Here is a 72089-nt window from a genome sequence, read left to right on the forward strand (position 1 = left end):
AAGATATGCGGAGACGATTTTTTTTGTTTGTTTTTTTTTTTTTTTTTTTGACAACGAAAATTATTCGCAACTCCAGCTCTCGAATACGCTACCTTGCGGTGATTTACAAAACTGCCGGAAAAACTAAAACATTGCCACATTACGTTCCACGTAAGTCTGTTGACTTAAACATAGGCAGTTTGTTCTGAGTATTTATTAACGCAATCGATGTGTCTTGGATTGCTTTCAGCAACAGAAAGTGTTCGAGCTCCTCAAAATAATGTTAGTTTTCATTATTTCCCTCTAAACAGTGATTTGATTGAGAAATGGTGAAAACGCGTTAACACCAGAAAACTCTGGATTAACAAACTTGGATAACGTTATACCAGGTAAAAATCTTATTGTTTTGTGTGTATTTGTAAGAATATGGGGTTTTTTAAATCTTAAATTAATTTAACAAACCATATTTTACAGCAGCATTTAGTTGGAATAGACAGTATGCAAAATTTTTTCGTGAATATATTATCGTAGAACGAAATGAAAAATGTTTAACCGAGAAAGAATTTATTTTGTTGCTTTTATTCTCAGCTGAAAGGTTTCGCCTAATTTGTTTAGGGTTATAGTTTTAGTATTGTGCGAGCTAAGTATCCTTGGCGAGATTTCGCGTCTTTAGTTAAACCATTTTTAATTTTTATCATGAGTGGAATAAAATGGTAGAAAGATTACAGAATTCGATAAGTAAAAAGAAATAATGGTCAATCAACTGAAAAGAAAACTACCACCATATATCCGTGAGAATTTTGATGATCATTCGCATAACATGACACAATTAAATCGTAGCTCAGAAATTAGAAAAATCGAAACAGTAAAATTTTAAATTAACTGATTCGGGAATTTGAGAGAAGTAACTCAGCTACAAATGCAAAAAAATAAGCGCTAGCCAAGCAAGGCAAAAAAGTGTCATCTTCTTTCGATAATAATTTTTATTATTCTTGTCAGGCCACAAATATTATTTAGTTTTATCAAGAATTGATAAATATCGAATTCAACATCGTGGAAATAGCTGCTTAAAACTACGTACTACGTAGTTTGCATTAATCTTTGACGTTTAGTAATACTTCTTGAATTCTCATTTCTTTCTACGTGGGCCAGAATATCCACAAGACTTTGAAAATTAATTTAAAAAGAATAAAGCGAAATAATCATGCATACGAACAAAATTTACTAGACTTATTACCATTTTCTTCGTTACCACATGCGTTTGTTTTAGTTTTTTCGTTCGCCATTAGTCAGTGACTGCAGTGCCCCCTATAGTTCGTTGGAGTTGCGAATTTCTTTAAGTTGACATTTTATTGTTTTTATTTATTTTGCAAAGTGCATTAATTCATTTAAAAAATATTTTTGGCAACGGGAAAAATAAACGATTTTTTTTTTTTTTTGATATGATGTATTTATTTTAAATGAGCTTATTAATTTCAATTATTATTTTTTCGTTTTGTAAGCTGTTAAAGATTTTTTTTAAATGGAAAAAAATAGCTGCTTTGTTTAGAAGGTGCTGCTATTTTATTTGCTCGCTTTTTTTATGCATCTAATTTTTTTGATGAGTGAGAAATATTTTATTCCTAGAAATCAGCTTATAATATTTAAAGCAATATGTTTGAAAAAATTTGCGATTTTAGCTATTTTTGAGAATATTGATCAGGTACTAGAAAGTAGTATGGATATATGGGAAAGTAGACTCGAATAATTCCAGACAGAACTTCTTGTTAAACAAAGCATCTAATGCATTATTTCCATTTCTCAAAAACATTTAATCGTTTTAAAAAAGTAAAACAATAATAAGATCATTTAAGTTAAATATATCATATCAAAAAAAAAAAAAAAAAAAAAAAAAAACTTCATTTGTTTTTCCCCTGTTGCCAGAAAATAATTTAAAAAAAAGAGAATAAATGTACTTTCAAAAATAAATAAGCAATAAAATGTCGAATTAAAGAAATAATTTTCATTAAAAAAAAATAGTTTGCGCTTATCTTTATGTTAAGACATAAAGGACTCCGAATTTCTTCTTCAAAAACTGAATACATAAACTAAAATTAAAGAGTGAAATTAAAAACGAATCATATTAACAATAATTATTTCACAGTAATATTCACCATGGCTGCGGAGTCGGAGTCAATCTCATTTTGGGGTTAATTAATCAGAGTCGGGAGTCGAAGATTTTTGATTCAAGGTCTCTGAGTCGGAATCGGTCACCTTCTTTGAAAGTCCGCAACTCTGTCATTGTTTGCGGAGTCAAAGTCGGACATATTTTGAGATGAAAAAGTCGGAGTCGAAGACTTTAAATTTCAAAGAGTGGGAGTTAGTCATTTCAACTCCATGTATAAATTTTTGACGAAGCTACGAAGTCGTGCAGTCGGAGCCCAACTAACTTTCAGGTATAGGAGTTGGAGTCGGAGTCAACTGCCCTAAAATTCTAGCAGTCGGTTTAGGGAGTTTGTCAACAAGAACTATTTCCAACAAGGCTTGTTTAAAGTAAATCCGCTTTTAAGTACGGGATCTACACTGACTTTTAGTTTTGCCGCAGGCACTAATGTTAAAGGATATAAACTGTTCAAAATTGAGCTTAAAATCGTTTAAATCAAAAAAAAATATTTTCTTTTCCTGCTCTTCTTCAAAAACTTTTTCCTAGAAAGCTTGTTTGAAGCAAATTCGCCTCTAAGTTCGGGATTGCCTTGAATTTCCCCGTAGTCGCTAATGTTAAGTTTTTTTGAACTGTTAAAATTTGAACGAAAAATGGTCGAATCAAAAAGTGAAATATGGGAATGCGGTGTCCTCGCCAACATCTTTTAAACAAAAAGAAAATTATTCGAATCGGACTATTCACTCAAATGTTATTACACAGTTACAGACCGACAGACACTTTTCCCCGTTTCAATACCCTACTTTCCAATTTTTAATTTTTCGATATTTATTTGATTATTTTATTTATTTTTAACTTCTTTTTTGTTTGTTTGTTTTTAGCGATATTTTTAAGATGCAAAAAGCCTTCTTTCGTGCTTTTTTTTTCTCTTTTCTCAGACTTTAACTATGAAAGTAGGCTAAAAAAGAGAAAAAGTTTGAGTAAATTATGTCCAAAAAGTTAATTAACTGGCAGATCCAACTTTTTCCCCAATCTTTCTTCTGTAAGAATATTTAACAATTAATCCGAGTTTTCGTAATTTTATTCAAACAATATTCCTAGCCGCATTGCGATATAAATTCATTATTTACAGAAGGAAAATAACTCTTTAAAAAAAAGAAAAAAAAACTTTTTTAATATTAATAAATACTTAATGAACAGCCTTTCTCTGCATATCAACAAAAATAACGCCAATCTTCTAAAAGATTTTTTCTCCTCAGAACAGCATTTTATTCGCGACAATTTCTTGAAATAAACCTCCACTGAATCATAAAATGAAGTCGAAGTGAGCAAACAGCGTCATTAACAAGATGGCAACAGCAAGAATTCAACTGATCCTTTGACAGCATGTATGAGTTGTGTTTCTTATCTATTCGATTGCAAGATTCTTTTGTTAGAGATTGTCTGAAAATCAACGCCTTCGCATCCACACGTCGCAAACTTTTGTCACTTTTATATGCTATTTTGTTTCCAATATACTTGACAAACCTTCCGTCATCTCTTCTTCCTGCAAATTCGAGGAAAAACTTCAACACCGCTGTCGTGCATGCAAGAATTTATAACGGAATATATTTTCGTGAATTGTCCTAGTTTGCTGTGAAAACATTTTTACAGAGTTTTTGAAGGGCGATGTGCTGAGGGAAAATTGCCAGTAGGCTTTTATTTATTTATTTGTCTTTTCATTTTTTTTTCTTTTTCAAATGAAAAAAAAGTACGGAATAGCTTTGGAAACACATCAATTTAAGATGCAAAATAAAAGCAAAAATAATGTTGCGTTTACATTAAACAGTCCAATAATTTGAAACATTAATTAAATGCCATTAATAGTAGTTGTTAAATTACAGTTTCACTATAATTTGCCAAACTGTATTACGATGCCAATAGACTCCGCCACTGAATTCATTATTCGAATTAAATTTATGTGATTTTCTCAATTTTATGCTGTGTATTTACCTGTTTTGTTCTTGTTGTTACTAATAACTAAACTGAGCCTGAGTAGCAATTGCTAATCGATTTAAGCCAGTGAGGGACAGCTTCTGTTTTAAAGAACACCAGGTGGAAGTTCGAATTTGCTCAGACAGCTCACGATAAATGGAAGCGCAATCGGTCAACCTTTCGAAAGTTAGTACCAAACCAGAAATCGAACAACTCCAACCCAGTGGTATTGAATCACGTGGAATACTTCATAACCACGACATGTTTGACGTGCCCCAGTCATTATAAGAGAACAAGAATAATCTTCAACCTGCTCTCATCAAAATCGGAACGCTTCACTTTCGAGCCCGGAGTCACATACCAATCAGGCCACCACGACCACTTCTACAATAAAAAATGTGAGTTGATTAGGCAAAGTTTGATAATGATATTGTTGATGTCACCCCATAAATTTTTACAGCGGTTACGGTTAGAAAAATGGATTGAGCTGGTTTTGAAATAAAACGACTTCACTGATTGGGATTCATTCTCTCGGGCTCACATTTGGTAGCGTTATAGTATCGACAAAAGAAGTAGCACCTAATGATATAAAATAAATAAATAAATAAATAAATCAATAAACATGCTGGTTTTGATAATGTCACACAAATTTAAGGCTGTAATCTCAAGCATGATGCTTTATAATTATCTGGCTTGTACGTGTATGCTTTACTATTACTCATCGTTTTTATTTTGTAACTTTTCTTTTTACTTTTTAAGACTATTTTTTAGCAATCAAGAATGCTAATTGGTTTAACCGCTGTAACTTGACGTGTCAGTCTATTATCTTTGTAATTGGTGGTCAGAGAGTCACGTGATCCATTATTTGCTTTGCGATTGCTAGAAAACAAGTCATCAGATTAATTGCTTTTTATTCCGAATGAACATTAGTTAGGACGATGTTGTGTCGTTTAACTACGGTCTTTAGCTACAACAACAATTACAAACTGATAGCTAAAGTAAAAATTCCCTGTAACATAGATACTGTTTCGGCGATATTCTAAGTGGACTGTAAGTTTTTTTTCAGTGATGACTAATTGCTTTTAGAAAAAAGACTTTATAAACTATTTACAGATATTTACAACATGATTCTAGTAATCATTTATAGCTAACCAATATAGCTGTTCAAAATTCAGGGACGAATACCCTGTTGCAAAAGAAAGCTATGCTCCGTTGCGGGAGCTCTACCAAAACACAACCATATTCGAGCAAGTCGGCGAACAAGCTAAAACCAAAAACAGAGCTAGGCGCGCATGCTGCGTTGAGTTGTTCTTCGGAGGCTCGCAGACGATTTCTAGAGTCCGTTAAACAATCAAGGCTTGTCTGTAGCATAATGACGCAACAGATACTAAATCTGTACCTCAGACCCAAACAGAGGTAAGTCACACAATCGCTACAATACAGGAGAGGGGGAAATACAGGAGAGGAGTGACTATGTTCACGTGGATCGATGTGGAATAGGATTCTACATACAATGCACTAAATATGTGTGTGTGTGTGTGTGTGTGTTTTTTTTTTTTTAAATGTCATTGCGTTTGCTTCATTTTATTTTATTTTATTTATTTATTTATTATTTTTGCTATTTATCGTGATATTTTTTAAAAGTATCTTTTCTTTTTGATATTATAAGTACGCGAAATTCTCACTGCGAGGAGACTTTTCGTCTATTTATTTATCTATTTATTTGATTCATGTCTGATGGTACGACTTTTTAAGTATTGCTATACATTAAGGTTTATTGCAAGATTTTATTAAAAAAAAGAATAAAAATCTGAAAAAACTAGAGGGAAATATTTGCAAAATTATGACATTGAGAAGCACAGGTTAACAAACTATAGAACACTGAAACTCGAAAAAAGGGGAGGGGGAGACGTTTTAAATAATAAAAAATACAATGATTCAAAGCGTAGTAGCAATCCTTAATCGTACGAACTTTTAGTTCATCAGAGATTACCCTTATTTGAAAAATCTGTAACCAAACCTCCCTTGCGAAGGTGGATAAAAAATTATCAAACCCTTATCGTATAGCCGGGACTTTTGGCTAGAGTATGGAACTAGTAGTACTGTGTGCAATCATAATTGTGCAAGAGTAATTGGGAAACTGAACAACCTCTTAAGATTTTTTCCCTCCAGCTTGTTGTTTAGTCCAGTAGTTAAAAAAAAAAAAAAAAATCTGTCAGAAGAAAGATTCTTATATATTTATCTTCTTCTAAATCTCTTGAGATGCTCTAATAACTCTAGTCTATCTAGATGATGGAGAGAAATCATGCATTAGCTCCCAGGAAAGAGGAAATACAAAACACATTTTTAGCAGATATTTCTTCGAATTTTTGTTATTTTCTCCACGGAGAGGTCATCTGGCAAAGAACCTGACATGTAATACGTATTTTTTTTTTTTTTTTTTTTTTAACATAAGCAGCGATTTTTTTTTACTACCTTCAAAAGATTGTATTACTATTATGCTATTAGTATAAGCATGGCTTTTATAAAATAATTTAACTTTCAACAATTGGAACAATTGCTTTCGTTTCTATCAAGGCTAATACAGGGTGACCAGTAATTAACGCGCTGATGTTAAAAATTAATTTCTCGAAAACTATTGAATCAAAAGATTCTATTAAAATTTCTAAAACAAAATACAATACACGGGAATTAGTTTAATACATGTTTGATGTATCTTCCATCTCTGGCTATAATATGACGCAGACGAATAGTGAATTCCTGCATCATTCGCTGAAGATTTGAAGTTTTAATGATTTTAATAACTGTCTGAATTGCAATTTTCAGGTCTTCGATTATCTTGATGTTTTCAGCGTAAACATTGTATTTTGTACAACCTCACAAAAATGAATCGCAGGGGTACAGGTCAGGAGAATAGGGTGCCCATATTTTTCGATTTTAAGAGCCCTAATGCCAAAATCCACTCATTAAAGTGCTCCTCAAGCAGAACAAGATACGAACATTGATACGATGAGTGATGCGCCGTCTCGCATTAAGCGCTCGCATTCGAAATCCGGCTCACTTTAAATTACTGAAAAGAATCGATTTGTCAATATTTTCACGTATCGTTCAGGAGTGACACTCGAACCTAATTTCTTAAGATTAAACTCAGTCGCAAACTTTATTTGAGTCACAACTTTGCTGTTTTTGTTCGAATAATACGTTTGAATAGTGAAATTGCGTTCAGAAACGCTATATCTCGACTTTTTCACTGATAAATAAACAACAAAAACCAACTCAATGAGACAGCGAAAAAAAAAAAAAAAATCCGCCAAGGCACTGAATCTAACCGTCAAGTTTGTACTTGATGCGTCAAATAATTTTTGAGCAATTGACATTTCTTTTCAACGCGTTAACTACTGGTCACCCTATAAATAAAATATAAACGCTTTACAAATCAAGCATCATGTTAGGTACTGTCTGCTTAGGGTTGCTGTGACATATTGTTAACGCCCAAGATGGGTCGATCTGAGTGAGGAGGAAAAGTAAAAATTTGATGCTGGTGTACCATTCATTTGAATGTGACTCTGCTTAATTTAGAAGCTTACACACAGTTATAAAAGCTGGCTTCCTTGAAAACTAATGGTAGATGAGTCCATTTCCTTCTGTTAACCGGGTATTAGCTTCTTCATTTCATCGGTGGTCAGACTGTAGTTGCGTGTGTATGCATCTCACGTAGCGCTAATGTTCTGTATGACTAATATTGTTCGTGGAAATAAAAGGTTCTTTTTTTTCTTCTAAAAACAGGGTGCAGGCTCTGTTTCATAATTCAGGAGCAATGTATTTCCACAGAGAGGAAAGATTCGGAAAGGCAATAATTGCTCAAAAACACTTTTGACTTTTTTTTATTTTAATTTAAACTAACGCAAACTAGCTATTCAGCAAGCAATATGGTTTTTGAAGCGAAAAGGCTAAACAAGAGGAATCAAATTGAATCTCGGATGGAGCAGTTAAGGCATATAGGAAATATTTCCTTAAAATACCCTTCAAAAAGTTAAAAATTATGTATTTATTATTCCCTGCTAGCACAATTAACTAAATTTCCACATACGACTGAAAATAACGTTCCCTAGCTCATTTTAGTTGTCTTAATAAATTGTCTTGTCAATCTTGTTTCTTTTCTTTTCTTTTTTTTTTCCCCAAAAAGCAGCACTATTTGTACTTTTCAATAGTTTGGAGTTCGTTTTGCTCTCTTTTGGGGTTGGTGGATATTGAGTCACGTGATTCGTTGCTTTGTGTGGCTAGTGGTCCTTAGGAAAGATCATGTCGTGTGTCTCAGTGATCACTTTTATATCTCTACCGAACAATCCTTAAAATGCTTCTATACTGTAATTATGAATTAGAGTTCTTTGAATACATGAAACTTATAAGAAGATTTTATTCCAAAGAAAATTAAATGAATGCACTCGGACCATGTTTTTCATTTTCATTCAGTCTGCTTTATACTATAAATAATTATTTTTTCTTCGAGTTGTGTTTGACTTTTTTGAGTATCTTTTTTTTTTTTTTAATTTTACAACTGTTCACATTTCTTAATGAATGCTTAAGGTATCCGACTGCGTTAAAATCGACAATTTCTATGAAATATTCGTTTTTTTTAAATTTTTTTTTAACGATTTTTCATTAGTTTTCCAAAATTTTCTTAGGTTTTACTCTATGAGAACTACATCTGGATTTACAGCTGTATTAATTCAGAGTCGTACACTAAACTCCAGACCGGAAGTTGCATTTAAACGTGTTTTCTGAAGAACGATATTTTTGAAGAAAGTTGTCTACAGAAACAATGATATCTCAAAAAGTTATGCATGTATTTATGTGAAATTTTCTGAGATAGTTATCTGTAATATATGCTTGATGTTTTCCTCGAAAAGCAAAGCTAAATTTCATTATTAAGTAATATTTTCATAAGAATAAGTTTAAACATAAGTGTTCGTTGAGGAAAAAATACCAGTATAGGAACTTAGTTATGAAATATTTCAGAACTTTTTGAAAAATAAGAAATCTTTTAGAGCAAAACACACATTAATTTCATACAAATGTATTACTTCAAGGATTTATGTGTGATTAGAACCAAATTTTGTTCATAGATGTTAGCGTAAGACCCGTTTTTTTTCGCTATTTTTCTTCAAATTTGTCCAATTTAAAGAAAAAATAAATAAATAAAAGCTTTTTTTTTACATTTTTTTCATAATTTTGAAACATATGTAGTTAAAAAATAGCATTAAAAAATTATTCAAGTTATTTTTCAAAAAAATGTCTTTGAACGCAGTCGGATACCTTAAAAAAAAGATTGCTTCTTGATTATTGTAATGGTATCAGTTAAAATATAAAGATTTATTATTGTTTTGTTGGGCTGATATTTGAAATGAATAAAACATTTGAAAATATAGATTAAGAGTCATTTAAAGTTACATATTTTAGAAATATGGAGTAATCAATTTATATAGAACCTCGAAATTCGAAATGGGCGGGGGGGGGGGGGGGACGGTTCAAAAAATGTATCCAGAGGTTCACCAATGTTTTAATACCTGGCTGCAGTTCTTCATTACGTAACGTTTGACAGAAGCAAATTTGCTATTCGTGTTCTTTAATTTGCATTGGTTTAAAATTACATTATTTTCCATTAGTACCATTTTTGTTTCACATCATATTTCTTTATTGTTATATCATTTTATAATTCTTTTAGTTTTTATCATTTACAAAGAAAACAGTAGCGAATCCAGGATTTGGTTCTGAAAAACCGGAAACTAAAAAAAACAGCAAAAACAAAAACAAAGTTTTAAGAATTCATACTAAATGAGAGAAAGAAAGAAAAACAAGTAGAGCTATGAAAATAGCACTTTTTTTTCCTTTTCTTCTTTGAAACAGTAAAAAAATACACTTTTCTAACAGGTAGGGCAAATTTTCCAAAATTTGAATCAAACTTACGAAAACTAAACATTCCTGTTGCGATCGCAAATCTTGTGGATCAACCTTATGAAGAGAGAAAAGCAAATTAAATGATTAAGAGAGTCTGGATGTAAAAAATCATATCATTTTATTTATTTTACGTTAAGGTACAAAGACATTTAAAAATAATAATAATATAATATAATGCTATAATGGGAGCGGTCGCCCCTTATTGCTACTGTGTGAGAAAAACAAAACGAGAAACGATCAGTAAAAATTTGTAATTCTGAAATTTGAAGAGAATTCTACAGAAAGAAGATATTAAAAAAATGCAACTACTTCATTAGTTTTCCTTTTTTTTAAAACTACTTCAACTTGATTAGTGCTTAGAAAAGCACTATAACTTGATTCAAAAAGCCCAATACCAATTGTTTTTTTCATGAAACGTGCTGCCATCTATGAGTGAAAAATTGTACAAACGAATAAAATAAAGCTATTTTCTTTCAATCAGCTATAGTGCAATCAGCGGTTCCCGAACTTCATACCTCCATGTAGCATCTCCGTAAAAATTATGAGCTTCTCGGACTCCCTCCCCCCCTCCCCGGCGAGTGCAAAAAAAAAAAAAAAAAACTTTTGGCGCAGTTTAATTTATTTTTTCTAATATGTTTTTACTCTTTGTTTCCTATCACTGTTCTATATATTTTCAGAGCTCTTGCCTGGTTTTCTTTTCTTACATTATTGTTTTGAGTTATAGAAGTAAAATTCCATTTTAAATTCAATTAGGAATACAAATATTATCTCCAAATTTCTGCAGCAACTTTACTAGTTAGTGAACAAAACAGTTAACCTAGTTTAAGTGTGTTAATTTCTCATATGAGTTGTATTTATTTGGCGTATTAGCATTTTAATTATTAACTAAGGTTCAGAAAAACCTACCCTGATAGTGTGTTATGCTGTGATTAGGATCTGCGTAGCCTTTAGATGCTGCTTGCTTTATAGTTTGCCTCAATTGTAGGGAGCCACCGCCCTCCTACTCGCTATGCGTCACCAGTCCCCGTTAACTGCAAGCAGTTTCATTTATCGCAACCAAAGCATTATTAATGCTTTAAATGTAATTATAATGCTAAAAAAGTATTCTTACCTATAAGTATGCTTACCTATAATACTTGTACAAAAAAAAAAAAAAAAAAAAAAAAAAACACAACTAATTCCACTTGCACCAGTGCTACAACCTCTTGCTAACCGCTCTTATTCATTAGTTCACCACATACTTACTACATCAACAGAGTCCAGCAGGTGCAGGTTCAATATAGTATGAAGTATGCCAATAATATCAATGTACTCTGAGCACTTAATATTTTAGGCCATGACGATTTGGCCAGAATGAAAGGATGATTGCCCAAAATTTGGGGACTGTACGAAAATCTCAAGCGTCAAACGTTTATATTCACTTCAAATGATTTTGCTGAATAAACGCAATCATATTATGCACCAAATTTATGATACAGTGGTACTCCCTAATTATTAACATCGACTGCAAACTATAGTATTTAATATATTTCAGTCTTTGCTTGAAATTTTTAATATTAACTATTAAATTTAGTCTTGAAAATTAAAGAGCATAAGTGTTATTTGAAGTATATCGCGGCTGTAAAAATGGTGCCTCAATGTTTGCATTTTACTTAATATAATTTTGTAACAATATGAACTTCGTCATATACACAAAATTAATTAATGTGTAGTGTGTTTACTTCCAAGAGTTCCAGGGGGGGCGGCTGCTGCGTCTTGCATGTACTTAAGCAAGAACTTTTTTATTCCTCATAAATATATGCTTTCTTTTTTCAATTACAATATCGTTACTCGTCCTTCAATCTCAATTATATTTAACATTTTAGCTGGAAAGCACCGCGGAACCCCTGGCATGGACTCACGGACATATCCTACACGACATATTTCTACGTGAATTTTGAGATACATTTTCTTAATTTTCTATTATTTTTCAGAAGTTTTTTACCTATGCATATTTTTTACAATTACTTAACATTTAAATATTTGTGCAATAGTTCCCTAATACCAAGTAAAGTTTATTTATTTATTTATTTTTATTATTAATATTATTATTACTTCGTAAAAAATAAGGGGGGGAGGTAGCCTCAGCAGCTCGTAAAACATTTCTCAAGTTTTTAACGGTTTATAAGTCAAAAGTTTTTTTTTTTTTTTTTTTTGCAAGGAAAGAAGGATGGGAGCAAAAAAGAGGGGAGGGGGGGGGAGCCTTACCGGTCCGTAAAAAAATCACAGGTCTTTCACGGTTCATGAACTTATTTTTATTTTTATTTATTTAACACATTCTATTTTTACAAAAGAAAAAGAAACCGGGCCGCGAAATTAAAAAAAAAAAAAGAAAAAAAAAAAAGAAAAAAAAAAAGTTTTTGCAGGTCCGCGGGTCAAAAAAAGGTTGAGAAACGCTGTTTTAGAACACTTCAAAAGAGCAGGAAATCAGCATGGAGCCCGAAAAACGTTAAGAAGCCTTTTGATAGTTTGATAGCTTTCTATCTCTTAATTAGAGGACTATATGGAAATAAACACTTCAAAATAATATTTTGTTCACAAGATTTGCATTGCATAAAAGGGAGGTATTACAGCTTACATCAGAATTGCTGAGCATTTATTTATGCATACTTGTTAGACATTATTTGAAGCAAAAATCACGAAAGTATTGAAATAACGTAGGACTTAATGAGAAAAGGATTGTCACAAAAATGCTCTTTGGCAGAAATAAATTTTGCTACTTGTTACCAATGGAAAAAGCAACTACACTTAAAAATAATTAAGATCAACAATTTACACTTTATTTTTACTTTTTAAAAAAGTAGATGCAAATTCTGTCATTCGCCTAATTTACTTTAAAAGAATAAAGCGGGACACAACAGTTATTTAAAACCGTTTAAGTAGCAAAGCCTAACTTAAATCTGCAATAAATCGAACCTTAAAACAAAGGATAACGCTTAACGAAAGAAAAAGTAAAAACGCTTTCAAAACAAGAACTCTTCCAAGTCTTAAGCATCTCCTACTAAATCATAAAACTTGAATGATGCAGTTTATGCTCTATTGCAGCAAAAATTCAAATTTTCCGGTGCTGTAACTCATAAACAATGAACGCTCCTACCAATTTAAACGACATAACTTCCAGGGAATTTATGGGTTTTCCGTTTGAAGTAGGTAGGTGTAACTACTGGTTGTTTAATGCTTTTCCAGCGGTTGAAGAAATTTCTGTTCTGTTGCTTTTGATTGTTTTAGAGTGTTGTGGAAAAGATTTATGGGTGCTATTTCCTCTTTTGCCAATTTTTGTTTCGGATTTTAGCCAAAACTTTTAACTTGTACCGTGAGTTTAAATGCATAATTTATTAATAGGCTAAAATATATTTTGTGTTGGGTAAAAGGTTGCTGTTTTTCTGCAGCACATTTTTAAATAAATAATCATTGAAACTGAGCTTAAATTTTAATGCTTGCACTCTTGTATTTATTTTAATTTCTAGATTTATCTGCTGTAAACAATGTTTAGATACAAATCACCATCAATTTTAATTTTTAATAATTTAATCCTTTCAGGTGTTAAGGCTTTGTTTATGCCCTCCCCCCCTCCCGTAGTGTTTTATTTCTTTATATATTCAGCTTCTTTTCCAGCAAGCTGACTTAGAGACTTCAATTAAAGAACTACTTTGAGTGTTCAGAAAAAAAAAAGGCCGCTTATTTTTGTGTTCTGTGCTTTAGTATTATGATAGCGCAAAATAGATATTTCAGAGTAGAGAGTTTTAGAGTTTATAATATCTATTGAATCTAAAAATTGTGATTCCCTTGCTGCTTTATTTGAGCAATTTTACAAATTTTGAAACGATTGCAAAAAACAAAAAACAAAACATGTGAAACGTCTCAAATCGTATAAACATTCGACAGTTTCTATATAGAAATATTAGAGTTCTAAATTGTCAAAATAAATAAATAAATAAATAAAAAACATTTCTCGTAACTTCATGATTTAACAATTGTTGTCATTCCAGAACTATTCTAGCGAAAATGGAATTTTGAGATGATTAACAATCGCATTATCGTGTTTCGAAGAGCACAACTGATAAGATATTTGAAAGAGTGACATATCTTAAAAGAATAAATAAGAAATAAAGAAAAAAAAATATTGAAAGTTTAAAAAAGGAGATAAATATCCCAGAAGTTTTATATGAAGTTTTTCCATGGTTGACAATGAACGTTGAATTTTTCAAATGTTCGGTTGTTTAGATACTTTGTCTCCTTTTAAAATATAATGTATTTAAAAACTATAGAACCTGAATACTAGTATAAGATAAACTAGCTCATACATGAATGTAGATAGCATTATCAAGCCGCATATACATGTATACCTAATATTCTGGCATGTATTACACGCATTTTGGATAGGAATATTGTATTTCAAGCTGAATCAAAAAAATAAAAAATGTAAAACGTAAGGCAAGGTGAACATTAAAAAAACAAACAGATTTTTAAAATGACATAAGTGATGGTTATTTAAAAGAAATGGCACACTTGGTGAACTGAATCATTTTCACTGTCTGAAGAGTCCATGATATTGTTCTGGCTTGAGTCACGGATTATGCCAGCTTCACCACCACTGTTAAACTGATCCATAAACATGGACGTCTTAAGAGAGGACGCCGCCTGGAGCAAATATTTTCCGACTCCCGTTCCCACACACACAATGGTAGGCATTTTTTTTGGAAAAGTACTGAACATTTTTAACTAAATTATTATATAATTAAACATGTAATCTGAAATAATGTGTGTTAGATTTTAAAAACTATTTAAAAAAAGAATAATGCTAAAAGTATTTGAAATGTAGTAAAAGCTTAGTTTATGGCGCTCCTTCATTTATTGGCGCCGGGGGCGATTGCCCCGTCACCCCCCTCTTTGGACGGTCCTGCTGTTACAACCATAAATATACAATAGTCTTTGATTTCAAAAAGAGCTATTCTACCGCAAAAAAAAAAAAAACAGTAAAATAGGATTTTACGGTAAAAGTTACTAGCAACATGAATGCCAGTAACTTTACCCTACAATTTTAGGATTTATTTTAACAGTGTTGGACATAACAAAATTTTAACTATTTTTGAATTGTTAATTCAGTTTAGTTGCACTCCATATGTTTATTATTCCCATACACAGCATTTCTAGCCTCTCCCACTTTATGTTTTTTCACCTTTTTACGACCACACACACCACTGTCGTTTGCATTAGCCTTAAATGTTTTATTGGTGCACGATCTAAAGACTGAACTAATAGTGTCATTTCTCCTGGACTACCTGCCATGTCGCGCATGTACATTTCAGGTTTCTACGTGATGAAAAAAATTATCGTTAGGCACCGAACTACCGAACTTACTTGAAGATTAAAAAGTTGAAATTCTAGAGATGCGTTACATACCAGTTGGCTCTATACGATAACAGAGTTGCTTTGAAGTGGTTTACGTTTGAAACGCGTTAGTTTTTTGAACAATATTTATGCAATTATTTGTGACTCGTAGAACACAAGACTAAAAAGTAAACTATCATTTTATACATCAATGTTTTAAAAAAAATGAAGCATTTCTAAATACAATAAATTAAAATACAAAGGATAGTTATCTATTTATTTAGTCTTGTAGTTGGCAGATTATTTGAAATGGAGTTTTTTACGTTATTGTATGGCTTTTTCGTTACTTGACGGATTATTTAACACTTTAATGTGTTAATTTAGTTATTTAGAGGACTTTTTTCTCATTTTAATGAAACTTTTAACCCTGTTGAGCAGTTATGAATTGCTTCTTATCCTCACTTGAGCAAAATTGATGTTACTTTGATTTTTCAGATTCCCTTGATTGATCAGAATAAGGTAACTCGTTCCTTAATATTTATTGAAAAGGCAAGTTTTTGTTGCCATAGTTACACATTGTTTACGTCAAGGCTCAACTTAACTACGTCGCAATAATAGTGTAAATTTTTTAAAAATATCGTGTTTGTGATTTGTTTACGGCCTAGGGGAAAATTGACAAACGCACTTTTCAAAATTTTTGATCTCTCTCCCCTTTGTCGCAAAGTTTCACACTTCACCATAACCCCTCTTCCATTTGCCATATATCACACTGCTTTTCATGACCGTTCTTATCAACAAAACCTATTTTAGAAAATCACTAGTCATAGTGTTACGGGTGCAAATTTCTTGCCCCTGCCCCTTCCATTCCATTAGTAGGAACAAGAAACTCAACGAGTATGATCTTATCGCGATTCGTAATTGCGAAAAAAACTAATTTGAATTCAAGACGTCAACATTCAAATGAATGCTGGATGCTGTGTTATGTTGTTTTTAAGGCTACTTTCGTTTGAACGTCCATCAAAAAGGTGAAATAGGGAATGATATTGCCAAACAAGAAGTTCATATGCAACGTGAAAGTAAACAATAAAATGAAAGATGTTTACCTAGGTTTAAAATGAGGCTACCCACGGAAAAGTACCCAGTTCTCTATGTTAATGCTTGTCCCTTCCCAGTGTCGCTGATATTCAAAACGGTACACACACACCCTTGGCTATTTTTCAGAGTTTTTTTAGAGGGCTGTTCATTTTCAATGATATTATGATTAAATAGCTACTTACATTGAACCAAAACCAGGCAGATAAAGTCCAATATTTTGTTTCTTACACGTAAATACTTATATGTTACTTCAGTTAGAAAAAACATTTTGAATAAGGAGTAAAAATTTGAATAATTTTTTGCGTTGGCTAGAACTTTTTTGGTTTTGATCTTTTTGTTGAGATCTCATCAAAAACAAGTCCCATACTAGTTTTACGTGTTAAGGGGGTCCGGGACACAAAAATCGTCAAATTTTGCAATTTTATTTTATCATGTAAAAAATTACTCCGTTTTATTCTGCTTAAAAGGACGTTTGAATTTTGTTTCTATCTTAAATAGAACGAAAGATATAATTATTTTTGTTGCATGCACCTAACTAATGTGTACCTAACTTTAAAACTTAACACGCGTTTTTTCTCCATGATGCAATTTTTCCCGATTTCTTGCATTCAAATTCTTATAAGTCAGGAACCGATAAAGATAAAGTAATGAAACTTGGAGCATATCTTTTTCAAACAGTTTACTTTAATTTTTAATCGGCGAATTTGAAAAAAACTTTACTGCAAAAATTATGATTTTTTTTAAAAAAAGTATCTTCGAATTTTTCGAAATTTTTCTTCAAATATTTTTTATTTTTTATTGAATCAATATTTTTAAAATCGCCGAATAAAAATTAAAACTTAGATATTTGTGCGTAATTTATGTAAAAAAAATTGAAAATTCATCGAGAATATTTTGAGTTATAGCAAATTTAAAGCAACCCCATTTTTTTTTAAAGAACCAATTAAATTTAAGTAAAATTTTTTTTTTCATAGTTATGTTATGATTTTGCTTATTAAATAAATGGTGAATCAGTGCAAAAAATTTCAAAATTCTAAAGTACATAATAAAAAAAATTTCAAAATGTGTCCCGGACCCCCTTAAAGAGACAAAGGATCAAGAAATTACCTTAAATAATCCTTCACCGTTAATCGTGTTAAATATTTTTAGTCATCTTTTCTCCGACTTATCTTTTTTCGGGACGCGAAGTAAACCGGCCGGAACAGCGGGGTTTTGTCTAAAAACCGGTACTGTCCCGGTCAAACCGGTACGTCTTGCAAGTCTATCACACTTTTCTGTGTGTAGAAAAAATGTCTAAAAAAACTATTCATTCAAGAAATTTGTATTCTAACGCGCGTATATGAATCACGTATTCTTTTGGGTTATTAAAAACATCTATTTAACAGACGTAAAAAAAAGTAGTGTGATATGTCCACATCAGGTTTTTTTAACTTTAATATTCAGGATTCTAAATGACAGCCTACCAGTTACGTAAAGAATATATCGTGGAGTGACTATTACAAGTTGATAACTACAATTCAGTTTTGTTCATACTGTTTTGATTGAAACTTAAAAAATATTGATTTTTCATGACTTTTGAGGACGTTAAGACTTGGTTCAAGATGCATTTAGATTAGACGCATTTATTTTCTTTGGAACGAAAAATTTGAAGAAAAATGAAACAGTCCATTTTTTTATGAATTTGCAAATATATAGTTAAAATACTCTAGCCGATGAAATTTTCTGAAAAGATTTTCTAATTACAGGACTCCGATGCGTTTCTTTTTTTTTTCTTTTCTTTTTGGTGAAATTAAGCTTCGGTGTGGAGAAACTAAGACAAAAAGTTAAGGATATTACTCTGAGGTTTTTCTTTCTCAAAGTCAGGCCAGTCATTTCATATGTTTTCAAAAAGGGAGGGGATTAAAGGGTATGGATATTATGTCTATTATGTAACTTACGTAACGAATGTGTATTATGTCAAAATATCAAAAATCCCCCCCCACTTATACGTAAATACATTGATTTTTGAAACCTCTTGACGAAAATGGCGTGTCTGCTCTAAGTGAAAAAAAGTAAACATAAGTCTTAAAAGAACTCTGGTTTCTTACATCGAGAAATCAATGCTCTCATTCTTAACGACAGCTATGCTTTAATCTAGAATAAACGCGAACAGGTGTGAAAATAAAATATTTCTTTTCGTGCCCAATCTTAGCTTACTTTAATTTAATGTATCATTCCTTTTTTTCCCAAAGCAACGCACCTGCATCGGCTGCGCTACGTCACGCACCCAAACACGTGTTCAACCAATCAGTGGCCTATCACCATTACGAAAACCAGGAGTTTCCAGAAAAGCTGTCAAATACTTAGCAAAAAAGAAGTTGAAATGCCATTCTTTTCTACAATAAACTTATTTATGGGATACTAAGGAGAGTAATGCTTTTTTAAAAGTGTCTTTGTTTGCAAAATATTTTTTTTTCGAGCAAAAATGCTCAATAGTTTTGAAAGAAGAGAGTATTTTGTTGTGGCGATGCCTTTAGAGCCTCGATGAAGAGTTCACTTTGGTATATTTTCAGAAGGCTTACTTTATTCATGGACGCAAACAACGAGGATGTGATCTAATGCACCGAATGAGGTAATATTTGTTTTATTATTAGCTTTTATTACTTATAATGTCGTTGGTGGGTGGGGCAAGCTTTTTAACCGCTGCCAAAAACAAAATATAAAAAATAATAAATATAAATTTAATTTTCTTAATAAAGTTAACAAATCGATTTCAAAGCCCAACTTTAGCTTTGACTTATAGAATAAAGGATTTTGAAAAAAATTCAACTGTTACAGGTTTTCGAAGTTTTTTTTTATTTAAGTAAGGTAGACTAGGGCACGTTTACGCAGATTTTCTCCAATGAATTTTCTAAATTTTATGTTGTAACTTAGGAAATTTTAGACTTTGCGATTTTATGAAACAGTTAATGGAGTCAAAATTGGTATATTCGGTTGTTGCTCAGTTTGTGTTTTTAAGCGTTAAAAAAATATTTTTGTGTCCAAGTCGGTTGCGTTAATCTGACTCGGACACGGGGCACGATTACGCATATTTATTTTTACACCTAACGTGGTTCTGTTAGTGTTTTGAACATAATGTCTTATTATCGTTTAAATAAAGGAAATTTATTACAGAGTGAACACCGTGTAAAAAAAAGCAGAACGGACATGAAGACAGTAGTACATGATTGTAAGCTATAAGATACGAATTTGTAACTCAATTAAAAATTAAATGGTGATTTTCAAAATTAAATAGTCTGAAAATACTAAAAAGTTTTGAGACAATTCGGAGCAAAAAAAAAAGCGTCAGGGCACGTTTAGAAGTAAGACACAGTAAGAATATGCGTAAAGATGCAAAAATGTCAACGCGTTAACTTGCCCCGTCTCCAAGTTTGGAATTATTTTTAACATGCAAAAATATTTAATAACATTTTAGTTCATACAAATACAATTCCCTAAAAAAGATAAAATTTTGTTATTTTTTATATGTATATTTTTTCTTTTTTAACTAAGTATTATGTGAAATACACTGCCAGCTCAGTCATTTCCAACCGAGGACTGCAGTTTCGTGCTTATTAGTACTCATCAGCCCAGCATAGGAAAGTGACTGAGCTGGAGATGGAAAACCACTTATGGAAGCCTAGAGGGCTAATAAGCAGTTGAGTGCTAATAAGCACGAAACTGCAGTCCTCGGTTTGGAAATGACTGAGCTGGCGGTGTATTTCACGTATTTCTGCTTTAGCCCTGGCTAATTGGCGGTAATTTACTGAATAAGTATTATGTATTTACAATATGCTTTAAAACGTTCTACTCAAAATTTACTCAACTTGTTAGAAAACAGATTATTCTTTCTGCATGCTAGACCGAAGCTCGACTGATGTTCAAAACCTTGTGAGGATATTTGCTAGGCAGCAGCATCAATCTGTTGACTGTTGGTTTTTCAGTTATAATTCGTTTTGAAAAAAGGGCAGTGCGTAAACGTGCCCCTGTCTACCCTTATCAGTTAAAAAGCATTTTTAATAGATTTTTCATCATACATTTGCTATTGGTGAATGTTAAAGTAACTTTAATTTAAAAGTAACTTGAAAATTATGCACTTGGTAGGAAATTAAAGCTATTTCTTCGGTAATTTGTCTTGCAAATGTGAATGGTGAATGTCCACTATGCCGAAAACTGATATTTTTTGTGTTTTTATTTCCGTTCTTAAAATTTAATTAACATTTCTGAAAAAAAAAAAAAGCTTGAAAATGTGTTTTAGCTGAAGAAGAAATGTAATTTAATATGGCTTGTGAACAGAAATCAAAGAAATTTATGTTTAAATGCTGACAATAAACCTTAATAGCCATTTCACCTCTTAAAAAAAAAAGAAATAGATATGTTTTCGTTTGTATTTAATAAAACTTACAATACTAAAAAATAGTGTTAAACCACATACAGCACAAAAACAATTTCGTATGAAGTTTTAATAGATTGTTTTTTTTTTATATATAAAACCGTTACTACATGTAAGAATTACTTTTTCTGGTTCTTATTATGCAAATTAAAATTATATTATTAATTTCTTATAAATTAATGATGTAATTTTAATTTTTTAATTTGTATAATAAGAACAAGATTATTAAATATTTGAAGTTAAGAATTAGGATTCTTGTAGTCGTTGATACGCTTAATTTTATATCTTCTCATGGTAACATTTAAATAATTGTTCACAAGTTCCCTAGAACATAATTGATATTCTGCAGGAAAATATGTGAACTTTTCTTGTAGTTCAGTTAAAAGTTGAAAAATAATTGCTGTAAATATGATGATGATAATAATGTGATACGATAAGTATATTGCTGGATACATAATCTAGTTAAAACATTCTTGGTGACAAAAATTTTCGCGCTAAAATCCGCCTAAATATAGAAGAGTTATAAAGAATTGGATATATTTTTATTAGAGTCTTATACTGTTTGAACGTCTGTTCTATAGAAAAAATTCTGTGATCAAATGTGAAATGAATGTCTTGTCTCTCTATGAAAGTAAAAGTAATAAACGAATAAAATTATGTTCTGCCAAATCGCTATTTTTTTTGTAATTTATTAGCAGATGGAAACACTGACAGATAAATCTGCTCATATCTTTTTTTTTAAGCTTTCTCTTTATTACTAAAGCCTATTTCCAGTTACTGTATTCTAAAACTTAAACCTAAATAATTTTTTTCTCCTGCTTTGTGATTACAATTCAGTGTTTCGCTTCTAACTTACTTTAAAAAATAATAATATTATCTTGAAAAATAAAAAAAAAATCAGGAAATTCATTTGTTTAGCTAAAAAATCATAACTATGATACACGTGATAAATCTTGCATATAAAAATGCGGAGTTATTTATAACCACAGCACTCGAAAAGTAGCAGATGGATTAGTAGAGTGGATTTGAAAAGGAGTAGGTTAGATAAGTAGTAATGGTGTGGATTGGAAAAGTAGTAGATGGCGTGACCATGCGGTCAAGCCCGCAAAGCATACATGTCATTTTTCAAAATCAAACTTATTTTCAAAAGTTGATACTCCATATTATGATACGCAATATCTTCTAAAAGTTGAATATGTCACTATTAAAATCCAAAGTTCAAAACTTCGGAAATGAATTGCAGATATATGCGTACAAATTTGGCACTCGTCCAAATAGATTGAGCAAAAATTTAGCAGGTAAGAAAAAAAAAATAATAATCGACTCTCGAGCAAGTAGCAGAGAATCTATTATGTTGTTGTCCGCATGTTTTGCTTAAAGTATAGTAAACCTCATCATTGTTTGCATTCGGCGGATTAAAAGCATCAAAAGCAGGAAATTGGACGGAGAGCGGAAGCAATGGGAAAAGCAGGAAATCCACCATGTGCTCCTTACCTGGGAGTATGGCGCAAGTTTCTAAATAAAATGGTTTTTTATCATTTTTACAAAAAGTTACGCTTTGTAAAAAAAACCTCTTCTACCAACCCTCAAGTAGGAAAACCTTCGCTTAAAAAAAAAAAAAAAAAACGATTTTGAAGTGGACTTGTCAAGGACAAATTCCAACTATCATGAGATGCACTATTCGGTGGTAATTTTTATTTTCAAGCCATTACGGCACGGAAAAATTGGCACTGGTGAAGACTTGACTTTTTTTTTAATTTTTACAATATTGTCCTAATGTTTTTTTTAAAATAGAACGGTGAATATATAACGGTGATATCCTCTTTTTTTATTTTTTTGAATTTTTTAAGCTCGTTGTGCGATCGAAATATATTTTTCAATAATTATTTTTTGCTTTTAAAGTCTTTAACAATTGTCATTTTCCGTCTTGTAGCATTAAAAAACATTCAAGCATTTTTTTAGGTGACAAAGAAACTGTGAAGTTCTTCTTTTTTTCGGATTTTAAGACTCGTTCGCGATCGAAAGATATTATTCGATTTCAATACTTTGTTTTCCGTGTTTTAAATCTTCACAAATTGTATCTTTTCTGTGCTATAGTGACTAGAAAAAAGAAATTTGTTCTTCTTGCTCTTCGCTTATGTGCATTACTCCACGCAATAAGGTGGTGATTCTCGTAAAATGAGGAAAAACTCAGTGGTTTACTGTATCAGTGGGCAATTTTATTACTTGCCTAATTGTGCAAAGTACGGATTTGATAATTCAGATGAAGTTATTGTAGTTTCAAATCAGTTGAAGTTTCCACATAAACATTTCCCTCATCATTAACAAAGGTACGGGCAGTTGTAAGTAATGAGTTGTGTTTCAATGATTCAAATTTCATTAACGAACTTTTCTTCAGTGGAAACACAACAATTTTGAAAAAACTTGATGGGAACGCACATAAAGTATGATTTTAAAAATAGGAGGGAAGGGTGGGGCACATTGAGACGAAAAATGTAAAAGTCAAGATATTTGGAAACTTAGTTTCAATCGGAAAATTTTGAAGGTGGATTTGTAATGCTGCTTAAGTGCACTAATTTTTGAGACATGAAAATCTTCACTAGCATTTTAAGTTTTTGAGATAATATAAAAAAAAGAAAGGTAAAATTTTATCTCACTATGCCCCATGCACACAAAATATTTTTTTTTAACCAAAATAAATTTTGCCAGTTGTGAAATTGTGTACTCAAAATGTAGTTTCAATCGGAAAATTTTGAAGGTGGATTTGTAATGCCGCTTAAGTGCACTAACTTTTCAAACACAAAAATCTTCACTAATATTTGAAGTTTTTGAGATAATATAAAAAAAGGAAAGGTAAAATTTTATCTCACTATGCCCCGCGCACACAAAATATTTTTTTTTTTTACCAAATTAAAATTTGCCAGTTGTAAAATGTTGCATTCAAAATGTAGTTTCTAACTGCCCTACTCTATAATAAAATTTTTCACATTCTTTCGAACATTTATTTCAAAGCTATAGCCATTTATTTGATGCATGACCACTATACCTCATTGACCACATTCGCCCACCAGACCCTAATATGTTCAACGTTCAAGATCAAAATTTAGTGATAATGAAAAAAAAATTCATCGTATATCCGAATAAAAATTTAATTTTCAAACCACAAAAGATTCGCTTTGCATAATTTATTTTAGTAGGAGCTGTTATCAACAATTTAATACTTTAACTCGGAGCGAATGCAACATCTGGTACAGGTAGTCAAATAAAAATAATCAAAATGGTTTTACTTTTGCGCAAAAAACAAATTCACAAGTCTGCATCGTTATCATCTGCCATTAGAACATTTCCAACATAAAGGTATTTCTGCTTGATGGCAAATTCTACCATAACGAAGTCTCTTTCAAGTGTCTCACTATCCAACTCTTTAAATCTAGAAGATAGATTTTCGCACATTTTAACATAGTCTGACAAAATATTAGATCTCCCTTTCAATTTTTTCTACCTTCTCAGTTGGGTCAAATAAGTATACATTTTTTCTAGATTTTCGTAAAATATAAAAAAAAAAATCTATAGTTTTTGTGTTTTCTTTAGCTAAAATTTGTTTTCCAGGAGTATCCATTACCACAATACTCTCTCTCTCTCTCTTTTACCCTTTTTATGCTGCCATCCTTCAATCTTCAACATTTTCTTCTTTCGGTTTCTTGATATCCTCTCAAACTCTAAGAAAGTAAGAAAACTTTTATAGCTACACTATCAGTTTTATCTATGATTTTTAGATTACTATGATCTACGTTATTTAAAATGTCCCTTGGGATCAAAAGGTTAGTTACAAATGAATGTCTCATGGAATCGTCAGAAAATGTCCCCTTTTTCGCCTTACGTGGTTTAATTTGCATTTTTGATAAAGTAAAAATACATGTAAAGTACTTAAACAGCAAGTTGTAACCTCTTAAACCATAAAATAAATGTAAAAAAATCCTTTCCTTTCAAATCAGAGTTCAGGAAGGGGCACAGTGGGACTTTCTCACCCTGTCCCAACTACGACTGTCTCAAGTACCCCGCTCCGTCTTTTTTCTTTCATTTCAACATTTTAAGTAGTTAGTTCAAAGTCTATCCTAAATGTTTTGAATGATAATTAGCTACAAAAGTATAACAAAGTGTTCAAATGGCTAATTTATATTCATTAAAAAAATGTTATGAAAAATACATGCGAGAGTCAAGGAAAAAACTTTACTTGCCTGAAATTCAAAAAAATACGATCATTTGGTTGCAGACACAAGAAACAACTTCATGTCCCAGAATTCAAAAGGTCAATTGCTGCCCTTTCTCAGGTACCTAGCATCATTTACAGATTTTAATTTAAAAAAAAAAGCTTTGTCTTACTCTACCCCTCGCCTCACCGTGCCCCACTCTCCCCTACTGGCATTTCAACAACTTGATAGTGTTAGGGCTGTGGAGTCGGAAGGAAAATGACCGACTCCGAATCCTGGATTTTGAAACGCCCGACCCCGACTCCGGATTTTTTTTAACTGTATATTTTCAATTCCCTGTCAACATCAAAACAGAGATAGAAATATTGATTGCTTGAAAATGTTAGGCAAAAAAACCGTTTGCTGACAGTTGCTATATATTAGTTAAGTTAAAAAGCAAGCAAACTAGGGCGCGGCTACAGAGAGTTCGGTAAGCATTCAAGATAGCTAATTGCCATAATGGGAGTAATTTTCTCATTAATAACTTTTTATACATGTAATCGAACCAATTGGTAGTCAGTTTTTAAAAAATGCAAGGCAAGTCAGTGAAAATGAAAGAAAAAAGAAGCCGCGAATCGGAGTCGGCATGATTTCTAACGACTCCGACTCCGACTTCCTTATCCCGAAATCAGTCCGACTCCGACTCTTCGACTCCGACTGCAACTCCACAGCCCTGGGTAGTGTAACACTGATTTTTAGGATAATCTTTTTCTTAATCCAATATTATTGAAAAATTTTGTTTAGTGCTTCAGTTTTTGACAATGCAAAAAAAAAAAAAAAAATCAGTACCCACATTTTTCGGTTTTCTTTTCTATTTTGATTCTCTCTGCAATTAAAAAAAAAAAAGGATTACTCGCGTTACTCGCGTCATTCGAAAAACTTCCAAGTGACACAATGGGTATGTACCCGTTGCCGATGAAACATTCATAACTGTAACGACCAAGCAACAGAAAATACGTGCGTGAACATTTGCAAGCATACTTATTTCACCGAGTTGGAGGAAGTGCCCCCCCCCCTCCTCTACCCGCTTATTTGCTAGCCTGTAACATTTTCTAGGGATGCGCCGATAAGCAAATAGGCTGATTTGCGAATACTAATTAATTGGCTGTTGATAATTGGCCTTGGTTAATACACTTAAATCGAAAAAGCCGATTAGTTATTCTAATTATTATTTTTTAATGTTACCAATTTTGCATCATATTTTTTTTTCGAATATTTTCGACTTTGGAAATAGTTAATAGTTTATTTCTGAGAAACGATTTATTTAGTCTTTACTAACTTAATGTTTCCAAAATTTCAGCCAATTTCTATGAGCCAATTTTCATAATATTAAAAATACATTATGTTGTCTAAGAATAAAAATATAAAAATTTTAAGAGACAGCCTGTTGTTAGCCGACCAATTTAGGAACACTTTTAACGTAAAATTGTTTACAATATTAGTAGCCATTTTATCGAAGACTTTTATTCTCTATAAATGTCTATATTAGGGGGCCTATTTTATAAGGGTATGCTAAAAGAGAAAAGTATCGAACATGAAAATGATGTAACGGTGAATACATCCCTAGTAGCACAAAAATATAGAACGACGTAGGACCGACATAGATCGACGTTTTGAATCCCGATTGATAACGGATACAGTTTTTAAAATATAGAACTATGTCGAAGTATATTTTTTTCACTGGCTTTATATAAAAAGTGGTTTTTACTTCTTGTTTCGATTTTTTTTAAATAGTTAGCCATAATTAAAAGCGTTTATTTCGTAATTTTCTTATAAATACGCAATTTAGGAGAAAAATAGAAAAATTTTGCGAACGTCGAAAAAAGTCGTTTAATGTCGAAAGAAAATATTGTGACACCGACATATTTCGACATCAATCTATAAAATAATCCCCATATGGTTTTCTAAACATAGTTCTGTGCCAAAATATGTTTTTATTTCGACATTTTATAAAAATTTCATATTTAAGCTGTTTTAAATCAAATGAGGAAAATAAATATACTTTTGCTTTGGTATATTTTCATTGGCAGATTATTAAAAGAAAAAAAAAAAAACTTTGAAGCTGCAGATATCGAAACAATCTTTAAAATAAATGCCACGAAGTTTTTACTGCTTATTTTTACGTTTGAAATCAATATGTCATTTTATTATACGAAAATATAGCGATATTCTTATTTGTATAGAAATCAGTAGTAAAATAGAAAAAATTGCAAACATCGAAAAACGTTTTTTGACCAATTTCGACGTGAATCTGTATAACTTTAACCAAGACCACTTCCGGAACCGGATGTCACATGATCATGATGACGCTACTTTCAGTCTGTAAGTATTTGTATGGCGGCAAACGGCATGGCAACTTTGTGAAAGAAACATCGCCATTGATAAGTTGGATTCAGCATATTGAAACATCATTTTGCACTACAATTTAAGTAAGTAACATTACAAGCAAAGTTACAAAATATAAAATGTTATGATTCTGTAGTTTTTGGCTGATTTTTGTATTATTTACAACGCTATTTCTTCTTATTGTGAGTTGAGTATTTGGAATGTGTGTTGAACTTAAGTTGATCTTATTCCATGTTATTTTTATTTTCCAGCTTTTAAAAATTGAGGTAGCATTCCCCCCCCCCCCCAATAATTTCAGTTCTTTTCTTACCCCTTCAAATTTTAATTTATACACTTGCTTTAATATTTGTTTTATTGTTTATGGCAGAGAATTATATTTATTTAGTAATGTTTGCATAAGATTTGTTAGCAAATAATGTACAAATAACATTATTTCCTATGCATTTAAGATGGTTTTATATTCCAAACTATTTTGGTCCTGTAAGTTTTTTTGAAGTACTTTGTTCAAATGCATTTTCTTGATTAGCATTTTAAGATGCAAATAATTTTTGCAGACTTCCCCTTTCTACTTAGGATTAGGAATTAGTTTCTCAGTTTCATTTTAATCCAATGCATTTTATATTGATCTGGGATGGATGAAATAACTTTATTGGTACACTTCGACAAGGGTCCCTTTTTACTAAATGAGGAAAAGGATTTCACTATTATTGGGGAAAAAAAAGGAGTTGTTTTTCTGGTCTAAAATGCATTGTGTCAGTGTTTCAATTCAAATATTAGATATCTGTTCAAAGTGTGTTTACCTTTGCTACTCAAAATTTTGTTTTTGTATTTCAGTGCAAGGGATTTTAGGTTTTGGACACTAAAAAATGTTTCTAGTTTCACTTATTTTGTGTATGAAATTAGTTCATTTTGTTGTTAATAGTGCAAAATGTTCAGCGTTCAAAATTATGGCTAGTCCACTGGTCCCAGACCAGTGAAACCTGCATCAGACCACAAAAAAAAAAAAAAAAAAATCGGTGGTCCTCGGTACCACCAGCGCCTGGCAATTTATGATCACACTTTGCTAGAAAAAATTCAAAAGCATAAGCCTGGTTGATGCCTGAACTAATTATTAGCCAAACCATTCATTAACTTTTTTTTTTCAAATCGCTGTACAAGTACATAATTTATATGAATCATCCACATTTTATTCAGCATTTGAAACTAAGTAAAAATGGCAAAATTAAATTATCAAATTTTTGGTAGCCCATTTTAAGGGTTGATTAATGAAATTAGTTTTCAGACATAACACCTGGCTGTTTAAAATTTAAATGTTTATGGCCCTACAAAATTTTTTGAATGTAGTGCTTTATTTAATGTTAAATCAATTAGCTAAAAATAAGAAAGTTATATTTAAAACTAGTGGTACCCGGACGGCTTTGCACGTCGTAGAAAATTAAAAGGTCATTTGGTTCGCCTGTATATTTACAAATGATGGATGATGAATTCCTCGTCAATTTGCTATGTTAATTTGCTTGACCCTTGGCACATATCGTTGGCATTTGTTTGTCCATGTTATGATAATTTGCTTGGTAAAATGTTCCTAAAATTGGAATAGAAAAAGAACAAAATCGAATTTTGAAAAAATCGCTTTGAGGTGTTCGCCGAATTACATGGAAATCAGCCAAATGGTCTAGGCGCTATACGCGTAATAGACAGAGATCCAAATACAGACTTTCAGTTTCATTATTAGTAAAGATTACTTAATGAATGCAATCCTAAAGCGTAAATAATTTTACGTACAGACATATTTATTGGTTAAATTTAAAGCGGACCAATGATGTCTGTAGACTTGTACATTTTCATGTTGACTTGTACGAAGGACCAGTAGGATTTTTACTGATTCCTAACTTTGATGTTTGTCTAATTTATGTAAAGTACCTACCCCCTTTTGTGTGTGTGTGTTTAGTTTATGGATAGTTCTGTTGTTTGCATTCATTTTTCTTTTTCTATTACAGATTTGTTACCTAGTTAGTGTTTGAAAAATCTGCAGGAAAGTTAGTTTTGGGATATACTCAACAAGCAATAATGTTGCTGCAGACCCGGACAAAAATGGTAAGAAATCATATTATAGAAAATGTACAGTAGACTCTGCCTTATATGATTGGGGTCAATGTTATCAATCCTTTATTGCTATTATCAAAATCCCTCAGTTCCAATTTTCTCTATTCATTTGCATGTTCAAATAATCACTTTTTGTTATCATTTTTTAATGTTATCAGTTTTCAAACTCGATTCTTAACTATCAATGAACTATTTAAAAGAATCATCTTGTATTTAAGTGTGCCAGTGTTTGTATGTTTTAGAATTCTCCCTATTAGAGACGAGCACTTTGGCTGAGTGCTGCATACTCGACCTGTCACTACTTGGCCGAATACTGAATATCAAATATACTTTAAGAACCAGACAAACACATGATGAATTTTGAACTCATTGGAACTGTAGTATAGACCTCCATGTCCACATAAGTTTTTAAAACAAAACTTCATCTGAAATTTAATTATTCATCATTTAAAAACTTTTGCTTGTGTCAAAAATTTTACAAAAATGTTATTTTTTAAAATTAGAAGAAAGCAAATAAATAAAAGGTATGATTAACCAAGTTGGAATTAAAACAAATTATATCAACCTATTATTATAGTTCTAGTTGCCAAACGTAAATAATTTTTTAAAGCAAATAAAGTGTTAAAACACAAATGTGCAGAAATCCTGCAGACCTGTGCTTCTGCGTTGCAAGGAAGGTCTCTTTCTGTAGTGCATAAAGTGAGCTAATGAATGTAAATACATACAAAAATAATGTACTACAAAAATATCCGACTTTTGTCGGATATTTTTAACACATAAGCTCACATTTTGTGGATTGAAAAAGATATTCCTTGTAATGCCAAAACATGTGTCTGCAGTGTTCCTGCGCATTTCTGCTTTTAACGTTTTATTTGCTTAAAAAAATGATTTATTTGCTTTTATTTTTAAATCGAAGGTATTTTTATATAAATTTTGTTTGTACCAAAAATCTATTTAATAATATAAAAATTTCATATTTTCTATAATTGCCTTTTTTGTCTCATTTTTAATAAATAAGTTTTATTAACTTTTTGTTGACATTAAAATAAAGATTTACTTCATTGAAGTATAACAAACTTCATTATTCTCAAAATTTAAATTTTAATTTTAAATAATTGCACTATATTATCTGCTTGGACTTTTTTTATTAACTGTAAACTCTATCTTGAACCAATATTCGATTTTTTTTTTACAACTACTCGGTATTAGCCGAGTATCTGAGCAAAATTTGGCCGAGTACCAAGCAGTTACAGAGTACTCGGTACCCCTCAACTCCCTATTTATTCTAAGGAAAGGAGGATTGTACCAAGGAGTAGATTGTTCACACAAATCCAGCAATTTGTACAGATATGCACACTTGAGGTGGTCTTTCTTATAGTAATTTGTAGGACTCGACTGATGAATCAGCGCCGATGGTTCAACAATTTAGCCATACGGCATCGGCTGCCGATGCTAACTTGCAGGAAACATCGGCCCATCGGCCTTAAAAACATCAAAAAGCCTATGGAATTGGCCGATGTTTTTGAAAAAAAGGACCTTTGTTTTATTTTTTAATACAAATTAAAGGGAGTTATTGTTTTCAAACAAAATTGTTTACTTAAATTTCAGTATGAATTTCTATTTTAGTCACCCCTGAAAAAGTTTTTAATACTGCATTCAAGTACTAAACAAGTTAATTATTGCGTTGTTTCTTGCGGCTGGATGTACGTATATATCTTTTATAAGTCATAACTCAACAATGGTAAGTTGTAGAAGTTTAAATTTTCGCATGTGGGATATGCGCACGTTACAGTTGTGCACTTCCCTTTTTATTTTCGATCGGGTGTTATCAAAAGCCTATTAACTGATTTTTTGTGGTTATTAATTACTTATTTCAATGCAAAACTAATATAGCGTCTCAGACTGACGATCATTTGGTGATATATTGCAGAATTGGAGATCATGGAAACAAATATGACATGGCGAAACCGGTTTTGTTTCCTTTTGTTAAATTACCGTCGGTTCAATGGGAATCTTTCATTTTTCGATGTTTGTAATATGAACCACAGTAATGCAGTAATTTCTGTATTGCTTCGGCGGAGCTACAAGTTTGGGGCCCGTCGAAATACATTTTAGGGCCCTATTTCTCTATCACAGAAGTCATAAAGCATTTATCATAAGCATTTTTGTAACTCTTACGGTGCCCCTATGGTTATGGGGCCTCTCGCGCAATTGCAACATTTGCTATATTTTAAATCTGCCACTGCACGTCAAAACAAACTCGGGTGCAAGCTTTCAAACGGTTTTTTTGCTCAATGTTTATGATTATTTTGAACTCTATTTTTTACCACTATTTTTTGTATTTCCGAGAACACTTGCGTGCCCCTCCTCCCACTCCCTCAATTTCTGAAATTAAACTCTAGTTGTAGTTCTGAGTAATTTAAAACTAACACTATTCATAAAATTAGAGATTTTTTTTCAAGCTTTATCTATTGTTTAGGATGAATTTAGAGCACTAATGTAAGAAATTGATTAAAGACGTTTTGAATGGTGACATAATTCGGAAAACAAAGGGACTTATGAATTTTTTCTTCGGAAATGCTGGAGTAGATTCAGAAACTCTTCCGAGGCGTTGGTGGTAGCGGTTCTGTTCTAAAAAAAAATTAAGCCGAAGTTAGGGGCCGAAGTTTAACGTGAGTTACTCCAAAATCAGAGTGACCCCCTCTAACCCACCCTCGTCGTTTCAAGCATTTTTTAAATATTTAGCGATTATTTATTTTGGTCAAGAAAAGTCATTTTGTTTATTTCTTATACTTGTTTCACCTATATTTTGTAATGCGCCATCTTTTTTACATCATTAGTAGCGATCGATTTTTTTTTCTGTTGTAAGTAACTATTTTTATGTATTTTTATAAAATCAATGAATAAGTTATTTTCATTTTCAGCATATGTTTAACAATATGTTATAGAAAAGTTTCAAGGATTTTCTATTATGCAATTTTTTAAATTTCAGAAAATTATTGTTAAATTGAAGACAAGAAATTAATGATTAAACATTTACATTTCAAAACTTGCGAATATTCTTTTTTTAGTTCATACTTTTGATGTATAATACATCCTATAACTGTAAAATTTTTTGCATTTAAGTCGATTATTTCACTAATATTTTGAACATTTTCTTTTGTACACATGCATAAATGTCAAAAAATTTGGTTTATGGCTGGGAAAAATAACATGCATACAAATTGAAATTTTTAATGAAGAATTTAATTTCTACATTATTAGATTAAAATCAGTTGTATAAATACATATATATTTATACTTGAATGTTCACGTTGAATAAATATATTAAATAGTCAAAAAAAAAAGAAAACATAATTTTGACACATTTTATTCTGTCATATTTTCTCGGAAAATAATTTTGGACAGAAAGGTTTTGAACAGGGCATTATAAAGCTTGCCAACCCCACTTTCATTTGCACATGTATAAACATAGGGAAATTTGATTACTTTATCAAAAAAATAAATAATTAATGCATACAAATTAAAATTTTAATCAAAAATTTAACTTCTATGTAATTAGATTAAAATCAGCTGCATAAATAAGTTGAATGTTCACATTGAATAAATGTTCAGTATAAAACATTTCTTTGATACATTTTATTTTGTTTTTGATGTTTTGTCACAAACTAAAATTTTTCTATAAATATAGTTTTGGACAGGACGGTAAAAACCAGGGTTTTTACCGTAGTGTCCGAAACCTTGCCAAGCCTGCAGAGAAGCCTAAAAAACGTACGTACCTAAAACTTTCACACCATTCGGTTGGACCTTTTGACTCTATTTTCACCTCCAAAAAAAGGGGATTTGAACGGGAACCCCCTTTAGAGACACAAGGAATGGTGCAATCTTTTGAGCACCTTTTTTTGTATCTGGGCGCTTGAATCTCATTTGAAACCATTCTGCAATTTGGTATTCGAAATCTTTGCTAAGTTTAGTCGTGATAATTATTACGTTTTGCTACTTCACTAGAGCATTCTTTTTTCTCTAATTTTGACTCATTTAAAAAATTTCAATTGTTATTCTACTAAGCCTTTTTTTGCGTTACATATTTACACTTATTTTTAGTGATCATGACTAATTTTTAGAACAGTATTTTATTATGATTATGACCTTGTTATGTCGAAAACTCTGCCTATATATATGTATATATATATTTTACTGTTCCTTCGATTTCGTGACACCAAGAGCGTACTGTATTTATCAATTTATTACTGTCTGAAACGTGTATATTTCTCAACGACAAGAGAAATTAGGTGGATTAGAAGAGTTATTTTGATGGAAAATGAATGTTTCCTCTCCTATTGATAGCGAAAATTATTGTTTTACATTTTTACGTCAATAGCTGTTCTTAGCTTATATCTAGATATCTAGTCTGTTCAAAATTTTTCTCAACAAAAATGTTAACAAAAGCTAATTAATATTATATAATTATTGGGGGAAATTATTCGATTAAGTGCGGATCTTTAACATTGCGTCTGTGGAGAAATATTTGGTTCCAAGAGGTTTAGAGGTTTTATTCATATAAGCTGGGTATTCATTCAACTGTTTCCTGATTAAGCAGGGCTGACAGTATTTTCTAGGTTTTCACCACAGTTTCTACCTGCAAAAAACCTAGTTTTTTTCCATGTCCTGGTAAAAAACTAAACCCTGCTATATGTGTTGAAATTGAGAGTTCTATTCGGGAGGTTCGACTCCAAAACTTCTTGGCTGCGCCATTCATACTATTTCAAAGAAAAGTGCATTTTTTGCAATTTTAACATTACATTACTGGTACAATCAACATGACTAATTCAATTCTCCCCTGTGACTGTCTAAAAACAGATTGTTCTTACTCAGTATACAGTCGATTGATTGTATGTTATCGATAAGTAGGAAAAATAATTCTCCATGTCTTTTCCATAATCTATCACAAAATAGCCAAAAATTGATGGTTTATTATTTTGTACAGTAAAAAATGTTTAATGTTTTTAATTCTTATGTTTTTTAGCTGGTGCTCCCTATGCTATTTCAATACGTGAAAACAAGATTTGGTTAAGTATTCTGAAGACTTCATGTGTGGAAAGGATTGAGTGCTGCGAACAATCCCAATTCTCCATGGTGAATGGATGATTAGATTGTGTTGCTCCGGTCTTTACCTTAGTGTGTTCATATATTTACAGCTGATGCAGTGTTTCCTGTATATACTATGTAAACCAGTTCTATTTAATTCGTTTTTAATAAATATTTTAAGAAATAGTTTGCTTCTACTCTTTATTTTGGCAAGATATTGTATTTTGCTACGAGAAGTCTTTAACTCTTGAATAACAACTTTATTCCCAAAAACTGAAAAACTACTAAGTAATTTCATGCCTTGCATAAAAGAAAATCTAAGAGCCTCAACCTGCATTCCTCTGTTACTGCTTTTAAAAATTACTATTAAAAAGTATTGCTGAAAAAGTACAATTTCAGTTTGTAGTCTCATGCTTAGAAGAAACATAAGTATACTCTTATTTTTCTGTTCTTTCTACTGTTTTTACTGATGTGGTTATTGTTTTATTGAAGATGTCATTTATAGGTATAGTATGGTGATTTATGCATAATAAGTAAAATATATTTAATGATTATTTTATATTTATTGGAATTTGAAGGTTGACTGTTTTTTTACTGTAAGAAAGCTTTATTTTTACTACTTTTTATTTACTGACAAAAAAATATGTTAAGCAGAAATTATTTCTGAAATTTTTGCTGTATTATACTGCAAAATGCAAAAGCCATCGTATTTACAAAACGTGAAAGATTTTAACCGTCTTATTTAATCCTAGTTTATTAATTATTATTTATTAAATTTCAATTTACTTGTTTTTTCATTTAAGAATTTTAGAAAAAGGGCAATTTTCTTTCAATATTGAGTTGAAAAGTTTATTTTCTCCTTTTTTTAAAGGGTTTTTTCTTAATATTTCATTGTACTTTAAGTACGTAAATAGAAAGCACGGTTTCACTTTAATAAAATCGGTAAAATGCTGAAGCTTCATGTATCTTGAACACAAATGCATCTGATGTATGAAATTGCATGCTTGTGCCGAGCAATAGTACAAAACCTTCTCACTTAATAAAATCAACCGCTATTATGATGAATATGTTTTGAAAGAAGTGTAAAAACTCTTTATTTATAAATTATTGTATCTAAAAAAAAAAATGACATATTGTCGCCTTATAGCAATTGGGGTGACGATACAGAACCGTTACTCCTGAATGTTCAAGGCTGATATTCGTGAATGTAACGGAAGTGGCAAGTTTTTACGTAGTTCGACGTCGGTGAAAATATAGTTCTATGTAGTTTTTGAAACTTTTTCTACGTCGATCGGTTTTTAGAACCGTTATTTCTGAATATTCGGCACCGTTATTCCTGAATGTTCAGGGCCGATATTCGTGAACATAACGGAAGTGGCAAGTTTTTACGTAGTTCGACGTCGGTAAAAATATAGATCTATGTAGTTTCTGAAAATTTTTCTACGTCGATCGGTTTTAGAACCGTTATTTCTGAATATTCAGGACCGTTATTCCTGAATGTTCAGGGCCGATATTCGTGAACGTAACGGAAGTGGCAAGTTTTTAAGTAGTTCGACGTCGGTGAAAATATAGTTCTATATTGGTTTTGAAAGTTTTTCTACGTCGTTCGGTTTTTTGTGCTACTAGGGATTGTGTATATTTATTCAAATTTAAAAACAAATAAATAAAGTAACATCCTTCAACCATCACTTTGTAAAAAAAAGGTAAATAAATGAATGAATAAATGAAATAATAAAAACTAAAGTATATTTTTTTTAACAAATGATATTTAATATCGTTTCATATGATATGTGGAGCTAGAAGGAAGAAAATAATTGAAAAAAAAGAAAGAAAGAAAAGGGGAAAAATGAATAACCCGTGATATTAAACAAGTAGTCCTCTTACTCCATCCAGGATGTTATAAAATTAAAAGTTTTCATTAATACACATTAATTTAGACGAAAATATATTTTCAAAGGCTGTTTGAAACTGCAGAAGAAATAGTGTTTGCAGCCTAATGTTTCTTACTAATGCTGCCATCTACCATGAAAATTTCAAAATACTACAAAATTTCTTCCTTGTATTTAAAATACTTTCATTCAAAAATTAAAATTGTATGTGTTTAAAAGGTATTTGATTGAAATTTTACAGCTTTAAAGCGGTAGATATTTTTTTGAAAATGTCACCAGCAATCATCACCATTTTTTAAATTTTGTAATAAGGGAATCCCAACATTAATTTTCAAATTAAATACGTTTTTGAAATATTTCTTCTGGACCCATTATTTTTGTCCTAATTGAAAATACATTTCGTTTATCTCAACAAGAAATGTTAAAGTTGTATCTTTCATAAATAAATTCCAGGGAATGAGAGGGAAGGCATGGATTTTGTCATTTTCATATTTCAAACGAAAGCGGTGCGTATCAAACAGTACCATGATAAGGAAACATAACCCCCGATGTAAAAATATCCTCCCAGTACGCAAATGATATTTTTCAACCACTTTCTTTATTATTCAAATAACGTTGTTGTTGATTCACTTGACAATTTAGTTTCTGCTGCAGTTAAATTCTCTACATTTAGCTTCTTAGTTTATCTGCTCCATTATGTTGTATTTACATTGACAAAATAAGTAAATACATTGTAAACTAAATATTTGTACGTAATCAAACTGAATAATGTAAAAAAGGGGAGGGGTGGAAGAATTTTTCTTTTTTCCAGAAATTAAAGAAAAAGAAATCTATCCATAATATATGATACATAAAAAAAGTCCACAATTTAACAAATACATAATGCTAGGTTTATTTTCTCAAGGCATGGGGATACCATTGATGTAGCATTAACTAGATACACAAGGAGAGACCGGCTAAACGAGCAACCGAGACCAACTGTTAGACGGGCAAATGTCCAAAAAATGCATGCGTACAAACAACTTTTGCCGTTGCTCTGCTAGGATGCAAACAATGGGGTCGTTTCCAAAATTTTAAAAGTATTTTTTTTCTGAAAGAGCATGCTTAAAAACATAGGATCTGACCATTTTTCAAATACTTTATTTAAGTTTAATATTTTTAAAAAAATTACTTAAATCTTTGCGTTTTTATTGTTTACGCTTCTGTCGTGTAACATCAAAAATGATGAAATGCAATTAATTGTTGCCATTCACGGATCAAAATATTTAATTCGCATCTTTACTCACGTGTATTGGCAACGATATGGTTGATAGCAAGCGTAGAGCGCAATTTTAATTCGCTGCTTGATTATCATAACATGGAAACGTAGTAGAAAGATGCGCCAAATTGCATCATTTGTGTCGCCATAAAGACCACGCCTTGTTTGAAAAATCGGACACTTAAAAAAATTAATTAAAAAAAACTGTTGGGAAAATGAAAGTATTTTCTGTGTCCATGTAATTATTTTGCTCATTCCATCCATTTCAACGACTAAAAGTAGTACTTTTGGCTGAAGGAAACTAACCCATTGTGAAGAGCTAAAATGGAGGGAGTGAAGACTTTCATTCGCGAAACGAAGACACCAAGTCATGTGATACATTTTAGAGCAAAGCATTCGAAGAAATCAGGTTTAATTCAATAGTTTAACCCAAAACGTGTCAAGCATTGGTCGTTGCTAAGTCACGTGACATGAGACCTGTTTCTCCCAAGCTTTTGTTATACCAATGGTTGGACTTGTTCTTTCCATTCATAATTCCTGCTCTAAGATGCAAACAGCGTTTCATCCTCGTAGGCTATGATTTTACTCACACTACTTTAAGAATCGCGATTTTGATGGCAGCCAGTGCTTTCCGCTACTCAGTTGTGCATCTAGTGTATACTACTTACTATATTAGAAACATTCCTTGACATTTCTCAGAGAAGTAAACTTCATTTTCAAAGCCTGAAATGTACGGTAATAGTAAAGATTAAAAGAGTGATCAGTTCCGTAAAAATTTCGAAGGATAAAATAGAAGATGTCAGGGAAAGAAGAAATGTGTATTATTTTTATTTTCAAAATTTATACGCTGATTCTAAAAAAAATAAAAACATTCAAATGATTTGAAAACTCCAATTTTCGAAGATATGAAATAGTTTTTTAAAATACAAAGCGGAAAAACATGCCTTGTTAAACTTTTGAGCAGTATTTCTGATTTTCAATACTTAATATATAACTGTAGACGAGTTAGAAACATTTTTGAAATTCATAATTACAAAAAAAAAACTGAGCAGAAGATATCCGTTACTTTTGGTTTTCTACATTTGGAATATCCTTTTCACAATTAGGGGCAGTACACAATAATGTCACACGTTGAAGGGAGGGGGGCAGGGGTGAATGAAACTGTGAGTTTCTGACAAGGAGGATTGAGGGGAAAAAGAAGTGTGACATTTTTTATAAGAATATATGTATGAAAAATAGCATGGCATGTGACAGAGGAAGGGGGGGAGGGGTATGTTGAAGTGTTACACTTGGTGACAAAGGGTGGAAGGGGGTTAAAATGTTGGGGAAAAAAGTGTAACATCAATAATGGACAGCTTCTAAGGACTAACTCACAAAGCGTAGAAGTTCTGATTACCTTTCGTTTTCCGTGATTTCCCAGAAACAATGTAAATGTATTTAAATGTTATATCAGTTTTGGAAGATTCATCTTAATATAAGATGGGGCCCTTGAGGTAGGTTTATTTTTCATCTTTTAACCTAATATTAGTATATGTGAGGCATATTTTCGTCCTGTTATAACTACTTAGTTTCATCACAGATTCAAATTTCATATCGTAAAAAGTCATATCCAGGAATATGTTTTTATGCTTTGTTTTCCTTATGTTTCAGTGTCAGATGAATCTTGATCATGGGTCAAGACATAAGTAAGATAAAGAAAAACAATGAACCTTTGTCAGAGTTTAGAAAGAACAAACTTCTCTACGAATTTAGAACATTTTACGGCAAGTATAAACTAAATTTAATATACTACTCAACATTACTTAATAGACAAAAATAAATAATTAAATAAACAAATAAATTCTAGCCAACCTCCAATGTCTTTTTTTTTTTTACAAACGAGATGATATTACTCTTACATCAGTTCTGAAACCTCTTACACATTTTTTTTTCAATAAAAAGCTGTATGTAATGAATTATGGTGCCATGATACTGATAACTAAAGATGGAAAAAAAAAAAAGTGTTTATAATTTCCGTGTAAACTGGGTACTTTAGTCATTCGAGGTTGAGTACCTTTACAACGAAACATAATTAATGTTTTTACTCGTAAATATACTCTTAGTTATTCAGGTAAACACTAACTTTTAGTAATATTAAAAACAAAGAAAAAGACAGAGAACTTATTGTAACACAAGAATTATGAAAAAAAGACAATAATAATAAGATAATATATCCACTCAATATCGGTCCATGTTCTTCGGAAGAATATCGAAACTTTTAGTGTTTCCATTGACATTGAATTAAAACAGACTTGGAAAATTTTGTATGCAATCTCTAGTTTCGCATTATGCATACATTCGTTGAGCTCAATGAACATAATTAAAAAACTTAGAACATTAAAAAAAAATCATAATAACAAAAATTAGCCTTCACTTTTTGCAAAACTTGATCGTAATTTTAAATGTATAATTTTAATACAGAGTTTTAGGAATTAAAACTTATTTACGCGAATAAAAGAATGTGGTATTTCAGATGAAGAATATTAGTTGCAAAGTATTATACTTTTAGTAAAATTCTAACATGACGATTATTCTATAAACACTTTTTAACTTTCTCTAAGTCGTGCAAGAATCGAAAAGGTGTTGCTGGCCTGAAACTCGATACAAATCTTCTGACAAGTTTAAGCTCTTGTATTGTGTACTGTGTTGAACCTGAAACGTGTTTATAATTAGATTTATATATATACTATTTGTAACTCTGGACACGTGCTATCATTTTTCAAAATAACAAATTACGTTCATTCGTTTTATGCTGCAAAAATAATGCTCTGCTTATACAATTTACCAGCTAGTTAAAAATTAAACTTCTAATTAAAGACGAAATGCATAACATTTTAGACTCATTTTTTTAAACCAGTTTGGTTTGCTAGTGTAGATAATAAAAGAGTATTTTACAAAATTCCTACGGACACTTGCATGATCTTTGTTATTGTCAGTTACAAGAACACGTTACTACGACTACCTCTTTATAATGAGTATTAGTGTTCGATACCTTATTCCCTTTCTTCAGTATTTTTATTGCTTTATATTGTTGCGTGCGAGGTTTTCATTTCAAATTAAACTAAAAATTCATCAGTTACATAATAAATAGTTTAAAATAAATTAACTTTTGGTTTGATTAAAAAAAGGCACAGTTAATTGATCATTTAGCTTATTCATTTCAAGTGAGAATAAAAGAAAAATCAAAAAATATAATTGATACTGTGTATTTATTTTTTTACTGTCTTAATGTTTTGATTTTTAGATTTAAATAAAGACGGCGTCATTACGGAATCTGACTTCTTCATGGTGCAAGAAGTAAGTACCCAACATAATAATTCTTAACGGTTATTATTATTATTATTTTTGCGGGGGGGGAGCTATAATGTGCGTAATATTTCATTTAACTTCCTAAGTAAGGCATATTTTAACGATAATTTTCATTTTATAACCAATAAGCTCACGTATTAACTGTTTTTTTTATAATTAATATTTTTATAAAAGTTACACTTAAAATTGGACCTTTGAATTTCCTTTGACATATTTTGTAATGCGATTGGCAGACCCGTGCTGTCATCTAGGGGCGAAGAAGCTGTGATAAAAGTAATATCACAGCAGAAAGTAAACTTCTTGTTACCATTACTTAAAATAAAACTCTTTTTAGGAATAAAAATACTTCTCTATTTAATCTTTCGGTTAATTCTCTCTCTATGAGCAGTGTCAATGGTAAACGCATACTTAGAAATATGTTTCGTATTGATATCTTAGTTATTTCAATTTTAATTGTTTACTACATTTTGCATTTACATTTTCTACTAACGAAAAATGTAATATAAGAATAAATAAAGAAGGAATGCAGATAGCTATAAAGATTTGCTGATAAATTCTTGAAACTTTATACTTTTACTAAGCACACACAGCTAGTTTTTTCGATAGTATACCGTGCGGATACAGAGGTCTACACGTAATTAATGATTTTTTATCAACTAAATGAAGTATAATCTTATTAGCAATCAAAACTTAATCGTACTTGTTTAAAGAGAGTTTTGACCCTGATACTTTAAAAAAATTAATTTTTAAAAAAGTTTTTATGTTTTGAAAATACTAAAATCAAGAGTTTTCAAACGGCACGAAATTTATTTTTAAAACGTCAATTTTTAAAAACCCATAATCTTTTTTCTAGAGAACTACTATACATATTGCTTCGACATTTTCACCACATTTTGTTTATATGCACATACTCATATTGAATGTTTAGCTTTAGGGCTCATACGTTTTCAAGCATCTGTTTTGATGGTCAAAAACTCCGTTTTTTCTTTAAAAAAGTTAATATTGCTTTAAATTCAATAAATTTTGATGTAAACAAACTTGCCTTAAAATGTCGCTTTAGTAGAGACTTAGATATATCTTGAAACCACTAAAAAATGTAATTTTCTGTCATTAAAAGGTTTTTAAAAAAGGTCCCATAAAGTTAAGCAGTTTAACATTACGCGTATACAGTGACCGACTTCCCTTAATGCTATATTTCAATTAAAGACGGAGTTCTTAAATTATTTGGTTGCAGATGTATATGCCTTGCGCATTTGTTTTCCTCAATCTAAATTATAAATGCTTTTCTATGCAGTACGTTTGTAAATTGAATGGTTGGCTACCTGAATCTGAAAAATACGAAATGACAGAAGATCTTTTTCGGTCCATTTGGAAGTCGTTAAAAACAGAGGCTGATGAAGATGAAGACGACGCTGTCACTGCAGATGAATGGGTGAGTTTCAATTTGTTCGAGCATTCTAGGGGCCCTTTGTCACGAAAACTATGTTTAAAAATATTAATTATTTTTCATCATAAACTAGTATTTTTAAGTATATTTGCATGCAAATTTATAAAAATTTTTGAGTGTTAAATTTGTAAGAAAATTTTCAAAACTTAAAATATGCAATAAAATATGCTATTTTTTTCCAAAAATAAACGTACAGCCTGAGCGCATATACCAACAAATGTTGGTTATGTAAATTCTTTTTTCATGCTCATCGAGGTCTATTTTGTAAGATTTGCGGCAAATTTAGTACGCTGATATGTAACGAAAAAGCCATAAATAATGAAATGCTGCTGTTTTTATTAACATATTGGTATATTTCCTAGATAACAGTATAGAAACAAAGTACGCAGATTTTTAGAAAAAATCTGCGTGATATCATTTTAAGTTATCATTTTTAAAATAAGCAAATTTAATATAAAACTTCATCTGGAGAAAAATGCATTTTGAGTTTAAAGTTTCAGCTTTCTGCCATAGATTGTACACATGCACAGGTCAATATCTCTTCTTCGAATGAACGTAGAGGCAAAAATTGACCAGCTTAGTAAAGTTAACGAATTGATTGATTTAACCGATAAATCCATAAAATAAATTTGAAAAAATATTGACAAAAATAGCCATTTCAAACTTTTTTTTATACCTTAATGCAGTTTATGCAGAATCAATTGAGTTTTAAATTCTTATGACTGTCATGAGTATTGCCTTTTTTCATAGCAATATTAATCAAAATTATTTTCTAACAACTGCATAATTTTTAAAATAAGCTTTTCCGGTGCCGTTGAATTGATAATTGAGGCAAGAGTTTTCACAGTCAACCAAGTAGTTGAAGAAAGAATTGGATGTGTTGTTGTATTAGATTAAACTGTGCTTTCAGTGACATACAGTCGAACCTGCTAAATGGAATAGCCATTTTCCCACGAAAAAATATTCTTATAAGCGGGATATTCCATTAACCAGCATCAAAACAACACATTACATTGGTTTGGTACATTGAAAATGTAGGGGAAGCTGCTGTACCCACGGACGTTTGTACTTACGAATGTTGGTCGGGAATAGGGAAGTTTTCGATTTTTCAATTTTATTTTTATATGATAGAGTAACATGTATGAACATCATAGGTGAAAAAAATTTTGCGATACGATAAGTAGTTTTTTTTTAAATTAATTTTTAAAGTTCAAGCGTCTGTGACGTCAGATGGCATAGGAAGTGACGTTATGCGCCTTCCGGTAGGGCAGAAGCCGAAGGTCACGCATTCGACTTCGAAGACGAAACGTAAAAGGCTATCTCCTCGCATTTAACTCCTCGCGTTTCTGGAACATTAAATCTCTCATCCTCTCGGAAATATTCGAATATCCTCATTGATGTTACATGAGGAAGATTATTTAGATTGTGCTTTAACGAATCCGGTCTCCATAGTGTGTTCAAAAGGATTATTGAATTTCTAAAAAATATAAATATCAGCTCGCTCAAAATATTCCTAGCGAAAACAAGGGATCTTCGGCGGAAGGCTGCCCGTTCGCGCCCTGTGACGTAGGCTAGTGACGTTTCAGAAGCGCGCACTTTTGCGCGTGGATTTTTAAAAATTCATTAAAAATCAACCACGGTGTTTTAAAATTCGGCGATGGTGAATTTTTTAGTTTTGAGGGTCAATTAACAATATCCAATAGCCAAAATATGAACATTTAATAGGTTGCAACTTCCCTAATTGGGGTTCAACGTGTGTGTCACAACCCTCTCCAATACTCGAGAAAGTTTCAACGTCATCAAACGAACATTTAGGATTCTATCACATTATTTCGTTTTAAGTAGGATCTAAGTAAAAAAAAAACATGAACAATTTCTTTTTTTTTACTCCGTCGTGGGTTGTATTATTAATTTTTGTTGTAGGTATCATGGTTCCCTATATTTTGAAGGTTTTGTTCATGTGGACCTGTCGATGTGACTGCCTTGCAAAACCAAAATGGCATACCTTTGTACCCAAGAACACACAACCATGCGCATCCACGGACAGCAATTTTTAGTCTCCTTGGGTCACACCTGAGTCTTCTTACAATGTGAAGTACCTCAAAATGGTGCCTTGTCATCAACGTCCAAAAATTGCTTTTAACAATGATGATGAATTTAAAGTACGACTTGAAAATATAGTGTTGAAGTAACCCCCACAACTGTTGTAGGATCTACAGATCGTCAATCCCACCTATTTTTATTTGAAATCGATTTTTCTAGATTTTTGTTTGTTTAATCGAAACTGAGTTTTCTGTGGTGATTTAATTTTGGTTAAAGGTTTCAATTTGCATATAAATTGAAGTTATTATGTAAGAACATAGAGAGCCATACTATCATGAATCTAGTTTTTTTTTGTTTAAAAGCATATTAATTATTCATAACATCATTAACTCTCTTAAGAATTGTAACTTTTTTAAAGAGTTCACTGACGTTAAAAATTAAGGAAAATTTTTAAAAAAATTGAAAAAAATCTTCGATTAATTTTTAAAGTTTAATTTCTGTTGGATGTGTTATTTAATGTTATTTTTAATGTATGTTTGAAGTATTTCAATATAAAATGGCTTATGAAAATGCATTGAGTACAAATTAGTTCTTCAGACCTATTTATATATTATTGTTTTATATGTCCATGGGTACAAAGGCACCTGTCCGCGGGTGAATGGGTTGCTGTACCCACGAACAAAAAAGTTGGTTTTTAAGAAAAAAAATTTTGAGGTTGAAAGCTTTGAGATTTTCACCTGATAAAATTGCCAAATTAGATGATAAGTTGTGGTATCTGCCAGAAAAGTTTTCGGATCGATTATCCATTCCCAGAGACTAGCAAAAATTTTGTCCGTGGGTACAGCAGCTTCCCCCATTATATTAAGCGGATATTCTTTTATCCGATATCCTATTTAGCGGGCTCGACTGACTTTGTTTATTTAATGACCCTGCAAGACTATTCCGATTTAATACTCAGAGAGAAGTGGATGAATAATCCATTCGACTGTATGTTATCTAGCGTCGTGTCCGTTCATATTAACGACATTAGAAAATGCTCTCTTGAAAATAACATTTAAATAGATTGATAAAAAATGATAAACATAGAGATAGTCAAGCATATAGAAAAAAACAGAGAAGAACGAAATACTAATCCCATTAAAAAATCATTAAAATAAAAAAAAATGACGTGGAATGCCAAAGAAAGAAATGAATAATAATTTGATTTTGAGTATTTATGCTGTTTGAAAATTTATGTCTTATAAAATATTCCTTTTTTATAGGTTAAAATGTGGGAGCAATTGGATAAAACATTACGGCAGGGAAGCAGCGCCTTACCAGAATGGTTGACAACGTATTTATGGTGTCGGTTTAATATATATGATAGAACAGGTAAGTTTATGTTCACCATAAATAGTTTCAGTGTCAATCGCTTTTCAAAAACATGTAGGTTTGACAAACAGTATACATAGTCTACGGAATTTTATAAATAGTATCAGAATATTTAATTTTTTCAACAGAATAAGTTTTTATAACGAAACGTTTCTAGAAGTATGCACTCATAAACACTTCTGTAAAGATTAGTTAGTTTATCTTTCGTTTTCGTAAGTTTTCGAGGTTTTTTTTCCTGCTGAAATAGATGTTTATTAAAATTATAGATTTTATTACTATTTTTTAATTAAAAGGTCTATTACATTTTTTAAAAAATTAATGTAGCAGTAATTACTCTAAATTACTAATGTATTCTCATTCGCTGTTACTCGAAATCTTTTAGAGCAAACATTAACGTGCTTGAAGGAGGAAAATTGTATTTAAATTTTCAGAGTAAAAAGGTCTCCAAGACACACGTCTCGATCCGTATTCACACAAAGGCATTCACATTCATAGTGCTAATAACTGTTCAATATAAGAATTTTTTTCCTTTGTTTCTTCGAGGATTCTAGCCAGTGCTAAGCTGTAGATGCAGCTATGTCTCCCTGGCATAAGTTTACCTCTATCTTTCTGGATTAAAACTTTTCCTCCATTTCAGGTATTCACTTAAAAACATCGTTGTAAATAACTGAACCAGATGTAAAATGTTATAATTTCTATAGCAGAAAAAAAATAATAAAAAACCTCTTTAAGTACATTCCAAAAATACCCACTGAAGTAAACGAACTAAAAATTACCACAGATTATTTTTCACCCTAATTCAAAGTAGACTTTACTTAAAACATCTGCGAGATTAAATTTAAGTTGGTTGCAGAATGAATCCATTAGTTGAAAAATATTTTCCATCAGTTTATCACAGCATTTACAAAATAAATATTCTGAAATGTCTATTAAATAAAATTTCCGTGTTATAATACGTATACTCTCTTTCCAAAAGAAATAAATAATTAATGAATTTCAGCTGTATCATAATTATTTAAAAAAATAATAATAAAAAGACTGGCTTAAGACGTTATAATTTCTAAATTTCTGAACACCAAGATACACTATTTATGCGAGGATTAAAACGCGTCCATAAGCTACGGGGTTCAGTTTTATGATATTAGCAACCTGCGCTTTAAAAACAAACTAAAATATCGTATTTTCAACTTATTTTAGTGCTTATAAATCAGGAGTTTGTGGACTCTCATTCATAAACGTGTGTTTTTTGTGTGTATGTTTTTTTTTTAAACTAGTATACGTGTAGCTGAAATATTTTTCGTTAGGTTAGCTATGTGTTACTCAAATTTATTATGGTTTGCTTATTACGCATCTAAAAATATGTTTCAGTGAAACATGTTCCCGGTTGATGAAATAAATTTTGTTGAAAGTGACACTTATTTTCCTTAAATTTGACCTATTGGTAAAGATATCCATCACCTATCTCGCCTCATTGCTTCTTTTTTTAAAAAAAAGACGTTTTAAATGAAAAAAAAGTTTTTTTTTTTTTAAACTCAGGTTTCTAATTGTTTGTCAAATGTGTTATTTATGTTCCTGCTAATATGATGGAGTCTCCGGCCAGAAAACATTGCACATACCAGCTTCACAAATACAACAGTTGTATTTATTTTAATAGTTGTGCTGTTATTGTATTACAATATTTGCGCAACTATTTTTCTTGTTTGCAATATTTTTGAGCAGGTATTTGAAATTGAAAGCTTTTAACATTTTGAATATTTAGAAACATATCAAAGCGCATGTTTATCATTTTATGGTGCTCTTAAGATAAAAGCGTCTATTTAAAAAAAGTTCCTAATCATAACGTAAAAGATATTATAGTATACATTGTATCCTAGAAGTTTTATATATGGTTGATTCTCCAAGACACGGCTCTCGATAACCTGGCGGAATCCGCAAAAGAGTGCAAAATTTTGGCTGGATAAAAAACTTTTCGCGGGAAACCTGTTGCATGTGCATTCTCGATAATTACCTCTGAATTCCGACTCCTTTTCACTTCATATTAGTATGTTTTCGAGCCTCTACTGAGGATGATTTCTTCCGGAGTACTCTTGTTTCTCTTGCATAAAAACATTAATGTTGTAAAAATTAATAAAATAAATTACTTTACGAATGGTGAAGATAAGAGAAATAACAACAGCCTGAATGTGATATCGTCCGGCTGTTATTGTTTCTCTTGCGTGAAAACATTAGTAGTGTAAGAGTTAATTGTCGTTTCAGGTGACGGCGCTATCGACGTGGAAGAATTTGCATATATATTAGAAAATTTTGGTGTACCAGAGCGGCAATCAAGACAGTGTTTTGTAATGATGACACTGGTAGGTGACATTTTACTTTTTCTTAAAAATAGCGCTTACATAGCTGAATTATAAAAAAAAATATTACAAACTGTTCTTCAAAAGGTAATAATTTTAACAATGCGGTTTTTATTTCAAAATAGCAGCCTTTTTTTGGATAATTTTATACCTTAGTTGCTTAAACTTTACCTGTAATAGTTCTTGCCTGCCGAAAAAACGTCATTTTTAAGTAAAAAAATGAAAAAAATACACAAACACACACACACCAGCACTTAGTTTTACTAAAAAGATGTGCAAATCGTAAAATGTATTGAATGAGGAAAATATATTATTATTATTGCAACCACTTAAAAATAAAATTGGAAATAATTGCAAAAAAGTTGTAAGGAATCTTGTGGTAGCCATAAATGTACACTGTCGCATTAAGTACCAGATAATTAGGTGATAATTAGGTTCAGAACTAATTTTAAAGAACAAGAAAAGAAAGAATAAGTAATTCTTAAGAATAAGAAAAAGAAAATAAATACCCAGCCTGACTCCAGAACTAAAGAGGCTTTATTGTAGTCCTACCAGATTTTGTTCTGTTCGCAGGAAGCTTACAAATTTAAAAAAAAAAAAAATATTACATACATTTTTAAAATAATATATTATAAGAAAACTCAGTTTTGTATTGCAAATGCAAAATTTACGAGATTTTTTTTTAAACTTAAAGTATAAAAGCATTTTTCCTAAATATAGTGAAACATACTTAAAATATTTATTAATTTCAAGTAGTTTTAACACAAACTTTTTTTTTCTTTTTTCAGAACGATACCAAGCCCCTGGACTTCGCATACTTCTGTGAACTAGCGATTGAGTATTACACTTCGGATGATCCCAGTGCTTTAGGAAATTTTATAACTGGACAACTTAATTTCTAATACTAGTGAACCATTTTGAATGGTTCATATCAAATACAGATATCTGAAATTTATTTAGTAAGGCTCAATGATGAACTAAAGCAAGTTGAAAAAACATCAAGTATAATTTGTTTTCCAGATCTGTATCCATTCAGCAAAGAAAAAACATAAATGAATTTTTTTTCATTGATCAATTTTCTTATTTTGAAATAATGATAGGACATACGGAATCCCTCTTTTTAAGGAATAACAAATTAATTAGTTTATGACTTTTTAAACAACTATAAGTCCTGTGATCCTTGTTTTTCATAAAAGTTACGGTACATGATGTAAGAATAAAAATAGAAAATTACAATATCGCTGAAAAATATTGTTTTTAAAATTATTTTCGTAAAACCTTTAGACTTCATTTCGAAATAAGACTACGTTAAAAAGAATCGCAATCTAGTGTTATACTAGAAATTATTACCAATTCATTTCAAAAAAACTTGTTAGGTATCAAGCGACTTTGCATGAAAAAACACGAAAACACATTTGTAAGCAATAAGAACTAAAAAACTTGTTTACTTGTTTTATGGATAAATAAACTGAAAAGTGGCGGGTTGCATGCTGTGGTAAAACGATAGTGGAATTTTTCAAAGTTGTCCTGTTAAATTACATTTCTTTGATATTAACAAATTCACGCACGCTGTACAAGACCAAATAAATGTTAATTTCAAATTTTCATTTTCAGATTTCCTTACGGTCACTAAAATGTTTCTTCTGAATATTGAAATCAGCTATTATATACGCTTTTTTATGTTTAGACTTACATTGCTTACGTTTTCACGCTACAAATATTTTCAAACAGACTGGTTGGTAGGAGAAAGTATGGATTCTCTATTTGCAGTTTTTCAACGATCTTTGACTACACAAATTAGAACGAGGTTAATAGTAAAACACTTTGAGAAGTTTACGCTCCCCCGTTAATTTCTTGAAATTGAAGTCAAATTTAGGCTATCATTGGTCACGTTAAGAGGGATCATGACCCCTTTAACCCACCCTCTGGATTTGCAGTTGAGTGTTTAAACTAAAGATGATCGACTTATAACAGCCGATATAAAAAGTCAACTTAATTTAAAAACATAATATAGTGAATTTTTTAACAGCAGATGGCAGCACTATAGAACATCGTGGTGTTACTTTTTGCATTGTAAATATTTCATCGGAATTATGCCGATCAATTAATTCACAATTTTAAAACAAGATGTTCCGTCCAATTAACGACCGTCCAACTAAACGAGCTTTCTTTCCCGTGTACCAATATCAACTTTCTGATACGTGATCAATTTTCTCAAAATTTCCTAAAAGCGCATATTATTTCAAACCAGAGGCGGCGATTGTGGCTCAAAAGGGGGGAGGGAGGAATGAAGCAGCAAAATATGAAAAAAAAAGCTACAAAATTTTGTAAGGACTGGTTTGGAGAGGAGAGAAGTGGAAATTGATGTAAATCTATCAACTTAACTCACGTTTTTCTTAAGAGTTTGATGAATTATGTACACAATAACCCGGGAGGCCTACTCGGGGGAAGGGGGGTGTCATAATGAAATTTTTAATGGGGGGGGATTTGAATGGTATTTTTTCCATTTGGGGTGGGACGTCTTCGCGATATTTAGGGGGGGGGGCCCTTGCTGTTATGGGGTTCGCCCTTGCTCTTAGGGAGGTGGGCCCCCTTGCAATATCTTCCCTCAAAGAAACTTAGACATGAATTGGACTCACAGTATTTATCCCGAAGTATCTTGAGGTGTCACAAACACTTAGTAATAACTACATTAAACCAAGTATATCTTGTTTAAATAAAACAATTGATTTTCTAATATCTAAACAATGAATACATAAACTAAAAGTTACTGCTTGTGCTAAATAAGGTTTCGTAAACAGATGTACAAATAATTATGCCCTGAAAAATTTGACATTTCTGCTTTTTTGTAATTTCTATTTTGTGTTCTTTTATTTGGAAATAAAATAAATTACCCATAAAAGGGGGGGGGGGTTACCCCCTTGTCCCCCGAATCGCCGCCACTGTATTCAAACGTAACTTTTTGATATTTTCACGACCTTATTTCTAGAATTAAAATATGCCTTGCTCTTCTGAAGAGATAGAAGCGCAAAAAATAAATAAACGAACAAATAAAGTAGCTAATATTTTTTTCCATTAAAAACAACCTTTTATCAATGTCACAAAAAAAAGAAAAAACACACACACACACACACACACACACACACACACACAAATCGTTTGTTTTTCCCATGTTGTCAAAAAATTATACAACAAATCAATTCAATGTACTTTTAAAATAAATTAATAAATGAGAAAAAAAGAACAACAAAATGTCAACTTTAAGAAATAATTCTCATTATCAAAAAAAGAAAAAAAAAGCGCATAACTTCATGAAACATAAAGAACTCGGAATTTCTTTGCCAAACACAAAATACATAAATTAAAATTTTAATGAGGAAAAAAAAACAAATTATATCAACAATAATTATTTCAAAGTAAAAACCATGACTGCTGAGTTGCAGTCTTAGTCAATCGAATTTTGTGTCAAAAGAGTCAGATTCAGGAGTCTGAGGTTTTTAATTCAGCCTTGGAGTTGGAATCGGTCATTTCATAATTCAATACTTTTCACATTCCATAACTTTCACTATCAAAAAAAAAAAAAAAAAGATAAGGAAAAAAAGAAAAAGAATCGTCGCATATCTTTGAGTAGAAACACAAATGACTGCGAATTCTTCCACCAAACACCGAATAAATAAATTAAAACTTTAGCGTGAAAATAATAACAAATCATATCAACAATAATTATTTCAAAGTAAAAAGTATGGCTGTAGAGGCACAGTCACTTTTTCTTTGGGTAAGAGTCAGATTCGGAGTCGAAAAGTTTTAATTTAAAGATTCGCGGAGTCTGAATCGGTCATATTCCCTAAAAGTCCGCCACTCTTAAAAATGTTTGCGGAGTCGAAGCCGGACTTTTTTGGGAAACAGGAATAGGAGTCGGAGTCGAAGACTTTAAATTTCAAAGAAACGGAGTCTGTCATTTCCCCTTCGTGTCTGAATTTTTGGCAAAATTACGGAGTCAGAGTCGGAGTCGTGGAGTCAGAACCCGACTAATTTTCCGGTACAGGGTTCGGGTTCCGTTTCGACTGCCCAAAAGTCCCAGGAGTTGGAGTCTGGAGATTGTCATCAAGAGCTTTTTCCAACTAAATTTGTTGGAAGTAAATCCGCCTTTTAGTTCGGGATCTATACTGACTTTTAGTTTCGCTGAGGCGCTAATGTCATGAACTGTTCAAAAATGTATGAAAAATTGTTCTAATCAAGAAATGAAAAAAAAATATATGGGAATGAGGTGTCTACGCCGAGATCTTTCGACCCCCCCCCCAAAAAAAAAAAATGTCAGGGCAAAAAAACTTCAGGACAATATCAATAACGTAAACTACTGATTAGTACTTAAAAAAGTTATAGGAATCAAGAACAACAAATTTTCTCACTACTACTAATAAACTTGGTAGTAAGTCATTCAACTTTCATAAAAGCAAGCCAATTTACAAAAGCGTAAAAATATCTCCTAGTCTGTGTTTTTGAATTTATGACAAGTGTAAAATCTTATGATTTTATCTGTTTACGCGAAAAACATTAAGCAGACAGCTTAGCTCAGATCCAATTCTGCAAAATTTTAAGCTTTTGCTGTCGAAAATGGATTAAGACATTTGAGAAATACTACGGCAAAAATGTTTTCCAGAGAGCAAAAAACGTTTCTGCCACTTTATTTATTTTTATTTCTGTTGGAGGAATTTTTCTCATACGATTTTGTTTTTCTTTTTGCTCCTTGCTTTAGTAAGTTTTAAACATTTTATCTGAAAATATTTTTCATACTGCTTTAATTGAGGTCGAGCTAGCATCTTCCGCACATAACATTAATTTCATCACAAGTCGTGAAATACTGTACGGAGAATATGAGGCAAAGTGAAATAGTTAAAGTAACATACCTTTTTCAAAATAAACATAAAGGACATTTCTTTTACAAATTACAAAACATGAACAAAGAACGATACATTTTATCATAAAGAAAGCATTAAAGCATTATTTTTAACTCTTGGCAGTAAATTTGTACCTTAAAAGAGTGGAAATTTTTCACATTATTTTTTCATGAAGCATAGTGAAAAATGAAATGTTTTTCTACTAAAATATTTTTTCTTTAATTATTACATCAATACTTCAATTTGCACGGCTTGCACTTGAATAATTGTACAAACATTTTAAATAAAAAATAAGGTTAGTATTAAATAAATAAACACTGCACTGAATATTAGTAGGCTTTAAAAAATATTTAAGGTTTCAACTAGAACTTTATCATTTTATATTAACAAAAATAATTTTTGAATCACTACAAAAAAAAAAAAAAATGAATATCTTGTATTATCATGTGCTTTAAAATTTAAATTTATTTTTTGCTTGACTGGAAAAAAATACACATGTTATTACAAATTAAAAATATTCTAGAGTTAAGTCGTTCATTTACGAACGGATCAAAGAGAACGAATTCTTAAAATAAATGGATCCGTTCGTTCACTTAAAAAATGAACGACCGTTCTTTTGAACGGTGGGCAGTTTGGAACATTTGTTAAAGCATTTGTGATAAAATCACATTTCTTTAAGCCTACTTTCTCAGTAAAAGTCAGAAAAAGAAGAAAAAAGCATTTTAAAGAAAATGCTAAATGCATCTTAAAAATGTCGCTAAAAGCAAAACAAAAGTTTAAAACAAATAAAATAATTAAATAAATATTGAAAAATTAAAAATTGGAAAGTGGGGTATTGAGATGGGGAAAATGTGTCTGTCTGATGTTGCAGTTCGTTTGAAATTTTCCAATGTATCCATTAGTAATGTTTTTTGTAACTTGTTCTGGCTACTAACAAACTGTTTAGACATTCCACTGCCTGTCCCACGCACCTGCTGAAATCCTTCGCCCTCTTTCTGTCGCCAAAATTATTTCTAAAAATACCTTTTTTTCGACTGATTTTAACTGTCTAATTTAGTTTCCCCACTTAAAAAGTGCTGCGTTTTTTTTTTCTGTTCTTATTGGTACTGTGGAATGATTTTGAAGCTCCCTTATATTTCTAGCAGTCTTTTTTTTTAAATTAAGTTATCCGGTGCTGCGGCTGAGATACCGATATAGTTGTTATTTCCTTTTTTGTTATACGTGACCTATTGATTGGTAATACTACTATAACTCTATGTACAGTACTGAAGTTAGAAAATTCGATAACTTAATTTTTTGACATACTGAAATGGAACCTGGGATTTTTGGAATGGAAAACATCTTACCGTTCGGCAAGTGAGAAATATCTTACAAAATGAACTGTAATTGTTTTATGCATCTATAGCTGATTTCTTTTTCCTATTTGATTCAATTTTCATAGGTATATTTTCTTAGTTTTAGATCATTTTAGTTATTTTCCCTTCAAAGATAGTATTACTGATCTATTGAAGCATTTCAAATGTACGTGAGTATGTCGTGAAGAGAGATCGTCTGCAATTGTTTTAAATGTGCGAAGTCGTTCAAATGAACGAGTTAAATGAACGGATGAAAAGAATGAACGATCCTCTGATGAACGGATCATTAAAAAGAACGACATTTCCCACTTCTAAAATATTCCCACAGGTAAGTGGTCCTAAAAAGCAGAGCAAATTTGATGTCATTATTTTTACTTCATTGGTGCATATCACGGATAGATACTACCGGCAATGTGTGCTGGGACAGTCAGGATGAAACATTAGAACCCTTGAATGCACGATATATATTTTTTTATCTTAGAGTATTTTTACTTGCTTTCTTAGACGTCCAAAATCATTATTTACTATTTCTTTTCTTATTAGCTACTAGCTTCATCACCCGGCATTGCGTGATCGAACGTGAAAATAAAAAGCAGAGACAAAAGATACACGATCAAAACTCCGGCCCAAACAAAATCATAATAATAATAATAATAATAATAATAATAATAATAATTATTATAACAATAATGAGAAATTAAGCTTAAAATTTGCAAAAACTTAAATGCAAAAGCAACTGCAAGAATTTTTATTTCTTAACACTTTAGTAAAAAGTAGAAACAGGTAATACAGGGGAATAAAAAACAATTTTCTTTGGTGTCAAGTTTTTTCTTTGGTGCCCAGAGTTTGAGGATGGATTTTAGATATGTTTGGAGGTCTGAATCGAAATATGAAATTGGTTTTTATCTAGCAGCTGTACTTATTCTGATGCAGTTTTAATTCCATTTTGCACACTTTTAATGCAATTATAGTCATTTGAAATAAGGATTGCTTCCAATATATTTTCCTTATCGTCGGTCTGCAGTCCTGTTACGTTTAGGAAAATTCACTACATGGGGTAAATATCTGGCAAGTTTAGTAACGATGCTTCAACGAATTAAACTCAGCTTGCAACTTCATGCTTTGCATATATGGGCGTGTGACGAGTTGGATCTTTGTATATAATATTTTCAGGGACCGATTAATGCACTGAGCTTCCTTAAACGAAAAATTTTCGGGGGTCCTCTGCAGTCAAACCGAAAACGCGTAAGCCAGTAAACCAGTTTATGGAGAACCAGGAGTTATGGTTTCAGGGGTGTTGAGGTGTTGAACCACTCATCCAAAATACTTGTTGTGGGGAGGCAGAGCATCCCACACTTCTGCTCCTAAAAAAAGGTAAAAAAGATAAGAGTACCTTAGTTTTCTTTCATTTTCTCAAACAACAGAGTACTTCAATTTGATTTCTTTTGGGCCCTTTAAAATCGGGGACCCATGGCTGATAGCCTACTTGGTCAGTTTAGTAATTCAGCTCTGATTTACTTGTACAGTACAAAAAGAAAAAAAATTCAACGTTTCGTTTTTTTATGCATGGATTAAACCCATGCCACATATAATTCAATGATATATCTTAGAAATTTGAGCTCCTGTGAAAAAATTGATGACTTTAAGGTACCAAATTCATACGAAATAAGCTCCAAACACCCGTGCACCAAAATGAATGCTACCCTGCGTAATATTAACTCATCTTTTTCTAAACGTTAATTAATCACGTGTAGATAATATGCTGAAAACTAATTTTCAGGAGCATACATTTTTTTATAACTCTTCTCCCTACTTTTGATTTAATAAATGTAGTAGTTTAAGAAATAGTTTTGTTTCCGTGTTAGTAAATTACGTTGAATATACCAGAGGGAAACATTTAACATAAAGTTGGTGAGCAGTAAAGTAGTTTCTTTTAGTACAGTAACAATATGTTTGCAAACATTTTAGTTTCATATGGATTGAAAATTATGATTTTTCGAAGTAAAATTTTGTTCTTTTGAACTCATAATATTTTGAGAAGAAATAGTTATTAATTTTCAACTCTTTACACTAGCACCGGTTGCAGAAGTTTATCTGTAGTGTTTTTTCAGCCAACGGTTAGAACAGTATAATATTTGAAAAAAAAAACCTCCATTGTTGCCTGAAAGCAACGCAAAAATATGTTTGTGCTTTGCCACCAAGAATACTAAAAAGTCGGAATTGAAAATTCTCCCAGGCATGCTGCTGATTTTGCAGATTGACTGGCTGTTGTGCAAAATGACAACCACTCTAGCAGTAACAACTTTCGAATGCTATGCAATGGCGGCCATTAAGTCACCAAAATTTAGAGATAAACTCTTTAAGACTCAACTTTTTTTTCTTTTTTTGAAATTGTTTTCTTCCAAATCAATTTTCAAATTTCTAGAAATATCCAGAAAACGCAAGGGTGAGAGAAAGGATTGTACACAGCGCAACGGAGCTAATAATTTCGGCTATTGTTCCGTTTAAGAAACTATAGTAACATTGCAAAAAATGTGATTTGACAAGTATCACGTTCAAACTTTGAATTCCGCCAGCGTCAGTTGTGAACGTTATCATTTTACTTCTTAGGCCTTACTGATAATATACCTGTATTTTTCAATTGCTTTCAGATAGTTAGAATTTACGAAGAGAGCAGTTTAAATTTACCTGCGTTATTTTTACAATCAACTTATCTATGAAATCTATTATGAGTTTTTTTTCGTGGCAACTTCACTCCGGTAGCCCGGTAGCCACATCCATAGAAAGAAAAAAAAACAATCCGTTGGTCAGGGTTTGTGCATGAGCAACAAGCATAAGAACGAATAATAATAACCGAAATAACTGTAAAATGAACTCATTTCTTCCTTAACACTAAAAGTTCTTCTAATGAAATGTTAAAAATTTTGATCTAAAATTTTATTTCTATACGCAAATCCTTCTCATAACTCACACAAAACACTAGTTTGAAAAAGGGATTAATCTTTGATATAGAATGTAAAATTTTAGATAGTAAGATCTAGTACTTGGGAATACATATTCCCAATTTAATTTCAAATACACCCTTGCCATAAGTGGGGCATTATATATGATACACTTTTCAGTCATTCTTGAAAATCATTTCAAAATTTTCCACTACATTTATGTAAGTAATAGTAATATTGATAGTATATAAATTTTCTAAATTACTCTTGAATTTGAAGATCGTAATTCTGGTGAGAAATGTTTTGCTTCGGCTTTCAAAAATTGATTTTCGTTTTGATTTCCCATGCGTTTATATCGCAGATGGAAAATATTTCAAACAACTATTTCAGGACTTGATTATATGAAAAGAAAAAGATTTTTTGAAATTTTTTCTGAGGTTATTTTGATTCTAGCCGCAAACGTCATTTTAAACAGATGAATTTTGAAGACAGTGAAACAAAATTTCGGTACATAATATTACTAAAACTGTTCTTAATACTATTTTAATACTATTATTACTATCTATTATTGTCATTATTATTATTATTATTATCATCATCATCATTATCCTCATCATCATCATCATTATCATTATTATTATTATCATCAAAAATAACCTTAAGAGATTCAGCTGCAAATTACGATGTTAAGATGAACTCGACTGATGTGCAGAAAGACTAAAGATTGGAAGTGTGTTGTCGTAGCACGATATACGTTATGAATTTCCACAAATAAAGAAATACATGGTCGCCACTTTTGGAGACTAAAAATTGATTTTTTAGTAGCCTTTTTCAATGAATTAGTCACCGGTTGGCTTACGACTATTAATCTTGAACTTTAAAGCAAGCCCAAATACCTTTTTTTTAATTGGTTATCTTCCGCACTTCTTGCACATGCTCACATGCTAAGGGCACGCGGCGTAAGTTTACTTATGTCAAACATTGCAAATTTGTGATTCACCGTAATAGTAATGTAACTTTTTTTATCTTAAAAAACCTGTAATAATTAATAAAGTTTCCTTCATAACTTTACAAAGATATTGCTAAGGTTAATTCAAATAATCAGTTATAAAATTGATTTTTATTGCATAAAATATGAAAAAAACCAAAGCACATTATTAAAAAAAAAAAAAACACTAACTGGGATTATATTAAGATATTGATTCGTAAGAACTTTCTAAGATTTCTACTTGCAAGAGACACCGTCTCTATTATGAATAAGAATCAGTTGAAAATCAATGAACCCATCATGGGGAGGATCTTATTGTCAAGAAAAAGAAACAATGTATTGCATGTTATAATAGTTTATACGTGTAGATTCTGACGATGTATTTATTTCCCTTCAGCTTTCTTATTCCTGTAACATTATTTTAATTTGTTGCTGTAACTAAGAGCAACCGATCGGCAACAAATGAAGATATGTAATTATTTTATTTCAATTTAATTATGGGTCATCGTATTTCTGACTTCAAATCCATAGAAAACGTTAAATAAAAGAAATACCTTTCTAAAATTTACTCCAAGATAAGTTTCGGGAAATACATTAGGTTTCAACATTATTGATCATTTCAATCAATTTTGTCATACAACGACAGTCGATCAGTCCCGATAAATTAACGAACCATTCTCCCAAAAAGTAAGAGAAGTAAAACAGCTTAAAAGTTTGAATTATACTGTTCCAAAACATGTAGACGGCATGTGCTTGGTCACACTTGTTGAGAAAATTTAAATGTTTGTAACACCCCCCCCCCCCATAAAAGCTTAAATTTTTAGGGACATTCTGTAGACACTTGTAAGTGGTTTGAAAATAAGCAGACCAACCTGTTTGCAGTTTGTCAGCAACGCAACTATATGAACAGTTTCAATCGGTTGTTTATTAATTAATATACTTTGCATTATTTTTGTTGCATTTTATTTTGCCAAAAAACTCGGCATTATGTGAAGTTTTTTGCTTGCACAGACAGTAATTTATAACTTCCATTCAGGTTATGTTGTACGAGAAAGAAAATTTATTCAAAATTTTAAATGAGTTCTTGTCCGCTTTTTTCTTTTCGAAAATGGACTGAATTTTTGCCATTTTTTTTTTGCTACAAGATGTATAGGTTTTTAAATCGAAAATAACACACACACGTACACATACATATATACAGATAAATTTATTCATTTATATTTTGAGTGAACAGTAGCAGAAATAAATTGAATAAAATAACCCAAGAAACTCCTTTCTTTTTAAAAGAATAACTCTCGTTAAAGATTTTATCCTTATCAAAGGAAAAAAAAAACCTTAACATACGCTTACTCATCTTAAATTCCCTTTGCTGCTCCAATCCGTCCAAGAATTAATTTGGAATTTCATTTTTATCTTTCTCAGTATGGATCATAAATGTATTATTTCTATTCAAAATGCGCATTTTTTGCTCAAGCCTTATGATAAACGGAATAAAATATTCATATTTCTAATTTTCTTTCCAGCAGTCTTTTTTTTTCATTTTTCGTTCAATTCAACAATAATATTTACGTTTGGTGGTTGCAATGCTGATTAATTTTCAAAAACTAGTAAATATCTTTCTTAGAATAAAGAACTGAAAAGAAAGAATGTATGGAAAAACGTCCTGTAAAATGTGTTTTGCATGATTGACTTTTATATGGAAATACGTGGTAAATAAATAAAAGATAGTTCGGTGAATAATTTGTATCTGCTGAAATTGAAATTTTCAGTGAAAATAGGAAAAACAAAACCACATTTTAATTATCTAATTTTAAAAATAATACATTGATGTGTTGAAAGAACAATTTTTTGAGAATGCATTATATACTAGAATATGGACGAAAAGCTCATTTTTAAGAGTTTGTAATTTCATTTATAATTTATTCGACACGATCTTTTTGACAGAACCATGTCAGAATGACGGGAAATTAATTTTCATCAATTTTTCAATACAAGTTTTAAAAAGTTTCATTGTCATTCGAACCGACCACTGCACTTGTAGAGAGATTAAAAATCCGAACACATTTTTTAATAATGATGCACAACTATAAGTACGTAGGGGAATGTGGGGCAAAGTGAAATAAGATGACTGAGCGTTTACAAAACAAACAAACTGGAAATTTTTTCTGAAAATTACAGTGCATAAAGAAGGAGAATTGTATTTCATAATAAAACTTGCATTAAAACATTATTTTTATTGTTGGTAATATAGTTGAGAATTCAAAAAAAAAAAAAAAAAGGAAAAGTTTCACTTTTTTATGGGACAAAGTAACAAATTAAATATTTTTCTAATGAAATATTTTCTATTCGATTAGAAAAAAAAAATTTGATTAAATAAATCAGTTATTAAAGGTTAATCAACAAATGGAACGATAATGAAACACTAAACGAATAATTAAATTAATTAATTAATGCATGAAGTATTTTTTCCCTTTATTGCACCTAGTACCGGTAAGTCGGTTTGAAATATTACTAAATTAGTTAGTTTATACCATTCTGCAGGGCAGTGCGTGGAAAAATGTTTTGAAGGGAATAAAAAAGGATCGAAGTTAACAAAACGTGATCAGCGATTTACAGTTACAAAATTTTGACTGTAAAAGTTTTTGCGAAACTGAGTTAAAACTTTTGCTTTTTAATTTCGCCTGAAACTGTTCACCGATTTCTCCGAGGAGATGAATTAAAAGGGTACTCTTCCTGAAGAAAATATTTTGCTCGTGCGGAAAAAAGAATGCTTAGACTTTTCGTGTCAAAATCAGTCTTAAATAAGCCCGAAACGTTTTAGAATACCGTCTTATTTGTAGGTGAAAAGAAATCGACTTTTTTGGTTCCGATGTATAAGTTTAAGGAGAAGAAAAATAAGGAATTTAATCTTTAGAACTTAGTTGGCTCAGTTAATCGGGATGTTGAAGGTGTTCTTGCATGAGGAGGAATATCATCATCAGTTGTTGGTAATTTGGAATTGATTGATAAAATAATGAATCATACTGCTAACTTAAAAATTTGAACAGGTTATTTTAAACCACTAGCAAAAAATTTGGTTATTGAAAACAACTTTGAATTTTTTTAAGTTAGCGATAAGACTCACATGACTTTCAAAGTTTGCGTTTGGTGCCACAAAAATTCTCTACAAGTTTTGAAAATATCAATTCAATTAACAGATTTAAACCCAACGCAACATATTTGGAGGTATCTGAAGGTTACATTACGAATATAACACATTAAAACGAGAAGCGAACTAGAAACTGTAAGTCTCGAAGTGCAGTTGAACACTTACTTAGAAAATGCGAGTATTTCATCATGAAAAACTTGCACGCACGTCTTAGGTTCATCGTTTAGACATTCTTAAAATATATGTAGCAGGGAAAAAAACTAACTAATTGTTATTATTTCCCGTTGGAGTTTGTATGATGTTGTATAATTTGTATTTTTATATTTGTGTGGATTTTTTTGGAATTGTAAGATTTCACAAAATGGCTATAACTAAGTGTGCGAGAAAATGATTGTGACGTGGATTGTGAGTTCAAAATTTGTGCGTTATAACAATGTTATCTATCTTTCATCAGAATTTTTTCTCAGCTTTGAGAGATTCTTAAAAACATATGCAGTAAAAGAAAACCAGACTAATTTTGTTATTATTTTTTATTCGATCCCTAATCAACAAATACTGATTCCACGTTTAAAGAAATGTAGAACTTAAAGCACTGCTGGAAAAATAAAGATTTAACTTTACTTTGATCTTTGCTCAGACAAATTTTCTCACTCACTAAACGAAGCTAGTAGAACATAATTCGACGGATTTAATTGCACAAAATCTCCCGGGAATTCTTATTCTGAACTTAATTAAAGGCTTATTGGATTTGCTAAGTGAAGACGCAGATAATTTCAGGTTCATTAGAACCTTGCATCATTAATTCATTTATATTTTCTCAAACTATGTTTACCACACATTCATCATTAGTTTTAATATTTGAAAAAAAATCCAAGTTTAAATTGTGCGATAATAGTTAAAATCCATTTTATCAAGGCATTAAAAAAAAAAAAAAAAAAAAGAGTAACATGAAATTTACAAGGTAAAAGAACTTTTTCAATTCACCCGTATGCCAAGTTATCCTTATTAAAAAAAACAATACCCATATTATACTAATTGCCTGGTGAATCAGCAATTACAATTTTCCATTTTTCACTGAAAGAAATTAATTATATCAATTACTTCATTTGTCTACTCAAAACGGATTCTCATAATACAGTGCGGCTGTGGATTGCTGTTTTACCGATCGCCATAGAATTAAATTGCTACTTAATTTTCAAACTTCTTGCCAGATCTGTTTGAAATATTTTTCTCTGTCAGCTCACAAGTTTCTTGAACACTGATATTAGGCAATCAATCCTGCTATTTTTTTAGCATAATGGATATTTAGCGTTATATTTATAAAAATAGTTTTAGTTACTTGGTATTGTGGTTGTTTTTTAACAGACAATGTTTTTTCTTACAGCTTAAGAATTCATTTGCAGTTCAAAGGAAGCAACGATAAGCAATAAGCAATTGTGATTGCTCTTTATCTTTCTCTCTCTCACTCTATCTCTCTCACACACGCGCGCGAAAATAAATAGAAAAAGAAAAGAACTTAAATTCGCTTTCTGACAAGTTAAAAGTTTTCTCAATCAATAACTGCAGCCAAGAATTACGCCGTGTTCCTTAAACTCACATTTTTTTTTATATATATAGACTTAGTCAATCTTTAAAGATGTTTCATTCTATTTCCGATTATAAATACTGTCTCCAGTTCATTTCTCAGTTCTTCCAGTTGACAAAAGACTTTATATATTGTTCGCAGCAGTTTATTACTTTATTAGTGGTACCCGCACGGCTTTGCCCGTAATAAAAAAAATGAAAGGTCTTTTGGTTCCCCTGTATATTTACAAATAATGTATGGTGCATTTTCTCGCCAATTGGCTTGTGCTCATGTTACGGTTCGACGTTATGATAATGTCGTAATTTACTCGTCCACCTTATGATAATTTTGTTCTTAAAGTTGGAAAAAAGAAAGAACCACATCGAATTTTCAAAAATTGGATTCGAGGTGCACACCCCCATGCTACAAACTAACTTTGTGCCAAATTTCATGAAAATCGGCCGAACGGTATAGACGCTATGCGCGTCACAGAGATCCTGACAGACTGAGATCCAGAGAATAACAGTTAATATTGTATAATTTATTTCTATGACTGAATGACTAGTAATCGAGAGATGAAAAAGATATTTCTTTTTTACAGTTGTAGTTGAGTTATTTATTACACTGCCAAATCGGTTTATTTTGATTCTCTGGTTCCATATTATTTTTCAATTAAAAGATATAATTCTGTTATGCTATGTAAATCATCATTAAAAATCTCACGGATTAGGCGTCAATTTTCTTTTTAATTGGTCTACTACTACTGGTTCTTTTAACTTATCGAATTCAGTAATTTTCACATCTTTGATCCCTTTATTGTAAAAATTATTTAACTAATAAGCGAAATCTCGCTAAGGTATATCACGAACTTTTTAATGAATGTTGGAGAATCTCTTCTGGTGAGAATTCATTTTTTTTTTGTAATTGTAAAGTTTTTACATAGTCATAATCGGTTGTTTTTTCTTCGAATTCTTGATTAATAGTTTTCGTTATGTTAAGCCAATAGATGTCGCTGGCACTTAACGGGCCTTAACAATTTATGACTTTTCTGTGTCAAACCGATGCAGCTCATGCGTCCACCAATCAGCGTCAACGTTTCAAAGATTGCTTATTTTTGATTGGACGGCGCTCAATTTTACCGCAAGAGGCGCTACATGGATAACCCTGCATTCTCCAATGTATGGCAACGTAATGAAAACTGCGCCCTCTTTGTTGCTATGAGTTTCAACGATTGTCATGGCCTATAATAATTATGTGGAGCCATGCTTAAGTGAAAGGAATCTCATTGAAAGTAATCTCATTGAAGTAATCTCATTGAGTTACAAATTTAATTTTTCTTTATTGAAGTTCACTCGTTTTGCTTGGCGTTCAAATAATGTTGAATATATACTTATATCACTTTCATTAGCATCAAAAGCCTTCATTAGTTTGTGAAGATAACCGAAACAGCCTGGTAAGCAATTTTGGCGATTAAAGTTTTCAGCTTTCTTCATTAGTTCCAATTTTAAACGTTTCTTCTCGCTGAAAAGTTTTCATTCCGTTCTGCGATAATATTTTTAAAAATAATTTTTGCACACTTTCCTTTCAGTTAGATGGAGTAATGAGGCTAGTTAAATCAATCACTTTTTGAATTAGCTAGATGTGAAAGCAGTAACTTTTCAGTTTAATGTTATTTTATTCCGCTTTTTGAGCTTTAGATGGGAAACTAATATCTATTCAAATTCATTTAGAACAATCAAAATCAAACTGTTTACTCACAGTTTTTCAGCGGATATTGATGGATATTACGCAGTTGGGATGATGATTTAAATGATGAATCATGAACATAATAATGAAAAAATACATGCATAACAAACTGCTTCTGTTTTACCCCAAAAGGTACACGTGGAGCGAAAAGTTTTAATTTTTTTTTTCGGTAGTTTTGTAAATCACTGCAAGGTAGCTTTGCACTCGATCTCTAAAGTTTCAAATTCTTGAGTTATTTTATGGTGAAAAGATATTACAGACAAAAATTATACCTTTTTGCTTTACTGGAAAAGTAGATATCAACCACATCATCTTGTTTCAAAGTTGATTCGTAATTACATTTCAGACACAATCTCTAGACAGAACTTAAAGTTTTTCTATGTCAAAAAATGCGGCTGATTTACCGATAAATTTCGGTATAAATATCAAGGTAGTTTATTATTCTTGAGGCACATCATACTCAGTGAAAAGGATTTTGTAACGGGAGGATCAACGAAAAGACAACAGAAATTGCATTCACCTTGGTGAGTTCGAAGTGATATTAAATATTATACTTATTTACGTGTAAAAGGATTTGTAAATGATGGTTAAATAAATTCTCTGGTCTCCTTTGTAACGAATATTCTAGAACATTTTTTTACTTTTTATTCATGTTAATACCAACACCAAAAGCTTTTCACCCTTTTTATACTAAAATGACAATACAATTACAAAACAAGATAACGACGCACTTTAATTGCAGTTGCTTCTAAATTTACAACTAATATAAAACGAATATTTGTACACTTCCTGCTTATTATATTACCATGATTTCTGTTTCAGAAACCCCATGGATGTTTTCCGAACATTCCAGCTAATTCGAAAAGATGGAATTCCAGACTCATTTCCCTCATTTCTCATTATAATCTAATTCTGGAAATTCCACAGAATCATCATTCACTTTCTCGCTCAATACGTTCATCTTCTAATTGAAAATTTCAGGGTATTATAGTACTCGAAGTTATTCATTAATTGATTCTGCTGTAAAATATTTCCGAAAATTAATGACCGTAAAGAATACAGTTACATAAATTGCCTAAACATACAACACTATTGTCCGTGTTAAAAACTATGTGGTATTAGTAAACCGTAATTACGTTCAGAAAGATAGTAGTTTGTTCAGGTTTGGTGGTAGAATTAACTTTCAAATCTGGTGTATCCTTTTTGAGGAATCAAACGCACCTAAAAAACACAATTCTTTTTGCATTGTTTTTTAAAATTACGAATAGGAAAAAAAAATTCGTTCCCTAGTTACGTTTAGGAAGATAGCTTTTTGCTTATATATATATATATATATATATATATATATATATATATATATATATATATATATATATATATATATATATATATATATATATATATACATACTTCAAATATGTTGCACTGATTTTAGAAAACCAAACGCACCTGGTGCATATCTTATGTATGACTTGCAAATACATGAACATGGAAAAGGAAGGACAAAAATCGCAAACAATAAAGAAGTAAAAAGAACAAAGTGAAGAAATGTCTTACGAACAACTTTCATTGTTGTTATACAGACTGAAAATATGATAAAATTGTCAGTTTATAGCCATAAAGAATAAACATCTGCTCTTCTACAATCGCAGACATCACTTGCCGAAAGCAATAATAGCATGTCTCGAAATTCCGTGTAAGATTTTCTGGAACACGTACATGAAAGAAGGAGTATGAGTTTGAGAACCTGTGGGAGTGTGTGAGCATAATAATAGCTCACCGCCGAAGACGAATGTTTTTAATACAGGGGCTCATTTTGTATTCGCCAAAAACAGGTACATACAGGTATTTACAAATATACGTAGTGTACTACGTACCTTACATTATTTTTTCATACAGTCACCACACCGGTTCAGACATTTGTCCCATCGCAGCACTAAATTAGAGATTCCCCTGTGGTAAATTCTTCCGACTGCTTGTGGAGCCACCGTCGGACTGCGTTTTTGGCTTCTTCGTCACATGTGAATCTCTGTCCTGCCAGAAACTTCTTCAGTGGAGCGAAAACGTGAAAATTACTAGGGCAAGGTCTGGACTGTGGTGACCCTGTGAACTGCTATGCCTTTTGTTCGTTGCTCCATGCAAAACGAATAACACTTCGCTGCTCATAAGTTGTGGACGTCTAAAGAACAACCGTCATCTTAAATGACTGATAGCATCATCGCTCTTCCGAGCAAAAAGCAGATACGGCTGGTATGGTTCAAGGAGCTGTCACTGCTGGGAATGTGTATGTTCGCTTTGTATTCACAGCCATATTTTGACTTAAAAAGATTTTGGCGAAAAGACTTTTTGATTTGCCCTCGTACTTCTTGCCAACACTAAATCATTGTACAGGATAAGCAAACATACTGAAACCGATTTAGAAACAATTCATATTTTTGAAACTATTGCACACATTACTATAAGTGATACATGAATACTTCACGGCAAACATTCATCTGCAATCCAGCTCGTGATGTGATTTCCTTTTTTGGGGTTAATTTAAAGACACTGTTAATCAACCCTTAATACAAAAAACAGTACAGAAACTTTAAGAACTCATCTGGTAGCATTACGATTCATTGGTTGTGCGATACCTCTGAATGAGCGAAAGGAACTGGATTACAATTTAGATGATGTCGTGTAATAAAAATCTCCAACATTGAATGTTTCTAGTTGAACATTTTACACAATGTACTCAAGCATTGCTCAAACGTGTTATTGAACTTAATTGGGAAAAATAAGTTGGCGTGTTTCTCCTTAAGCCCATATACCACTTATCGTAAAATGTGCAGTAGTTTCTAAAATATGATTTTTTGTCTGCATCATTTGTGTTCACCCTGTATAAGCACCTTTATCGACTACGCAATGTACAAGTTAGATGATCTTGTGTAAACAAAGGCTCCAGTATTGAGTATTTATATTTGAACATTTTTTACAATGTGCTTACACTATGCACTAATGTGTTATTAATTTGATTAGAGAAAACATTGATATGATTCTTCATGCTAACAAAAATGAGTAAAAGCACCTTTCCCCATTGCGCAATTTACAAATTAGACGATGTCATGCGACAAAAGACTCCAGGATTGAGTATTTATGATTGAACATTTTGCACAATGTTTTCATATATTTGTGTTCATACATTTTTCAAATCTTTTATTGAGTTTGATCGGGAAAAAATGATGTATTTCTCCATAAACTCATATATTACGTTTGCTAATATGTGCAGTAAGTTCAAAAATATATTTTTTGGAATTTTTGTTTTTAATTTCTGCTTACGCTGTATAACCACCTGCACCCATTACACAATATTAAGCATCAATCCCAGAAACTGATTTAAAGCTTTTTTTAAGAGAAAAGAATAATCTTTGTACGCAGATTAATGAGAAGAGCTTATAAACAAAATTTTAAGTTACTTTAAAATTCATATTGGATTCATAGCGACGCTTAAAGGCAATTCTCATATCTCATACATTTCTTAATGAGACGATACATGCATGTGTCAACAAAAATCCAACTAATGTAAGAGAAGCACTTACAAACATATCTATAGACGAAAATTTATCAAAAAATAGCAATATCAAAAAATAGTTGTAGACATAAAATTTCTGCTTAGTGTGAAAATAATTTTGTTTTACACAAGTATTTAAAACTATTTTTAAACACGTAAACTATGTCGTTCTGAAATTTTTCTCGTTGCCAAGAGTAATGTTTATGAACTAAGAATATATGTTTTGACTTTTGCTAATAATAATTTTTACTAAATAAAAATATATTTGTTTGAACAAAATTAAAAAGTTCTGCCAGATTTGTAAGGTAAAAAAAATGTAAATGTTAACATACTTAAGGCCTCAAATGTTATTGCTCTTGAATTCTTGAAATTTACAACATACCTTAAAGTATAATGGCAGCATTTTTTTTTCTGACAATCCTCGGTAAAACATACTTTAACACGTTTTCAAGAGTTTGTTAATGAAGCATACATGTTTAATAGAATAGAAGAACTACGTTTTTTTTTTTCCTTTTTTTAAAAAAACTTTTAAGAGATTTTATTACTTGGCACATAAAACACTATTTGCTTTCTAATTTTCACTCGCTTAATTTTTGAAATTACATGCCATTAGTAACTTTAGGAAGTTGAAAAAATTAAGTACAGTAGATTAAAAATGTATGCAAAGAATAAAGAAAGTAATGGAAATAGAGACTAATCTTTCCGGGTGGTGGAAATAAAATTAGAGTCAATTAGAGAAGGGAAAAAAAGGTAATTACAGTGTATATGGGAATATATTTGCAAGATAGGATAAAAACCTGCTTATATTTCTGTTTTTATTTTTTAATTTCAAGAATTTATCTGATTAGATCGAAATGCTCTTTTTTTTGTTTCAAAACTTAATAGTATTAGAACATTACTAACAAGTACAATATTTTTCTTTATGGAAAATCATGTACTTATCGGAGTTTGGTAAACACTTAAATGAAAAGGAAAATCAGAAGACAAATAATGTTATCATTTCAGTTTCATTAAAATACTCGAAATACTTAAGTAAAGTAATATTGAAAATATTTTTTTTAATAAAAGCATATTTTTTAAGAATAATTGACAGCAAACTATTATTATTATTTTTTACTTATTGTGGGATACTCTGTGAAGGCTTCAATTTTGTCTGCAATATCACTGAAGAAAATATACATCTCTCATAAGTTTTTACAATTTTACACGGCCCATTAAAAACAAGTGTGAATTAATTTGTTTCTATAGGATTTGCCAGCGTCACTCTTATTCTCAAAGCACGAAATGTATAGAGACGTCATTTCTCAATCTTTATCAGCTAGCTAGTTTCGCTTATCAAACTAATTCTTTTTCCGTGTTGGCCGTTTTTCTAGCTGTTTTATTTCTGGAATTAGTTTGATGATTACAGTGATAATTCATTGAATCGTATTTTTTGCATGAGATAAGATTAAAAGTGTTATCAGAGAGATGCCTTTACGAAAGTGGGACATTTTGGACTACAATCTGCTGGAGCTGATCTGACATATGTCAGATCGCTTCTAGAGGAAAAGCAACAGCAAAATCGGGAGTGTTGATCACGTCGCATATCCTTTTCACAGGCAGAAAAATATGTATAAGGAAGGATTAGATTGGCGGAAAGAAAAAATCGATAAAGTTAAAAGGAAAAAGACAATTTATGAACCTGTGAACGGCTGACAAAATGCAAAAAAAAGCAGAATGAAGGAAAAAAAAAACTGCAAACATGAAAGAAAAACATGAAATTTCGAAATAGGAAGCTAAGGATAATTAGACAAAATAAATGATACATTGTACAAACAAAACAATTTAAAAATAAATTATGCAAGATAGAGTAAAAGTTCCACAGGAAATTAAAAGGACAAACTTGTAAAAATGAAAGGTAGAATTATTCTTCAAAATATGAAAAAAATCTCAAAATTCTAAATTTTATGAATATTTTTTTTAACTATTTCGCATATGTCTTAGTGCCTATGTGAAATCTAAGATTAGAGCTTACATCTGCAATTGCCTTTATAACTGAAGAGTTACTGACTGGTAAATACTTTGTAAAGAGCTACGGTAGCCTTTCTAACACAAATTATTTTATTAACTTAATGGTGTCGTAGGAAATTATTCAAAATAAATTTCCTCCCGGTTTAGTAGTACAATTAGCTTTTTTTTTTCCCTTATGATTCCTATTAATTAAGAATGAATAAACTATGCAAATAGCTAAACATTTTTCATTCGGTTTCTGATCTAGATTTTCATTCTCAAGCTACATTTCTAATGCGCGGTTTTTTGCGGGAATTTAAACCGTAAGAATCTGATTTTGGTAGAACCAGGCATAATCCGTGGAAAATATCTGCGCCATTTATTCTTTCAAATAAAAAATAAAAATTGTTTAATTTGTATTCCCCGCTTGAGTTCTGGAAGAATTATTTCTTAATTAAGTTCTGTACTTATTGGATTAGGAATAGTCCAGAAGGTACAATAGTGCTTTTCTTAATTCAATTTTTATGTAAACAAATTGCTGTTTTTTCATCTTTGACGTACAACAGATGAAATAAATTTGAAAATCGATGCATTCCGTAACATTGACTGTGTTAAAAAGGCAGTTTTTTACGTTGCTAGTTTTAACATTCTAACGATTACACATTCTAGATAATTATTTTAGCCTCCCATCAGAGGATTTGCTTTTAGTTTAAGTGATATTTTATGTGATAAACTTTTTTTCACTTTTCTAATTTCTTAATATTTAAAGTAATTGATTAAGTATTTATATAAATACATATACATTTTTTCTTATTTTAAAAAGAATTACAACAACTTATTCTTAGCTTACGCATTTTTCTTTCCACCTTTTTTCCATCATTTCGAAATATTAACCAGTTTCTTTTTATTTAATCTAATCATTTCATGTTGAAGAGTTTTATTCATTTCGAGATTTATTGAACACTAAATTTGAATTAATGAGTTAACGCGATGTTAGAAGGAAATATTTTTTTACACACAAATTGCATTAACACATAACTAGGAAAAATGATTAACCTAATACGCAAAAACATTCCACTAGTCTAAATTTCGGCAGAGAAAAGGTCACTTCGTCGAAGAACTCTCTGTATAGTTTTGCTGAATCATTAAGTAAAGTAAATTCATTAGCTCCCCTTCTTTTCGATTCTTCAATAAAAAAACAGTTTAGATGCATTAGTTTTATTGGATTTTTAAATAAAAAGGCTCATCTTTTTTTCTTTTGAAGTTTAGGCTAAAAATCTTTTTAACACTTAAAAAAAGAAAAAAAAAGTTAAAGAAAAAAAATTAACTTAATAAAAATATTTTTTGCTACACATCGTCTATGAAAAAGCTCTTTCTAGTTAAAGAGTTGAAAATGAGTAGTATTAAAATTAACATTTCAATGTTGTTTAAAGTAATCCACCACCTTTCAGCTATTTTTTTTACTACTTTAAAGCCCCCCCTTCTCCC

At 31.1% G+C, this 72089-nt stretch overlaps 1 protein-coding gene across 1 annotated transcript; it reads left to right on the forward strand.

Annotated features, from left to right (window-relative positions):
• Positions 1-18810: 18810 nt before the first annotated feature.
• LOC129225015 (sarcoplasmic calcium-binding proteins I, III, and IV-like) lies at positions 18811-49486 on the forward strand. The gene is made up of 7 exons (XM_054859564.1): positions 18811-19127; positions 39512-39624; positions 41145-41197; positions 42504-42641; positions 45962-46070; positions 48327-48424; positions 49210-49486. The coding sequence occupies exons 2-7, from the start codon at positions 39531-39533 to the stop codon at positions 49321-49323; spliced, it is 606 nt and encodes a 201-aa protein (XP_054715539.1). The 5' UTR covers positions 18811-19127; positions 39512-39530; the 3' UTR covers positions 49324-49486.
• The last annotated feature ends 22603 nt before the right edge of the window (positions 49487-72089 follow it).

This window comes from Uloborus diversus, chromosome 1 (assembly GCF_026930045.1).
Source record: "Uloborus diversus isolate 005 chromosome 1, Udiv.v.3.1, whole genome shotgun sequence".
Classification (NCBI taxonomy): Eukaryota; Metazoa; Arthropoda; class Arachnida; order Araneae; family Uloboridae; genus Uloborus; species Uloborus diversus.

Bases quoted from the DNA above. Each gene is read 5' to 3' on its own strand.
- LOC129225015 (XM_054859564.1), top strand. From the start codon at position 39,531: ATGGGTCAAGACATAAGTAAGATAAAGAAAAACAATGAACCTTTGTCA. The intron at 41,198-42,503 runs GTAAGTACCCAA...TTTTCTATGCAG, and splicing joins ACTTCTTCATGGTGCAAGAA to TACGTTTGTAAATTGAATGG. The intron at 42,642-45,961 runs GTGAGTTTCAAT...CCTTTTTTATAG, and splicing joins CTGTCACTGCAGATGAATGG to GTTAAAATGTGGGAGCAATT.